The sequence below is a fragment of the Microcebus murinus genome, chromosome 18 (genome assembly GCF_040939455.1).
Source record: "Microcebus murinus isolate Inina chromosome 18, M.murinus_Inina_mat1.0, whole genome shotgun sequence".
In the NCBI taxonomy this organism is placed as follows: domain Eukaryota; kingdom Metazoa; phylum Chordata; class Mammalia; order Primates; family Cheirogaleidae; genus Microcebus; species Microcebus murinus.
Window position 1 is genome coordinate 20731117 of NC_134121.1, and position 54127 is coordinate 20785243.

Consider the following 54127-nt stretch of genomic DNA (forward strand, 5'->3'; position numbering starts at 1 on the left):
CATCAGGCAATAGTTCTTAAACTTTTTTATAAGTTATGGAGCACTTACAAACGGAATTATCTGGATAGTGACCCCTCAATACCTTTTTACATCTTGCTGGTTTCAATGAAATCTTTCACTGAAAACCAAGCAGTCCCCTCACTCAGTTACCGGTGTTAATCTTGACATGATGCGGAATAGCTGAGGGCGTTGGCAGACACTGGCTATTAGTTTCCTTTGTCATGGTAGAACTGAGATTTCATTTTCTTGTAGTAGTGAATATTAATCCAGTGGGAGAAGTAAACAAAAAAAATCATAACAATGACTGGTTCCTTAAAAAATAGCCTATCATCCTTGATGTTTTTCCAGCAATACAGTTAACCACAATGTGCTCACAATTAAAAAAAAAAAAAAAAAAAAGACAAACGCTATTTTGCAGTGTTCTCCATTTCAGACAACCTCAAACATGCTGAAGTTGGCCTATCAGCATCTCAAAGAATCTATGAAAAAACGGAATTTTCCTTGAATACCAAAGGAATTGAGGGCACAAAGTAGAAATCTATAGCACAGATTATCAAGAAAGGACTTGTGATTTCTCTTCATGAATGTCAAATAAGAGGACAAGAATTATTTTTGCTCACAACCCAATATGGTGGCTAAAAGAAAAGCAGTCTTTGGATACAGAGAAACCTGGTTTTCAGGAGGGTCCAACTGCAAGACCTGGCTTATCATCAGGCTTCCACACTACTACTGAAACACAGAAACTCTGTTTTTGATTGGTTTACTTACCTCCTAGGGAGACAAAAGCAACCGGAACCCCCCTTTATTTTCTTTTTAAACTAAAATCAGAAAAATGTGTGTTAGAAAAGATAGCACAGGAAAACTGTGGCTTCAGCTCAACCTGACCATGTCACAGAGTCCATCGCTATCAGTCTTGAATGCGTCCTGCTGGTCAGGCTAATTATCAGGACAGTCAACTTCTCCCTCCTACATTTCCTTATTCCAGATCAGGGCATGAACGTGGCGGCTGTCAAGAGTCCCTGGAGATGTCCCATCAATGGAAAGCGTACAGCAGCAGCAGGATGGTGCAGATGCCAATAACACCGCCAAGGATGAGCGAGTCTCGCCGTTTCCTCAGGTTGATCCTCTGGATCAGGCTGTTCACAGCAGGAAAACGATCTTTGGGAAATCTTTATTAAGGTCATATTTGGAAGAAGCCTATTTAGTGAAAAGTCACAGGAATCACAAAAATAGAGATCAGTGGTGTCCAGAAACAGGGAGTGAGGAGAAGACAGAGAGGGGAAGAAAATGACATTGAGGGAGTCTTTAGCAGACGCATGTGCCAAAACTGGGAATGCCTGCTGCTCAAGGTCCCAGTCTTGTGTATAGTACAAAAATGAGAATGAAAAGAAAAATAATTAATAGAGAAGGAAAATAAAATAATAATGATAGCTCCCACATATAGAGGGATTACTGCCAGGCTTCAGGTCAGGATGGGAGCCAGTGTGGTCAACTTGGTCAGGAACACAACTCTGCAGGTAGGGTGGCACAGGCACAGCCAGCCACCACCGCCCCATTCCACTGCCCTCCCTTTCCTTTTTCCTCTCTCTCCTTTCTCTCTCCTCTCTTTCTCTAAGGAGACTGGGCAGTTTTGCCTAAGGGTTTTGAATAAATACCCGATCCTCTCCCCACAGGGTAACACCTGCTCTACCCCTCAGCTCCTTATTCAGATAATTGGTGGGAATCAACTCTAGGGTCTGTATAATCAGGCACTAGTAAATTGCACAACTTTTAAAATTGACTTTGCAGCAGTAGGCAGGATATAGCAGGAAAGTGGACTCAACTGCTCTAACTGTCCTGCTTGGAGAATATCAAAAAGGAAAGACAGGAAATTTTTGATTTTAGGGGTCACAACTGTATTTTATAGCAGTCACAACTCTATTTTACTTAGTATTTCAAAGTATTTTCACACTCTTGGTTTGTATGCTGCAGACCAAAGTACCTACGTTGTTTTGTATTTTTGGCAATGGCTTCTGACATGTGCATCCTCTGTTAATAGAGGTATTAGATCAAATTCAGGAAAACCAAAGAAAAAAGCACCCAGGACACTAGAGAGCTGGAATAATCCCCATTCCTTGTGAATCCTCATTGCATTTTTCCCTAACACAATTACTCTCACCAGGGACTATATTCATTTGTGTATTCTTATATATAATCTACAAATATTAGAACCATGTTATCTTCTAACCTTGAATTTCTCTCTATGACTAGAAAAGAGCTTTATACATTGTGTTAGTGTGTTTTTTGAATGTTTGGAAGGCAGCTATGCTCACCACTATACCACCAACGCCGCTCTGAATGTTTGAATTAAAATCAGTGAAAAAGAGAACAATTTGCAGAAACAGTTTTAAAAATATAAACTAGGACGCATGTATTGAAGTAATGGACAAAAACTTTTAAAGTAAAAATCTCATTTAGAGAAAATGCTTACTCTTTTCTTGCTTAGTAAATGGATAAACAAATCTACTGAGAATATGTACATTTTTGGCATAGACTATGGTAGACATATTTTTGTCTCCCTAAAGGGAGTCACCCTTCTCCCCTTCTATAATAATCTAGCTCATTCCATGTAATAGGGTAGGGCTGACCTCACCCTCTGCCATCAGGTATACACACAAACTCAGGATTGGCCAGTAAGCATATTCCATCCCCTTAACCAGTGACTGGGTTAGGAATAGGTAGTACCTCAAGCTGGGGCTGCTACAGTCCTCTTTGGGACCCTTGAGACAGCTGTTAGAAAAATCATCTTTTTTCCATGGGGATTTCTGAGCTGGTGTTTAGCCACCTCTATCACCATGAGGAGAACATCTGTCTGGGAATGAGGTGAATACAGAGAAAAGCTAAGAAGAGATGGGAAAGGGAGCAGGGAAAAGAGAGAGAAAAGGCAGATTCTTGATGACAAAATCTGAGGCCCTGAATCCAGCCATGCAGTAAGCCAAACTCTATCTTTGGATTTTACAGTTATGTTAACAAATTAATTCCTTCCTTTTCTCCCTTAAGTCAGTCTGACTCAGCTTTCTGTTACTACCTCTCTATGGAGTCCTGACTAATTCACTCATTTTGTTTGACTTTTTGTGAACACACATTCTTTTGGAGTAACTGTTAAATTCCTGAATGGCTAATTTGTACCACGCACTGTGCTGGGTTCTGGGATGCTGCTATGCCTGAAGAGAATGTAGGGGCTAGTATGGGAGAAATAAGTACACAGCAGGGAAAAGGGCATGAAAAAGAAGGGTGACAAATTCTAATGGATAGTTGAGAAAGGCTTCAGTCAGTATTTTCCACTTCTGTTTCAAGGTTTCAAAGGTTTTGCTAAATATACTCTTTTATATTCACTAAGTAGCCTTTGCTCTTGCTGGTAACCAAATTCATGTTAATAGATTAAGAAAGACAGAATGATTCAGTGGAAAAAGCAATGGGAACTTAAAATTTAGATCTCTAAATTGCTATTGACTAGCTGTGGACTTGGGCCAAGCTACTTCTCTGGGCCCAATTCTTCATCTTTAAAACAATAATAATTTCTACATTCTACATTCTCTTTTTTTGTGGTAATGATGAGATAATGTATATAATGTACTCTGTAAACTTTATAGCCCTATATAAAATATAAGTAATTTTGGATGTGTGTGGTTTTATACTTAGGGTGACAAGCAAGAATAAAATTCACAACAGACTGGAAAATACCAACAAATGTCAGAATATTCTTTTCCTGAGGTAAATATACATCAAACTAAAAGTTACCTTAAATCATCCAGGAGCACAAGACACTCAACTTTTGAAAATTATAGGGCCTTCCTCCCTTAGCTGGAAAAGAAAGTTTTTTCACTAAAAGGCTTGTCTTCTCAGAGAATAAATAAAATGCTTCAGAATGACAGGCTTATCAATTTCTCTGGTGGGTTTCTTGGAAGTATTAGTAATCCTAATTGGGAAAATAAAAAATTAAAAAGTAGAGGCCACAACAAACAAGTAGAGAATTTATCCTAGAATTCAGCCTGTGCATGAGGAGTCACAATACTCTATCAGCAACTGCAACTCATCCATATACATGGCTGTCTCCCTCCTTCCCCCTTCAAAGCAGCTGCCACTAATTTACTCTCCAAACTGAAAAAATAAAAAAGCATGTAATTCATGATATTTAGGTAAAAACAATGAATACTGTGGAGTTCTAACATGAATTCAAGAACATTTAAATATGTAAAATAATTTTGTGAATTCACATTTGTAATTTTTTTCTAAATCTACTGGTATTAAACCTCTGATGTGCAATCTTTAAGAAATGGAACTAAACAGCATGAACTTTCACAAAGTAGGAATGCATGGTATATTCACATTATGTAATTACTGATGGGCTCTATTCTAGTTATGATGGCAACCCGCCAAAAAAAAGCACACATATACATACTGCTTCCCTTCCCAAAACACAGATTTTGAACATTCAAAAAGGATACTGGCCAAAGTATTCATTTTGCTATGAATTGACTTCAACATTCCTCTCTGTGAAGTCATATTTTCTTTTGTTGCCATAGCAATGCTGCAAGGGGGAAAGAGACATGACAATTAAATTGGCATTTAAGATTACCTGCATAGATCTAGTCTACCTTTAAAAATGGACCGAAAACAACAATGAGCAACATCATCTTAAAAAGCACTGGGCAGGAAAATAAGAGGAAAAAATCACTTCCCAAGCCACTTTCCCATTATCCTTTTCCTGAATGACCCCACTACTATTCTCTGCTGTCTTTTTGAAGAAGGCAGTAAGCTATGTCCTATGTTTTCTACAAAATAACAAATGAAATAAGACATTGACAAATCACTTATTACAAAAGCTTCCTAAAATGATTTTAGAATGGATTAGCTACTATAACAAAGTATTCTTAATCAGGAAAAACGGTTGAGAGGGAAGCAGGGAATTACAATAATAAAAATAGAAATATAAAATATCATAAAATATTCATATACAACCAACCCTCGATTTATGAAGAGATATGTCTTCAAAGTCTACTTGAGAACCAACTAGGCAGATTTTGGGACATACATGCAAAGGTTTAAACAAAGGTCACAGATTCATTCAACATGACTGACAGAAGGGAAAAAGCCATTCTTTGTAGAATATAACTCTTCCATGTGACTACTTTGATGTCTTGTTTTAAAAAATCTGAGTAAATATCTTTTTGTTATCATTTCCAAGATTATTCATTTTCCATAGTATTATCTCACTGGACATTAGAATCCTAGAGGGCAGGGTCAGCATCCACTTTGAAATGCAATATACAGAGGAGTGCTTTAGATATTGACATGATAAAAAGCAACAGGAAATGGAATGCTATTGAGTAATTCTGAAAATATCGAAAACATTTTTTTAAAAAAAAGCAATGGAGATTGAGATTCTGGGAAGATGGTGGTCAGAGTACAAATTCCTGACCTCATCTTTGGCCCATTATTTTCTTCCATGGAGTGATACAAGAACAAAAGCAGACATGCTGGAGAGGGTTCATGTCAGGCCCAAGTTGCTTTGAGAACTCCAGGAAAGAAAGCCAGGTAGACTTTCTCAAGTGAGGAGAGAACCAGGGAACTGATGGCAGGCAGGGAAGCCTAGATTTTTCTTCAAGCTTAGAGCAAAGCCCTAGGGTTTCATTGATTCCTTAGGGGCCCAGATAGTGGAACACTATGGATCTGCATGTACATGGTCTGCATGATGGATTGAACTGCTCCCAGTCCCTGCAGCTGGGAAGAGATTGCTACACATACACACCCAAAAAGACCTACAAGCACGGAGCTTATTGTCTAGCAGTTGGAGTGATAACCAACCCCTAAAGGGCAAAGCCACGCTTAAGAGTCTCTAGTAGCCTGATCTATCTGGGACCTGAGTGAACCCATTTCTGGATAGGTAAGGCCTCAGAAAGTAAACCCCCATGTACCTTACTGAGGAGAAATGCTAGAGGAAGTAATCTAAGCTAATGACAAATGAATCGAAACTTTAATTTCAAGATTTGAGAAGTCAAAAAAGAAACAAAAGTATATAAGAGGAGATATATACAGAAATATACAAGTACTGAGTATCCCTAATCCAAAAATTGTAAATCCAAAACACTTCTGTCTCAAACATTTCAGATAAGAGATATTTTATCTGTAAAAGGATATTAATGAAGCATTTTTTTGGAATAGTAAAAACCAACAATAAAGAACGCCCCCCCCCAAAAAAAAGCCCTGGAAACAATATTTGAATTGCATAATAGATTATGGTATATTCATATTATGAACTAGTATTTGGTTATTAAAAAGAATGAGTTAGTACTATTTCTAATATCCTGAAGGGATGTTTATGATATATTGAGTGATTAAAGCAAGCCATGGAATGTACGGAATATGAATCCTCTTACATTTTCAGGAACAAACATCTTTGTGTATGATTATATGACAGTGAGAAAGCTATCAGAGACACAACTGTCAGTTAATATAAATTACTTTAGGGGATAAACGATGGAAGGCACCTACCAGGAGATTAACTTTTTCTTTATATATTTTAGTATTATTTAAGTTGTTATAATAAGAACACTATACTTTTATATCAATGTCTAATAAAGTAAATTGAAAAAAGTTAGAAAAATTCTACTTGAGTGATTAAGAAATGTTAATAACATTAGCTGCTCCACACACAAAAGAATTAATATGGACATGCTAGAATTTGGATCACTTTCTTTTTTTTTTTTTTTTTTTGAGACAGAGTCTAGCTTTGTTGCCTAGGCTAGAGTGAGTGCCGTGGCGTCAGCCTAGCTCACAGCAACCTCAAACTCCTGGGCTCAACCAATCCTTCTGCCTCAGCCTCCCAAGTAGCTGGGACTACAGGGATGCGCCACCATGCCCGGCTAATTTTTTGTGTATATATTAGTTGGCCAATTACTTTCTTTCTATTTATAGTAGGGACAGGGTCTCGCTGTTGCTCAGGCTGGTTTCGAACTCCGGACCTTGAGCAATCCGCCCGCCTCGGCCTCCCAGCTAGGATTACAGGCGTGAGCCACTGCGCCGGGCCTGGATCACTTTCAATTGAAGTTATAGGCAGTCTGGAAATTTAGAAAATGACAAGTTCTAGAGATTATTACATTGGGAAACTGAACCCTCTTCTTGGGGTCCTAATATTCCCATGTGTTCCAATACTGATAACCCAATCTTCCTAATACTTTTAGGACTAGTCTAGAATAATATCTGTTCTTGCAGAAATTTTAAGGTCTGCCATTTTTGATGACCATCCCAATTCCACCTTTTAGTAAGTTGGCATGAAATTTTTATAAAATCTGAAAGTGACATTTCAGAATAAAGAAATGTAATTGGGTAAAACCAAAGCAAGCAAGCAAGCAAGCAACCAACTAACCAACAACAACAACAAAAAAACCATATTAGCATGGGAGATTTGTGGAAATTTATATAAGGAGTTGCAGACCTCTAAATTGCCTTCCCTAACTCCTGCAACCAAGTGATTGCCCCCAGGCCAGCAGAAGACCTAGCCCAGAAGAAGAGACCTAGAGATACTGACAATTTGAAATCCCCAATGAAACAGCCAGGTCTCTGCCTGAGCATGCATTCTGAAGATGACTACTCAGTAAGTCCTACCACCCATGCACAGAGAATGAGCTTCCACTCACTAGATTTTGGAGCCACACCAATAAATATGAACAAATAGCCAGAAATCACCAGACGTGTGAGGAACACCTTTAACATAAAAAGCAGAGAGCCAAACGAACCAACCAGCAAACAGAAAAGCAAGTCTGAGGAAATAGAGGCAATAAAGGAAGCCTAAGAAACTCTAAAATTATATGTAATGTCTTCAGAGAGATAAAAGAAGATTATCAGATCCAAGAAATATACACATATAAAGATGTATGTGTGTCTGTCCCTCAGGAAAGAGTTCATGTAAATTTAAAAAAGAAGAGCAGAAATAAAAATGTAATGGAAAGTTGGAAGGAGAAATTGAGTCAATCTCCCAGAAAATTAAACAAAAAGATAAATGGAAACAGAGAAAAGGTAAAAAAGGGTCAATTCAGAAGGCCCAACATACAACAACCTTTTTAAATTTTTAAAAAGAAACAACAGAAGAAAAGGAGGGAAGAAAATGATAAATACCATAAGAAAATCCCAGACCTGAAGATGAGTTTCCAGAGTTTTCACATCATTAGAATTCACTTGATGCCTAGTGTAATGGATTGAAAAAGATGCATGCTGATCTCATCATGGTGAAATCGAAATTAAAAATAAAAAAAACAGGGAAAAGGGATGATCCTAGAAGCTTTCGGAGAAAAAAGCATATCATATACAAAGGATCAGAAATTTAAATTGGCATTGTACTTTGATAGCAATACTGAAAACAATGCTTTCAAATATTTCAAAATTATTTCCAACCTAGAATTCTATGTCATAGCTAAACAATGAAGAATACGGATAGAATAAAGACTTTTTAGATATGAACAGTCCAAAAAATGTATCATCCTATTCATTCTAAGGAAGCTACTAAAGAACATGGTTCAGCATAATGAGGGAATAATCTAAGAAAGTAGAAGACATTAAACCCAAGAAATAGGTGATCTAATAAAGGAGATTATTTTAGGATAATGGAGAAAAAAACATTCCAGGACCACAACAACGTGGAAGGCTGAGAGAACAACCAGTCAAGATTAGAGCAGGAGGGGGCAATGTCAACTCTATAATACATTGGATTTTAGATCCCCAAACCAAAAAGGACACAAGAAGAGTCAAACTTAAAAACGTCCTTTGCATCATTTAGTTCTTATAATTTTTCAGTTTAAGTAAGTATTCACTATGACAGAATATGACACATTTAAAATGTGATTGTTTTTTAAAAATTTTATGTTACAAGATATTTAAAAGTAGGTATTATGGTCTTGTATAAAGTAAAAAAATTCAAACCTAGGCTGAGTAAGTTGAGGCCAATCTTTAAATCACATATGCCTCTTTTTAAAACTGGGACTATCACCATCTCTTATATACTTTGACTCACAAGGGGAAAGAGATTGAAAAATAATTTCTGCAAAGCACTTTGTATTCCTTGGAGAATGGATATTATCATCATACATTATGTTATTATCTTGTTGAATATGCATGATTTCCAGTACCACATAAAATATATCTAGACATACTTTCCCATCTCATTCCATCATTTAGAGTCAAGCTGAGTGAAATCTAGGCTGTTGTTATTTCAAAGGTCAAATACTCAGAGGCAAAATATAAGCTCCAAATTATATATAATGCTTTTAAAATGATAAATCATTGATGTACTTACTGGAACTTCAACTATCTTACCTGTTCTATAAACTAAACTCAGGCACATTTTTTTCTACAACAGATAATACTATTATAGTTATACATTTAAAGCTTAAGAATAAATTTATAAATACTAAAAATATTAGTTCTTTTCAATAAATTGATGTCAAAGTCTATATTCAACTGTTCACATATTTGAAAAATTTATCTCCAAAAAGAAGAAAAAAAATTTTTACATATCAAATATGTAATCATTATTTGACACTTAAATTTTATATTAACCATAAGAGATAATTAGCTTTATATTCAGTGAAATTTAACTTAGATACTTATATTTTAAAACAAAGAATAATATTGAAATAAAAGCCCTTCTAATAACATGTTTTTTAACTAGTAAAATAATAGTTGCAGTGATTCAATAGTTCAGAAATGTTCCTATCCCATGAGGTACCCCAAAGTTTTATACTCATATTACCAGCCTTTATATAGGCCAGCACTGAACTGAAAAGCTTAATTAAGGCAGCCTGATCCTAGAAGATCAGGCAGAAAGAGGAGGAAATAAAAGGGAGAAAAAAAAAGGGATTGTAGAGAAACTTTAAGAATCCCTCACAAAATGTGATCAGACTTCATGTGCTAATAAAAGGGAAGGATTTATATGGGAGATATTTCAGTCAATAATTAGGCAATGCTGTGAAAATTTTGTTCAGATAGATGATGCAGTACATGCAAGTTAAACAAAAATTCAAGACATGATAATGGCAAATTATTATAAAAAATTATAAAATATTGGCCGGGCGCGGTGGCTCACGCCTGTAATCCTAGCTCTCTGGGAGGCCGAGGTGGGCGGATTGCTCGAGGTCAGGAGTTCGAAACCAGCCTGAGCAAGAGCGAGACCCCGTCTCTACTATAAATAGAAAGAAATTAATTGGCCAACTAATATATATATATAAAAAAAATTAGCTGGGCATAGTGGTGCATGCCTGTAGTCCCAGCTACTCGGGCGGCTGAGGCAGAAGGATTGCTTGAGCCCAGGAGTTTGAGGTTGCTGTGAGCTAGGCTGACGCCATGGCACTCACTCTAGCCTAGGCAACAAAGTGAGACTCTGTCTCAAAAAAAAAAAAAAAATTATAAAATATTAAGATTATTATTAAATAATGATAGGAACATATTACAACTCCTTGAATAAAGTAAGAATCTATGAATCCATATTGATACAAATAAATATTTAGGAAATGAACATTGAAATATTTAGGAATAAAAAGGCATCATCCGCAACTTATTTTCAAGTAGTTCAGAAAATAAACTATAAAAAAGCAATTGTGGCAAAATGTTAAGATTTGGGGAAGCTAGGAAAAGGGTATATGGCATTTCCTTTGTACTATGGGAACTTTTCTGAAATCTAAAATGATACCAAAATAAACAGTTGTTTTTAGGAAGGACTGGTGTTAATAATACAGCTACCATTTACAGATTACCTAGTATCAGCAAATATTATGGTAGGCATTTTTCTCACATTATCTTTAATTGTCACAAAAATCTTGCAGAGTAGGTATTATCACCAATCACATGTTTTTAAACAGATAAGAAAATAAAGTTAAAATAACTTAGAACAGAGAACTAATAAGTAACATAGCCGGGGTTTCAAACCAAATCACACTCTAAAGCTTGTATTCTTTCTACAATGTAGTAAATACAGTAGTGGTTTAGATAGAGCTCCATTACTAGGTTCAGATTAGAGGATTGAATCCTCAGTGCTATTTATTAGTCATGTGATGACAGGAAAATCACTTAATTTCCTTTTTGTTTTGGAGATAGTACCTAATGATTAGTATCTATCTCATGAGTTACTAAGAAGGTTAAATAAAATAATGCATGCCAAGCACTTTAGCATAGGACCAAGGTCCATGGTACGAATACAAATGTTTGTTTTCTCCAGTGTACTTCACTATGCCTTTCCTGAAAACAATGCTTTATGCACTGCTGAATTCTAAAGTAGAGATCAGACCTAGTTAATTAACCTTTTTACTGTCATAAAATAGATATTTAAAAATTCATCTAATCTAGAAAATTAAGCATTTCAAAACAACAAATAAATATCCCTTAACTTAAGAAACTAGTTCTATATTATTACAGATAATATCAAATATTACTGTAGTAGATTTTCTACAGCTGCTGTAACAAAAACCAAGTCTACATAAATGGTATAAAAAGACACTTATCAAATCACACTTAAGATTGTTTTCTATTAAAAAGTGAGAATAAAAAGATTAAGGCTGAAAATATTAAGTATGAATTAATTGGAAAAATTAACATAAGTAAAATAGCTAATTCCAGTAATTCTGAAATGTTTTGTGTTTCATATGTCTCTTATATGGGAAGGAAACAGTAAAAATACATTACCATCTAGTGAAAAATCTCATATTTAAGGAGGATGAATTGACTTTAACTATAGTTACAGGGTTAACCTGATCTGTTCATTAAATTTACAAGCAAACAAAACCACCAAAAAATTATTCCTACCTTATTGTCTCTTCTATCAGACGATCTGAGCTATAAATAAAAAGAAAATTCAAATCTGGAATTATTAAATGCACATTTAAAACCTGTACTTAATTTTTCCACATTTATAAACTTTTCAGCCATTTATGATATGGAATGCCTAGAGTTTTGAAAGCATCTGGAGAAAATTCTGTACTCTGAAATAAATTTATCAACATATAGTATAATTTTCATCTTACTTTTATTGGTTAGCTTAAATCTATTTTTTTTCCATAGAGATACCTGATAATTAAAGTCAAAACAGTTTTAATGACAGCATAAAGAAATTAAACTTCTTCTTTAATCTAGATAGCTCAGAGTTGTCACTATCATCTATTCAAAACTTAAGAATTACAACCAACTTGTTGAGACAGGATAGGCAAATACAGTCTTGATGGCTATAAGTAGTAATTATTTACACCTTAAGGTTCCTTCCTCTTTTTGGGAAACAGTTTTTTTTTTTTTTTTTAACTAAACCAAATCTCAACTTACTAAACTTTAGAAATGAAGAACCTGAATAAAGACACCAAATGTACCTTAGATCTGTAAATTGTTTGCCTTTATGCAACCCACATTGCAAAGAAAGAAACAAAGCCTTTTTAGGGAGAAATTTACAGGTAAAGTTTGATAAAGGGGCAGTTTTACAGCAGAAGTAGGAAAACAAACTTCCAGACATATGTATCCATTTGGCATAGTGGAAGGTACACAGTAGGCACTCAAATAAATACGTGCATTTTTTCCCCCAACTACTTCTTTCCAAAAGAATTTCTAAGTTCATTGTATAAAGTAGTAAGTTGAGGTTTCATTGTAAAGTAGTGGACTAGGAAATCTAAGTTATTGCATGAATTAGGGAACAAAGATGAGCTTTTTTAAAAAGTCATAATACCTTATATAAATCCTATGATTAAGGATTTCAAAAATTACAGAGATGGTGGTGAAAGCCAGACTATATGGCTGTTTAAATGCTGGATCTACCATTTATTAGCTATCTGACATCAGGCAAGTTTCTTTGTACCTCAGTTTTCTCATCTGTATATTAGCAATGATAATAAAACCTATTTGATCAGAGAATTAAAGGGGTTTATAAAGATAGTGACTAGATAGTACCTGGCACATAGTAAGCACTAAGTATTTTTTGCTATCATTATGGTATTCTCAATAACTACATACTTATTCTAAATCTAAGCATAACATTGATATAAACTTCCAGATAAAACCACTACCCTGGTAAAATCTATTGATTAGTAAGTATGCATTTATTCTTTTAACAAATGTGTTTAGAAGTACTCCTGAAAAGTACTGGGTCAGACAGGGGCTACAAAGATAGGGAACTAACCTCTGCAGATTTTATAATGCAGACAGACAAGACACATGCCAACAGGCATCCTGGTAAGGTAGGTACAAGGTCAAAAGAGAAAGTGGTTAACTTGGGCTAATACCTCCTTGCTCAATACAATGGTTTGGTTGACTGTCCTCACTAGGGCCACTCAGCACATCAAAGGACATGAAAATAAGATATTCCCAAATCCTGGCAGTTTAATATGAAAATGAAGAATTCTATTGCCAAGCTCAAAAGCTAGTTTTGTGCTATCAACCTTAATGAATAATTTTTTAAAAAAATCAATGAAATAAGCTACTGAATTACATGCAAAAGAGCAACCAATCTATTAATTTGCTAATTTTGTCAAGAATAATGATAGCTAATACTTATGGAGAGCTTATTATGAGCCATATCCTTTACTATGAACCATGTCCTCTCCTAAATACCTTACTTGTTTTTAACTTCATCCTCACAACAACTCTATGAGATTGATTCCACCATTCTCTTCATTTACAAACAAGGAGATTGAAGCCTATAGAGATTTCTCTGTAGCATGAGTGCTGTTTGATATCACTTTACCCACAGTAGACGTTCTTTCAAAATTGAAGTCAATCCTCTCAAACCTTTGCCACCGCTCAGCTTTTGACTTCCTTACTGAGCTTAATAATTTCTAGCTTTTGATTTAAAGTGAGAGACTTCTGAGTCTTCCTTTACCTTGAATACTTTGAAGCCACTATAAAGTTTTTAATTGGCCTGATTTCAATATTGTTGTGTCTCGGGGAATAGAGAGACACAATTTCAACATTGTTGTGCCAGAGGAAAGGGAAGGGGAGACCGCTGGTAGAGGAAGCCGTCAGAACACACACATTTATCCATTAAGTTGGCTGTCTCATACGCGTGTGGTTTGTGGTGCCCCCAAACAATTACAATAATAACATAGAAAATGACTGATCATGATAACAGGTATACTAATTATGAAAAAGTTTGAAATATTGCCAGAATTACCAAAATGTGACATAGAGACACAAAGTAAGCATACACTGCTGGGAAAATGGTGCTAATAGATTTGCTTGACTCAGTGTTAACAAATCTTCAATTTGTAAAAAACACAGCATCAATGAAGACCAATAAAATGATGTGTGCCTGTACACAGACTTTCTATTATTTCTTACCACTGCATGGAAATCTATAATTAACTCAAAATAAGAAGTTAAAAATTTAAAAACCAAAGTGCTGATCAATGCACCAAATGACAGTAATAAAAACTCAATTCCAAGTTAGACTGAATATAAAGCTACATACCTTTTATTTATTTATTTTTTTTACAGTATACAACTGTGAAGCAGTATTTCAAAACAACAGAAAGCCATTCTGTGGAAATACATTTCTATGTAAATAAACTCAATGAATCTGCCTAGAAAGAATTGTAAAAATACAAAGCCAAGCATTTCACACAGGTCATCAGAAAGTTAGCCAGATAGACTTCATCATTACCATTATCTGCCTTCTATAAGACCTGAAGGTATAGCACTATCAGAACTGTAGTCAAAGAAAACAGTGTTTGCTGGATTCACCTGAAAAAGAAACCAACCTAAAGAAAAATAAAATTATTAATACGATGATGAATATCCTACCCTACAGAGGAAGGAGGGTTTCCTTCCTTTAAGCCCCCTCAAACATGAGTTATCTTTTATTAAAAGTACTCTAAGGTCTTCTATAAGACCTGAATAACATTTCTTTTATATCTGTCTCAACCACAAAGGTCAGAACTCAAGTGAACTCAAGTTCACTAATTAGCTTATAAACTAGCCTAACTACTAGACTTCAGTTAGAAAACAGACTCATTATAATTTGTATTCACAGACAATGTTTATGAAGAAGTGGGGTTGAAAAGGTTACTAAGAAACAACTTTCTATGTCATTACACATAAAGAAAATTGTTTTAGGCACACAGATATACCCTTGTTTTATGTACCTTGTTTCCCCGAAAATAAGACAGGGTCTTATATTTATTTTTCCTCAAGAAGATACCTTAGGACTTTTTTTCAGGGAATGTGTTATTTTCCCCTCAAAGCCTCAGCTTGCAGCTTGCACAGGATGGCCAGGACCTGACAGGGGGAGCTGACCTTGATGGTGGAGCTGCCCGCACCGTTCCGATCACCTCTGGGATAGTAGCTGTCACGATGGGGCAGATGAGAAGGGCTGCTCGTCTTCTTTACCGCTCCGTGATGAAATGCATGGGTTCTGCAGATACACTGTGTAGCCACGCCCATCACTAGGTCTTATTTTCCGGGTAGGGCTTATATTTTGCAAATGCTTAGAAATCCTGCTAGGGCTTATTTTATGGGTAGGTCTTATTTTCGGGGTAACACAGTAATGAGTACTTTCCTTAAAAGGCATGCTTTCTGAAAATGATGTTTTGGCCAATTTAAATCATATTTTAAATGTAATAAAACCATTTGGTAATTACATGAATCAATAAGTCTTCTACAACAAACACTTATGCCTCCATTTATTTCCCATTTTTGTATAAAATCAGATTTTCATATAATAGATTTTTTTAAAAGGATAAATTTTCATCAAAATTGGTCATTTTATATATTTGAGATTGACAACTTATCCTCACATTATGGTAATTTTATAGCACTATCAGAACTGTAGTCAAAGAAAACAGTGTTTGCTGGATTCACCTGAAAAAGAAACCAACCTAAAGAAAAATAAAATTATTAATACGATGGTGAATATCCTACCCTACAGAGGAAGGAGGGTTTCCTTCCTTTAAGCCCCCTCAAACATGAGTTATCTTTTATTAAAAGTACTCTAAGGCATATTTCAAAATACAACATATGTGAATACCCAAGGGACAGGCTCACGCAAGTGGATCTTCATTTTATAGGAAGAAGATGCTGGTACTAGCTTAATCATGTATTTGGCACACCATAAAGTTATAGTAAGTCACATGCAGATATTCTATATCCTCAACCCCACTGTTATCCTTAGTTTATATAGTAGCATAAACAGAGGAAAGCCAGTGATTTTTAAATTTCTTTTCAAATTACCCAAAGTCTCCAAGTCTTTACTCATTTGGCTAAGACCACATAAACTGAATAAACAACATTCATTAAAAAGCATCCTGGACAGTGTGGATACAACTTGACAACAGAGCGGCTCCACAAAGATAGCATAATCTAGTAAAAACTGAATTTAAAATTACTTTCCTTTAGGGTATACAACATATAATCAAGTGGAATTATCCTTCTTAAACAAGTACTTCGTAACAGCCCAGAGACATTCATTCCATAAAACCACCTAGAGCCTGTAATTAAAGCAACAAGTTTCTGTTTCTCTCAAGACCAACTTAAACTAGCTGAAAACAATGAGCTAAGTTTCATCAACAATTATTGTACCAAGAAATCACTTAAAGCCATATTTAAATAATTCTCCTTTTATAAAATAATCCATTTCCTCCAACACACACTCCAAATGGCACAAATTTTGCAAGTAAAAATGTGATTTCAAGCATAAAGCAAGTTAAACCAACAAAATATAAGAACTTAGCAAAATCACTTATGATACCTAATTATAATAGAATCCTCTTTTAAAAGAGGTAGGAAAATAAGTAAATAATAAATAAATGAGTAAGGCAAGTATATAAGAAAACAAACAAGCACATGATAAATAAATAAAAATTAAAAATCGATCCCTTCATAAATCATAATAATTGATAAGGTTGTCACCAACCAATCAGATCATTTACATCAAGCATTGTGGTGATAGAGTCTTTTACTTGCAGTTAACCAGAGAGAACCTTAAGGTCTGTGTCTTATTTATTTCTACATAAATATCTCATAAAAAATGTTAACTGAATACAATTAAGCTGCAGCAGGATACATATATTCTGTTTTAAAATAAAACATATAAATTTGCTAACAGATTTTTACTTTACAGAAAACATTTGGAAAATATAGAAAAAGATGAAAATAAAAACCATCTGTAATCTTTCTTTTATTAACATTAATGTTGTGGCATATTTCCTTTCAATCTGGATCAACAAAAGAATATCTTTACTTGCTTTTTTCATCATTTATTCAGCACAGAAATTTTGTTTCATAATCATAAAAAGTTACCTAGAGACAAAAGTTGAGCACCTGACAGATTCAGATTTCTATCCAGTTCAAGGAGAGAAAAAAGAGAAAAAAGCTAAATTATTAACAGTGAGATCTTGGAAAGTCATTTTTTCCTTTTTTTTAATTAGTAGACTTATTTTTGAGGACAGTTTAGATGTACAGAAACATTCAGTTGAAAGTACAGAGTTCCTGTACACTCATTCTCCACCTACTATTACCTCTTGCATTAGTGTGGCACATTTACTACAACTGATGAACCAATATGGATACATTATTAACTAAAGTCCATACTTTACATTAGAGTTTATTTTTTGCATTGTACAGTTCTATGAGTTTTACAAATGTATAATGTCATGTCATGTATTCATCATTATAGTATCATACAGAATAGTTTCACTGCCCTAATTATCCTGTGCTTCAACTATTCCTTTTTCCTCTCCTTCCCATCCCTGACAGTGGCTGATTTTTCTACTGTCTCCATAGTTTTGCCTTTTCTGGAATGTCATATAGTTAAAATTATACAGTTGTAGCCTTTGAAGACTGGCTTCTTTTATGCATTTGAAGTTCCTCCATGTATTTGGGGGGCTTGATAGCTTATTTCTTTATTTCACCAAATAATATTCCACGGTATGGATGTACCACAGTTTATCCATTCACTTATTGAAAGACACTTTGATTGCTTCCAAATTTTGGCAATTATGAACAAAGGTGCTATAAACATTTATGTACAGGTTTTTAGGGGCCGGGCGTGACGGCTCATGCCTGTAATTCTAGCACTCTGGGAGGCCGAGGCGGGAGGATTGCTTGAGCTCAGGAGTTCAAGACCAGCCTGAGCAAAAGCAAGATGCCATCTCTACTATAAATAGAAAGAAATTAGCCAAACAACTAAAAATAGAAATAAAAAATATAAAAATATATGTAAAATAAAATTAATTAAAAAATAAAAGAAACATTTATTTACAGGTTTTTGTGTAGACAGAAGTTTTCAACTCATTTAGGTAAATATTTTAATAACTAGGAGTATGACTGCTGGAATGTCTGATAAGACTATATTTAGCTTTTTAAGAAAACTGCCAAACTGTCTGTACCATTTTCATTTTCACCAGCAATGAATGAGAGTTTCTATGTTCCATAGCCTTGCCAGTATTTGATGTCAGTGTTTTGGATTTTAACTATTCTAATAGGTGTGTAGTAGTGTCTCACCATTGTTTAATTTGCAATTCCCTAATGACATAAGATGTTAAGCATCTCTTTGTATTTGTTATCTGCATATCTTCTTTGGTTAAGGTGTCTGTTAAGATATTTTGCCCATTTTTTAATTTTTGAGTTTTAAGAGTTCTTTGTATATTTTGGATATAAAACCTTTATTGCATACCTGTTTGCAAATATTTTCTCCAGTCTGTGGCTTGTCATTTCATTCTTTTTTTTTGAGACAGAGTCTCGCTTGTTGCCCAGGCTAGAGTGAGTGCCGTGGCGTCAGCCTAGCTCACAGCAACCTCAAACTCCTGGGCTCAAGCAATCCTGCTGCCTCAGCCTCCCGAGTAGCTGGGACTACAGGCATGCGCCACCATGCCCGGCTAATTTTATATATATATTAGTTGGCCAATTAATTTCTTTCTATTTATAGTAGAGACGGGGTCTCGCTCTTGCTCAGGCTGGTTTCGAACTCCTGACCTCGAGCAATCCGCCCGCCTCAGCCTCCCAGAGTGCTAGGATTACAGGCGTGAGCCACCGCGCCCGGCTTCATTCTCTTAATAATGTCTCTGGTATAACAGATGTTTTAATTTTAATGAAGTTTATCATGTCAATTTTTTTGTTTCATGGTGTTTTTGGTTTTACATTTAAAAATTCATTGTCAAATCCAAAGTCACCTAGACTTTCTCCTGACTTCTATAAGTTTTATAGTTTTGTATTTTACATTCAGGTGTATGATCTGTTTTGAGTTAATTTTGGGGAAAGGTGTAAGGTCAGTGTCTACATTTATTATTTCACATGTGGATGTCTAGTTGTTCCAACATTATTTGTTTAGAAGACTTCTTTTCTCCATTGGAATGCCTTTGTTCCTGTCAAAGATCAGTTGACCATCTTTCTGTGGATCTATTTCTGTGGTCTCTATTCTATCCCATTCATCTATTTATCTATTCTTTCACTAATATCACACTGTCTTGATTACATACAACATATAAACAACAGGAAGTTAACTATAAATCAGGACACAGTTTTGTTTCTTTTTTCTCCTAAAGATATTTTAAACAAACATTCTGGTGCAAAAAATACAAATAAAAATGTGAAAAAACTTGTTCAACTATATAATAGGAACAGAAAGCTTATGAGAGAATGTGGGGATCATAGTTTCTATTTATGGTCCATTACATAAATGGTTTATAAAGGACTGAAAATCCTAAAAAACTACCTGAATCATAAAGAATCTATAAAATATTAAGGAAACATTTTCTAATTTGTTTCTGAAGCCTCTAAAAAACAATCCCTAATATATCAATGTATGCTAATCTGCTCTACATAACTAAAAATTAAACTATAGATTTCATTATATATATTAATATTTTTCTTTCATATTCAATGCTTTCAAAAATATAATAGAAATTCAATATTAGCAATCATGACATTCAAGAAACTACAAAGAATGAACTGGCCAGATACTTTCTCTTACACCCTAGAAGCCAGATTCTGGCCAAGGCTCAAGCACTTGGCTGTATGAACTCATCTCATGGAATTGTCATAAGGCTCAAAAGGGATATTGTAAGTAAAAGCATTTTGTAAACAATATAAGCCTACAAATATATAGTTGATATAGATCAAGGCACTTTAATGACTCATAGCCGCCCCCCCCCCAATCTCCTCTTTTGATTCTTAAAATAAGTGACATATATTTCAAGGTCCAGCTCAAAAGTAACGTTCTTGTGAAGCCTTCCCTAACACACTTCTACATCCAGGCAGAACTAATCCAGCCACACTATAATATTATGCTCTCCTAACTCTTTGCTCTTTATCATTTCATTCAAGAGTATAATAAGCATTTAAGATATGCTAGGCATCATGCTATGCACTGGAGGAAAAATATCTTAAGTTTGTAAGGCTTATAAAGTTTTTTCACATACAATCTCATTTTGTACTTTCAAAAATATGTCATAGGATATCATAATTATTTGTTTACAATTTCTCTAACCAGAATGAGTTCCCAGGGAGTAGAGACGGAGTCTGATTCATCTTTGATTCCCCAAAGTATAGTATAGTATCTAGCACACAGGGGACACTCATTAAATGATTGATAAATGAATAAATAAATGAGTAACAGATACTTGTTGGATTAATAAAATATCAATCAGGGTTAACACTGAAATAATCCTTTTAAGTTTCCATGGGTGGGGGAAATGAGGATAGATGTATGTGTGTGTATAAGTATATTAATATATGTATGTATATATGTTAATATATGTATATACATATTATATTTTACAAATACATCTGGGGAGAGAGAATTCCTCACAATGTCGAAGCATCTCCAACTCAAGTTTTACTGCTTAACAAAGCCATGGTATCAACAGAAGATTAATTTGATTTCATTACTGAACTAACAAGCTCCAAGTGAAGAAAAATGAGTTCTGAATAAAAGCTCCTAAGTAGGTCATTCTGGTCATTCTACTTTGTAAAATCAAACATTATTACATGAATATTAAAATAAGCAAAGTATTCAGGGTAGTATTAATTTGCTTTGCCATCTATTTCAATATGGCAAACAACTGTATCACCTGAGACAAATGGAACTTTGATATGTAATCTTAAAATACTCCATGAATGGAATGATAGACATATAGTGAAATAATCAAATGCTACCAGTTCTCACAAGCTAAAAATTCAATTCTCCACTATACAAATGATCCCTGGTATTGGTGAGGGATATATTGCAAGAAAAAAAACAACAACTTTGCATATTCCAAAGTTTATGGATATTACTATTACATATAGTTTCTTCTATAAACTTCTCATTTTTCCACTTAAAAGTGATGCTATCTCACTAGCATTACCTTTATAATGATGTTTTTCTCCTTGGTGTGAAATTTCACAAAGAAATAAAGAATATACATGTGTGTATAAATCATTTCATGGTAGTTATCTAGTAAATAATAACAAACAGCAAATATAGAGTTAGAAGCGAGCTTGAAGTGTAAATGCCACTGTCCAGATGGATGAGGCTCACTCATGAGCCAAGCGACTACCTCCTCAACACTAGCTCCACAGCACATAACATTCAAGTTTGTAGCCCAACAAAACTGACACATCATGAACCTTTAGGGTTCACAGACAGTTGAGAAAGCTAATGCCAAATCCTTGAAGTCCATTCCATTGTTCCAGTCACAGATGTTATAATCTGATCATTATTTAATTAGGATAAAGCCACTTCTTATAAAGGTCACTAAATTATGATGATCATGTATCTCATATTTTTCAAATATGGTTATAGTCTGTTAATACAATCAGAATTTCATTTCACTAAGACTATTCTGGCATCAAAAGTATTTCAAATTCTATTTAAGGGCCAGGCGTGGTGGCTCACGCCTGTAATCCTAGCTCTCAAGGTCAGGAGTTTGAAACCAGCCTGAGCAAGAGTGAGACCCTGTCTCTACTAAAAATAGATAGAAATTAATTGGTCAACTAAAAATATATAGAAAAAATTAGCTGGGCATGGTGGCACATGCCTGTAGTCCCAGCTACTCGGGAAGCTGAGGCAGAAGGATTGCTTGAGCCCAGGAGTTTGGGGGTGCTGTGAGCTAGGCTGATGCCATGGCACTCTAGCCCGGGCAACAGAGTGACCCTCTGTTTCCAAAAAAAAAAATTCTATTTAAGAAATATAAATTGGCAGAATATATAAAAGGGTTTGTAATCTCTTCTTTAGTATTTTTCTTAATCTTACAATCCTCATTATGGTCTGCTTTATACAGAAAAGCTTTACAGTTTACAAAGCCCTTTCACATATATTATCTTAGCAACCTCATGAAGTAGATGCCATAAAAATTATCTCGGGGAGGTAGTACAGTATTGCACAAGCAACATAATCAGAAGACTTTGGCCTGACTCCTAGCTTTTACTCGTTGTGTGACCTCAGGGAAATTTGGCTAAAATTACGAAACAAATAAAAAGTAAAAACATTTTTAATGTTTTTAAAATGCTGACCTAAAATATTTCTGCAACCACAACTTTCGATCATACAAATGACAAGGCTAGTGAAGTTAAAAAATTCAAAATATCAAGTCTAAACATAGCTAGGAAATGTCATAAAAATTGTCAGCGGATCAAAGGTAAACCTCCAACTTAGAATAATTCTTTACTCATTCATGGACCTATTTACACCTAAGTATACAATTACAATATGAATACAGTACATTTGTGCCTTCTTAGATGACAACTCAATCATATCTGATAAATATTCAATGAAATGAAAACAAAATAATTCTCAACTAAATAGTGAACCTGTTTATTTGAACGTAATTTGCTTTATACAATAGGTCTGTATTTGAAAAGTTATGTGAAACAAATTCGTTATGTTTTTGGAGCGCTTTAGATTTTGTAAAATGCCTTATCCCTAAGCTATTCACCTCTAAAATCATGTAACATGCAGGGATAGCTATTATCCCATTGTAAAGATGAAAAACCAGACATAGAGAGGCCAGGTCACTTGCTCTTCAGAGAGGTAAAAAGCAACTGGTCTTTCAATTCTAAGTATCATTATGCCATGCTGGTTCCCAAATACAATGAAAATAAATTTTAAAGAAGCAAATCACAGGGAAGGCAGCGTGATGTGGGACAGGAAATGTGCATTTAGTAAGACCTATACTATTTAATAGTTATGAGACCTTGGCCCATATTCTCTCTGACTCTTTGTTTCTTCATCTGTAAATAAGAGGTACTTGTGAAATACTTTAATTATATACAATAATTTGATTTTTTCATAAGAATTTCATGGGAAATTCATATTGTAAAGTAAAAAAAAAACAATTGGTTACATTAATAATATCCCTTTTAGTCCTCAAAATCAGATTTTATATATATATATTTAGCATCTGGACCAATACCTGTATACAGTATGCATTCAATAAATATTTAGGGAATAAAAGAATGCATAAAACAGGTTTACAACAATTGGGGCACACATTCATATTCATATATACATGAAACCCAAATTAAAATCTGTTTACATCCATTTATTCATACAACAAATAAATACTAAGTATCTATGATATAACAGGGACTGGGGACCCAACACTGCCCATAATTAGACTAATCACTACCTGTTCTCATGAAGCTTACATTCAAGGAGGGTCAGATAATTTAAAAAATAAAAAGAACAAACTATTTCAGATTGTTATAAATGCTATGAAGGAAATAAAAAAGGTATTTCTTTAAATAAAAACGAGGGACTACTTCAGATAAGACAGTGAGAAAAGGCCTCTTTGAAGAAGGATAAGTGAGCTTGGACCATAAAGATGTCAATGGATAATTTATATGAAAAACTAAGAGAAGAGTACCCCAAGCAGATAAAACAAAGTATGAGTATAAAGAGGCCAAGAAGGGAAAGGGCTTGATATCTTTGCAAAAGGAAATGAATGGAGGCCAGTGCTGGTACCTAATAGGTAAAGGGAGAGGGTGATACGAATGAAGTAATGGAAAGCAAGCAGTGAAGTTGGGGATTTAAATCAATAAAGTAGTAGGTTGTGTTGGACCCCACAGGCCCAGAAAAAGTTCATAATACATTGGAGGGGAAACAGAGGGAGGAATGGAAAGTAAAAACTCCCTTTAATAAATATTAGCAAAAAAGATTTTGCTTAACCATACTATTTCTATGTCTATGGCTTGGTGTATAGAAGAGAGCGCAGTAAACCCAAATTGAAGTGATTAGTTGGCTGATAACTTCCCTAGGGCCCTGAATATCCCACATTCTTTTCTGATAACAGACTTTCCAAGTTCCATGGCCACAAGGATGGATTTGTGCCTTAGGTTGGGCCAATCACAGTAACGCACCCACAGTCTGGGGATAAATCCAAGCAAAGCCACAGTCCTAAATCTACAAAAGAGACTCAAGTTGCATCTTAAAAATCTTGCCACAAAGAAAACTCTAAACTGAAACAGATTCACTGGTAAATTCTATCAAATATTTAAGGAAGAAGTAGTTGGCCCAAGGGTTATGGGTTATTATTAAGCTGACTTAATGTTTAAGGAAGAAGTAACACCAAGTCTATACAAACTCTTTCAGAAAGTAGAAAAGGGGACACTTCCCGACTCATCTGATGGGGCCAATTATTACCTTTGTATTAAAACCAGACAAAAACATCTCAAGAATAGAAAACTATAGATGATCCTCACAAAAATAATGCAGAAATCCTTAATAAAATAAATCCACCAACATATATCATGCTCAAGTGGAAGTTTACTTCAGGAATTTAAGATTGATTTAATGTTTGAAAATTATCAATGTAATTCACCATATTACAGCAATACAAGAGAAAAAAAAACTGATCACCTTAACGGATGCAAAAAAAAAAAAATACGAAAAATTTTATCCCCTTTCATGATAAAAACTTCAGCAAGGGCCAGCCTAGAAGCCATGGCACCTCAATAACCATAAACACCCCTGGCACCCAGATCTTAGTTTCTGAATACCATTCTCTAATATAAGGAACCAAAGCTGATTGGAAAAGTGGTTGATTACAGAGCTGAGGCAGGGAAAATACAAGATGAGCCATGAACATATTGTGCTGCCAGAAAGTACAGGAAGTGCTCAAAAAAGAATGAGACATGTCACACTAAATAAGCTAACCTAAAGGAAACTCCCAATGGCCAAATATGGAACAATTTGAACAACAAAGTAACTAAAGTGCTGGATTATAGCCCACAGTATAAAATAAGTATCTGTGAGTCTACACTGATATAAATCAATTAAATAAATGGTTGTGAAGAGACAAATGTAAAAGAGCTGATAGAAATAGAAAATCACCAGCAGGCAAACACCACAGTAACACTGGAGGAAGAAGCAAGATTCACTAATGCATGCTAAAATTAGTGGGGAAAATTTGAGGATAAACAGAAAATTTGCATAGCCTACAAGTATCTTCTCTTATATTTATTAACTACAATAGGAAATATAATAATTTTACTGTGGAGCAACCTGGTAGACACCACCTTAACCAAGTAATCTAGGTTAACATTATCAGTAAGACTTATTGACATGATACATATACCCTGATATGATAGTCCAAGAAGGGCAATATCACTTGTGTGGTATTCTTACCAAAACTAGATAAGGTCCTGACCATAAAACACTTCAGAGTAATAGTATTTTTTATAAAATGTCCCTCAATTTGTGTTTATCTGAGGTTTTCTCATGACAAATTAAAGTTAGGCAATTTTGTACCAGATCAGAGGAGACTAAGGAGGCAAGATAACTAAATGTAATGTGGGATCCTAAATTGCAACTTGGAACATAAAATGAGACATTAGTGGAAAAACTGGTGAATAAAATCCGTAGTTCAGTTAACATTATTGTACCAATGTTAATTTGCTAATTCATAATTGTACCAAGGTTGTATAGGACATTAACATTAGGAAAGCTGGATGAAGAGTGTATGAGAATTGTGTACTATTTTTGCAATTTTGTGTCTAAAATTTCAAAATAAAAAGATAAAACAACTAAAAAACAAACAAAAAAATAAACCTCTCAGCAAATGGAAAGATTCTTCCTCAATCCAATTGAGGCCATGTTCAAAAACCTTGCAGTTAATATCAAACTTAATGATAAACTATTAAAGGCAAGGATGTTTCACACTCACCACTCCTATTCAATACTGTATTGGGGTCATAGCCAGTGCAGTAAGGGAGAAGGAGGGAGACAGAGGATAAAAGGAATATAGAACAGAAAGGAAGAAATAAAACTTTATTCTCAGATAACATGATTGTGTACATAGAAAATCCTAAGGGATTTACTAAGAAGCTATTAGAACTAATAAGTAAATTTAGCAAGGTCACATGATAGAAAGTTATATACAACAATCAACTATATTTCTATCCTAGTAAAAAAATCAGAAACTGGCCGGGCGCTGTGGCTCACGCCTGTAATCCTAGCTCTTGGGAGGCCGAGGCGGGCGGATTGCTCAAGGTCAGGAGTTCAAAACCAGCCTGAGCAAGAGCGAGACCCCGTCTCTACTATAAATAGAAAGAAATTAATTGGCCAACTGATATATATTTAAAAAATTAGCCGGGCATGGTGGCGCATGCCTGTAGTCCCAGCTACTCGGGAGGCTGAGGCAGAAGGATCACTCAAGCCCAGGAGTTTGAGGTTGCTGTGAGCTAGGCTGATGCCACGGCACTCACTCTAGCCTGGACAACAAAGTGAGACTCTGTCTCAAAAAAAAAAAAAAAAAAATCAGAAACTTAAAAATTTAACATTCTATTTATAATCACATCCCCAAATAAGAAATACTTAAAGATAAATGTAATGTAATTTGTATAAAACCTCTAAACTGAAAACTATAAAATGCTACTGAGAGAAATTAAAGGAGACCTAAATAAATAAAAAACCTACCACATTCCTGGATTGGAAGATTTGTTATTGTTAAGATGGTAGTTCTCCCCAACTAGATCTACAGATTCAATATAATCTTATTTAAAATTCCAGCAGGCTTTTTTACAATCTGATATTAAAATTTATATGAAAGTGCAAAGGACCCAGAAAAACTATAACAATTTTGAAGATTCAAAACAAAGTTGGAGGACTTACACTATACTACTATAGTAAGTCATTTCAAGACTTACTATAAATTTATAGTAATCAAAACAGTATACAATTGGCATAAAGATGGACCTATAGTATAAGTCAATGGAACAGAACAGAGTTCAGAAATAAACTAACATATGTTCAATTGATTCTCAACAAAGATGTCAACATAATTCAACGGAGGAAAGTAGTGTCTTTTCAACAAATGGTACTGAAACAACAGGATATTCATGTGGTAAAAAATGAACCTCGATCCTTAACTTACACCACACACAAAGTGAAGTCAACATGGAGTATAAACCTAGATATAAAAGCTAAAACTGTAAAACTTCTGGAAGAAAACATAGGACAAAATATTTGCAACCTTAGGATAGACAAAAATTTTTAAATAGGCTGAAAATAAATCATAAAACAAAAAAACTGATCAACTAGGTATCATCAAAATTAAAAACCTCTGCTCTTTTGAAAGTGACCATATGAAAACAAATAGGCTTAAATAAAATATTTGCAAAACCTCTATCTTTTGAGATAGAGGTTTTGACAAAGGACTTGTGTCCAAATTACATAAAGAACTCTTACAACTCAATTTTAAAAAAAGGCAAGTAGCTCCATAAACAATGGGTAAAGATTTGAACAGACACTTCATTAAAGAAGATATACAAATGGCTAATAAGCACTTGAAAGAATGCTTAATATCATTAGTCATCAGAGAAATGTAAATTACAACCACAATGAGATACTATCAGACTTCTACTAAAATGGTTACAATAGAAGGATCAATAATATCAAGTGTTGGCAAGGACTTAAAGCCATCTGAACGCTCCTAATTTATTGACAGAAATGCAAAAATGGTATAACCACTTTGGAAAATAGTTTGACATTTTCTTATAAAGTGAAAAAATATACTTATCGTATAACCCAACTATATAACTCCAGGTATTTACTCAAGAGAAATGAAAACATATGACCACACAAAGTTTTGGCCATGAGTGTCCATAACAGTTATATTTATAACAGAAAAAACTGAAAAAAACCCAAATGTTCATCAATAGTTGAATGGATAAACGAATTGTAGTATATCATATAATGGAAATTATTCAGCTATAGAAAGGAACCAACTACTGATATAAAAAACAAATGGATGAATCTTATAAACACTATGCTAAATGAAATAAGTATATACTATTATAAATCATTTATATAAAATTCTGGAAAAGGTAAAGCTAATCTATAGTGATAAAAAGCAGTTGTCTGGGACTGGGGGACAGGGACTGACTACAAATGAGCATAAGGAAATTTTGGGGATCACAGAAATGTTCTGTATCTTGACTGTGGTGGTGGTTAAAAGAGTATACACATTTGTTAAAACTTATTGAACTGTAAACTTAAAATGGGTATGCTTTTATTATAAGTAAACTATACCTTAGTACATTTGATTTTTGGAGGAAAAAAAAAGCAGCCTCAGACTAACTCCACATGACCTTTCAGATCACCCCCTTCACTGCTAACTAATTTTCTTTTGCTCTATATGGGGCTGCCATTTTCAGAACATGAAAAAGTGAGGCCTATAATCTGGGAGAGGCTTTGGAGCTGGGAGTAAAGGAATATTTTTAAATATCCATATTGATAATTTATTAGGAGTGATATAACTTTTTTAAAAAAAAAGAAGAAAAGAAAGGCAATTCAAGGTAGTATAGTACAATATATATTGTATATATACTATATATTGTATATATGTCCACTTACAGTATCTTAGATAAAAGTGGCAAATTAATGAGAGAAAAATAAAAAAAAATTTAAAAACTCTACAAATCAACAAGTCTATTTCTATGTCCTTATGATCAGATGTGATTAAATGAAATTATACTTTAGGAAACTGACAAATTATGGTAATATTTTAAATATCTTGACTACTCTGAAATGCCGCCAAAAGTCTTTTTAAAATATCAAGAATTTTTAAGCTGGTGTGCTTAACATACCCAGTCTGCAATTCTAGTGGTAATTATGACATGTCCACAAATCAGAGTTACTTTTATGAAAAAACGAACATACTCTTCAAGTACAGATGAAATTCCTCAGCTTAAGCTCTTAATTAGTTCTATGTAATTTCAGAATTCATGCCTCTTTCTTCAACTCTCATTAATTTTATTATTCTTGGCAAAAAAAAAAAACAACTTATCCATTGATTTCCCTATAAACTCGTGAAAGAAAATTCCTATTTCTCTTTGCTAGGTCTTATTTTTAGCTGCCATCTCTGGGAAGGAGTAAGTGTTGTTATGGACAAGTGTGTTAAGGACAAATAAGAGAGCTAAAATGCAAGGGTGGATGGCAAATAAATTGCACCTGTGGACTAACTCCAACTCATTTCTGACTAAGGCACTGTGTTTAGGCTGCATCTGGAGGCACTCAGGAAGGAAACAGAGAGTAGTAAGAAAGGTAGTGGAGAACCAGTAACTGTAGTTAGTAGCCTAGGGTTTCAAGGAGGGAAGAGATTACAGTATCAAATGAGGCAGAACAGCAGTCAAACACAAAGAATGAAAAATGTCCACTAGATTTGGTATAAAGATCATTGATGTGCTTATTGACAACATGTGTAGTAGCTTATGAGGAACAAAGTCAATAGGCTAAAGAGGAAATGAGTACTGACACAGAGACAGCCAGTATAAACTAGAGAGACAGAGCCAGTATACAGGATGACTGAAGAGTAAAATAGTTATACAGCAGATGAAGATAGACACAAGTGTTAGATGGATACAGTGGCCTTCAAAGGAGATCTACCCCATCCTCTAAAAACTATAGGAAAGGGGTATAGAAGGGTATTCCTTCTATAGGTAAATTTGTAGAAAAGAGCAAAAAGTTAAATATCTCAATGAAGTAGGATGTAAGGATCTCTGTTTTGGGTGGAGAGACAGCAAGGTTAAGAGGGGGAGTGAGAAGATTTGGTAAAGTTTTGAAGAGAATGAGAGTGATAACTAAACAGGCAAGCATAATGTATCAGGCAAGTCTGAATACTCAGATGAGATGAAATAATCAATTTAAAATAGCGCTAATCTGTATGAATAGGTACTTTTTCTCTATTCCTCAGATATAGGAGTGGAACAGTAGACTGTGGATTGGGTTGGCATTTTGTAGCAGTACAGCAGAAAGACCAGGGCAAATATTGGAAGTATGTCAGTTACTCTGCTATGAGATCCAAGCTGGCTAGAGTAGGAAGATAGGTTATAAGAAGAAAAATAGAAACAAGCTAGTTATACTGCAGAGACTTGGAGGATAAAATGTGTTTGTCACGGTGAGATGTTGGAGTTGACGATTTCTGAGGGGGTGCACGTGCAGATGAGAAGATGAGCACTGTAGCCCTGGTAAAGCGTGATGACCACTGGCATTAAAGAAGTCCAGGAAAAGACTAGGCCTTTTCTATTTGTGTACAGTTAAACCTAAGTTTAACCTAAGTTTCTCATTACCACTGAAAATCTCTGAAAGTTGTCAGCTTCCTTAAGGTAAATGTAGAAGACATATTTTATTCAAAATGACAAAAGTCTTCTAGAGAAAAAGCACAAATGCCTAGTTAGATGGTGAATGCATGACTGGACAAATCATAGCATTTCAAGATTTGAAGTAATCCAGTCTGTCTATCCTCTTTATTCTTTAACTTCCCATTTGTAAAAATGGCAACAATATAATCACCCATGTATCCTTTTCAAGATAAATTTGAAGAGACACAAGATCATAAAGGCAAAAGTTCTTTGGGGGAAAAAAGAACTTTAAAATACAAAACTAACTCAGATATTTTATTCCAAAAGAAAAATATTAGGGAGTACTAGAAGAGAACAATCACATAAAGGAAGAGAAATTAACCTAAATAGCAACCCAAAAGCCCATAAGAGTATATCTACAGTTCAGTGAAAAACAAATAGCCACAAGCTTGCCATTAATTCAAAGTCAGTATTTTCTTCTCACTGACAGATTCAGGGAAAGACAAGACTAAATTAAAGTTACCTTATTTACCATATAGGAAAAGAAACTACTGTCTTCTGTAACATAAACTGTTAAAACCTAACAGCATCTATTTTTAAACAAAAACAATATTAAGGAGAACTGGTAGAAACAATTCATACAAAGTTGGGTTTTTTAAAGTTTGGCATTCATTTATAAAAATTGCTTTATAATTATAATTGCTCCCTTTTTTCAAGGTGAAAATACATACTAATACTTCTAAAATAAAGTTGTAAAAATTTACATTAACATGAAAAAACATTATTTTACAAAAAATCAAAAACTTAAATACACTCTAGCTGTAAAATATCTGACCCTACTACACAAAATCAAACTAGTTACCTGAATTTCTGGGAATTAAAATACTTTATTCATGAAAGATCAAAATAAAAAAAGTACCCTAGCAGCAACTCTGGCCCACTAATTACAAATGGGCTTGATGAAATATACACTCTCTTGTTCTTCTCACTTTTAGGTTAATTTAACTATGATTTCCTTAGGCTTCTTTTGGTTGGTTGTTTAACGTAAGTTTTCTATGATGAACATATATTCCTTATATTTAAAAAAACTATTACCTGAAAAGTTTTACCTCTCTTCTTGGCATGAATTAAAAAAAAAAACCAAAAAAACCCAGTGTTATTGAGAACATTGGGGAGTATTTATATATATGCTATTAATGGGACTATAAACTAGCAAACCTTTAGAGGGAAATATGACAATATTATATGGAAAGCTTTAAAAATTAATATATTCTTTAATCCTGCAATTTTAAGAATTTTTCATAAGGAAATAATTATGGATACATGCAAAGATTTCATTATGTATTAATATACCAGCAAAAACTGAAAATAATCCAAAATGTCAACAATGGGGAAATGGTTACATGAATTATGTTTTATCTATGTTATGGAATATATGCTGTACATTTTAAAAAACAAAAAAATTATCAAATAACATGGGAAAAGGCTCACAATCTACTGACAAGTAAAAAATATTATAGAATCTTTACTAATGAGTGATTTAAATTTTATCTTTGTGTTGTTGAACTATTCTTGCTTTCTAAAATGAGCACTATAAAGAATACTTATGACTTTTCTTATTTAAAAAAGGTTATTAAAAAAAAATCTAGCCAATTCTTCCTCAAACACTCAGCAAATGAAATACAAACAACACTGAAAAACCAGAGCAGTTTTTCATATTATTTTATAAACATATTTCACACAATAATTTTATGCTATTTTATTACCTAGGAAGTATTTGCAATTTAAACAAAAAGATCAATTTTTTAAAAAGGTATTTAAAAGTTCTGTGTTCTAATGTTGACAGCAATGACTAAGTCCTTGTTTTTAATCTCAATAATGCCTCTAATTCATCAGAAGCTCATATTCCATTCCGCTTCATCCAGCCTCAGTTTGTCTCTGTATAGAATGAGCACATGCAAACTTTTTCACAAGAATGTTGAAAGGAATATATAAAGTATATTACATATAATCTGAGACTTTGTACTTTGATCAAGCAAAAATGGAAAAATACCTTTTGATTTCCATCCTCTCATCATTTTTACTGTCCTAAACTCCTGAGGGCTTACTGTGAATAATTAAAATAAATGCAAACCTTTCTGCAAAATTCATATAAAAGTTTATAATATACAATGTGTTCTCAAATAATGAAATTAATGTATGAAATAACTCTGGTATACTCTTTAGTATCAAATCATTCTTTTTAAAGTAAACTACTATATTTCTGTTTAACTTCTTTTTAAGGCAATAAATATAGATACATTGATACAATCTAACCTTTATTTTTTGCTACTTGAATATGCTATCCCTTAAATTAATGTGTACTCCAAGAATATATTAACATAGTTTTGATGCAATGCAAAATACTTTTTATGGTGGTCTTTATCAAATACAAAACGAACTACCAAAGCTATGAATACTACAAACTAAACATACTTTAGAAGAGACTGCCCCCTTGTGCCAAACAATAATATTGAACAGATTAAGAACACCAATAACCAGCTCCAACACTAGAAGCACCCAGGCTTCTAAAAAAGTCTTGATCGTTCTGTGCTTTGATTTCAACAGCTTATATATATATACACACACATATATAGAGAGAGTTTTTTTGTTGTTTCTGAGACAGAGTCTCCCTCTGTCACCTGGGCTGGAGTGCAGCAGCATCATCACAGTTCACTGCACCTCAAACTCCTAGGCTTAAGTGATTCTCCTGCTCAGCCTCCCAAGTAGCTGGGACTATGGCACACGCCACTACACCTAGCTAATTTTTCTATTTTTTGTAGAGATGGGGTCTCACTCTTGCTCAGGATAGTCTCAAACTCCTTGCCTTAAGTAATCCTCTCACCTTGGCCTCCCTGAGTGCTAGGATTACAGGTGTGAACCACCATACCCAGCCTCAACAGCTTATATTTAAAGTGCTAATCTTTAAGGAAAAAAACAGTACATTTAAGCTCATATGACATGATGAATTTATGACATTCAGTAGCAAATATCAACATAATTCCTAACACTTAACTATCATGGATAAAAGCTGCTCAGGTTCTTATAGGCTGAGTTCACAGTTATAAGTACTTTTCTGACATTTAAATTCTATAACAAAATACAAAGCAAACAGCAAAGAAACCAGCATATTTCAGAGAAAAATAGATGAAGCAGAATAGAATATGATGACTATATTATTTTAAAATATATACAGAGTTCATCCAGGTTTTTAGGTATTTTCTTCTGAAATCTTGAAAACTAAAATTTTGGGGGGAGGAGGAATTTGGTAATTGGTCTACTATTACTCTTCTGTTTTTTTATTTTATTTTTTATTTTATTTTTATTTTTCTTTTTTCTTTTTAGATAGAAGCTCGAGTGTGATGTTTTTTTATTTTAGATACAGGGTCTTGCTCTATTGGTCAGGCTTGAGTGCAGTGGCCTGATCACAACTCACTGTAACCTTGAATTTCTGGGCTCAAGTGACCCTTCTACCTCAGTCTCCCGAGTAGCTGGGACTACAAGTACATGCCACCACACCCAGCTAATTTTTAAAAAAATTTTTTGTAGAGACCATGTCTTGCTATGTTGCCCACGCTGGTCTCAAATCCCTGGTCTCAAGTGATCCTCCTGCCTCAGCCTCCCAAAGTGCTGGGATTACAGGTGTGACCCACCACGCCCAGCCCCTAATTACTCTTTATAAAGTTTCATCATATACGCATGGTAACAAGCCATTCAAACATAAGTCATTATCAGAATTATTACTATTATCACTAATAACCTGTAGTAGTGAACAAAACCATTAGAGCAATAGATTTGCTAGAGAAAAGAACATATTAAGACAATAAAAAACATAGGTAACGATTAAATGATGTGAAATACTCAACAGCACAATATCTTTCTTAATTATGGTTGCAATTCCATTTGTATTGAAAAGGGTTATTAGGAGAAATAAATGAATTATCATTGATAAAGCACTTATTATAATAAACACCATGAAATGTTTGTTACAAAAGTAAATGAATTAATAAACATGGAAAACTACGTAAGATGTATACATTCAATAATACCTACTTTCGAAGGTGGTCATGTTCTTTTAAAAATAGTTCAGTTCTTCTGTTGTTTACTCCAGACCCACTTTTATATGACCTAGGATAAAAAAGATAAAATTTAATAACATTTTTGGCAGATAACACAAACAGATTAAATGACTGACCACAGAGACATTGAAAGTAGATAAATTGAGCCTATCCATAGTTTTGAATGAACAATTAAAATGTATACTCCTTTTCATTTCCCTCTAAAACATGTTATGTATTATAAATGGATAAATATAAATGCCTCTCTAGACCTCATAGTTTTACCAACAGTTTAGGTCTAACAGTTTGCTGTGGGAAATCTGTTGAAATGGGATGTTTCCCTTCACAATAGTACATTTAGTCCATCAACTGGAGCCTAAGGAACACTTAAATGAAGCTAAGGATCTGTCAATTTTGGTACACTTAAGGATTTCTATCTTGGTCTTCAGCACATTAAAATATACAAAAAATGCTTTTTATTACTACTGTGCTTCCCTGAAAATAAGACCTACCCATAAAATAAGCCCTAGCAGGATTACTTTTTTGTTTTTGAGACAGTCTCACTTTGCTGCTCACAGCAACCTCAAACTCCTGGGCTCAAGCGATCCTCCTGGCTCAGCCTCCCAAGTAGCTGGGACTACAGGCATGTGCCACCATGCCCGGCTAATTTTTTCTATATATATATTTTTAGTTGGCCAATTCATTTCTTTCTATTTTTATAGTAGAGACAGTGTCTCGTTCTTGCTCAGGCTGGTTTTGAACTCCTGATCTTGAGTGATCTGCCTGCCTCAGCCTCCCAGAGTGCTAGGATTACAGGCGTGAGCCACTATACCCGGCCCCTAGCAGGATTTCTAAGCATTTGTGAAATATAAACCCTACCCCCAAAACAAGACCTAGTGATGGGTGTGGCTATGCAGCATATCTGCACAACCCATGCATTTCGTCGCAGAGTGGTAAAGAAGACCAATAGCCCTTCTCATCTCCCCCATTGTGACAGCTACTATCCCAGAAGTGACCGGAAAGGTGCGGGCAGCCCCACCAATAAGGTTGGCTCCCCTTGTCAGGTCCCGGCCATCCTGTGTGTGCTGCAAGCTGAGGCTTTGAGGGTAAATTAACACATCCCCTAAAAATAAGCCCTAAGGTGTCTTCTTGAGGAAAAATAAATATAAGACCCTGTTTTATTTTCAGGGAAACACGGTACTATCAACACTTTACTTTTTCTGTTTTCCACTAATAATAAAGTATCAAGAAAAAATTTTAAAAATTCAAGTAACTATAAATACTGCAGTAAGACCAAAGAAGGTCATGCTGCTAAAACTGAAATGCTGGCTAAGAGGTGGTGCTACTGTGCAAAGTACAGGAGAAAACACCACTAAGAAAAGCAGAATATAATCAAGAACCCACTGTACTTGGAAGACTGATGACATGGATTTAAATCTATACTGAATCATTTGATAGCCACTTAACCATAGACAAGTTATGAGACTAATAATTTTTATCTTACCCAGAAGATTGTTATGAAGCCAAAAGATAATACATGGAAAAATACTGTGTAAATTGAAAAAAAACCAAAAAACACACCTATAAAAATGTTAGGTATTATTACTATAGTTCATCTCACTAATCTGCCTTATATGATACTAATTTGAGTATGTGCCTTACTCATCTCTAGCACTAGATTATAAGCTCCTACTGGGCCGAGTTGTTCTTTTCATTTCTACCTGCTACTGGGACTCAAAGTTGGTCTGGAAATAGTGTAATGAATAGATGAACATTTTTTAATGATCATTTTACAAAAACCAAGTTATGACAGTAGGTTGCATTCTAGTGATCCCCACAAATTGTGGGGGAGCTAAATGTCCACACATTAAAGGCCATCCCCTATACTGGTTTTTCAATGCACTCCTCAAAATGTATATGTAAGTCAACGGTACAGAAATGAAACAAAAGACTTGCTTGTCCTGAAGAATTAAAAATATTACAACTTCCTTACTGCTAAAAGTGTCTTACTGTTCCAACAAAATAAAGGATCTCTTTATTTTTCTTGATGTATACATAATATGTATCAGTTTATGATAAATATATATCATAGTTTATGAAATTTGTCACATAAACTTATCACAAGTGAGACAATGACAGGTATCCTTAGAGGGTCCAAAATCAGAAAGTCTTTAGTTTCAATTAGATGCTCATGGGACTTAATTTTATCAGTCATGTTCAGCTGTGAAAAAATTTCAAAAATGTATACGAAATGCTAGAATATATCATTGAAGATTAGATGAAGGGACAGAAGAAAAGAACAAATCTTTAAAATTATAGATTGAGGTCAGCATTAAAATGTTGGGAGTCAAATAATTTGACGAAGGCTATGAGTTTGTATTAAATCTGGAAAAAAACCCGTATTTCAGAATTTCAGGAAAGTAAAGGCTGTGTTAATAGCTACCTGAATATATAATTGTTAGGACAATTATATTAATAGCTATCTGAATTATAATTGTTAGGACAAGGGAGAGGGGCAGGGATAGGTGGTAATCAAGAAAGGGAAATATGGAGAGCTTCAGTTATTGGTAATATTGTAATTCTTAGGGTGAGTGATAACGGATTAGAGAAGAACTCATGAAGATACCATCTAAATTGAATTTTGGATTAAGACAGGAAAGTCAAGGTTGGCAGGAGCCAACAATAAAAATATTGGAAGCAGGAGATCAGACTGGCAAAGTAGATTAGGATGACGTTGTAGCAGAAATGTTCAAAAAAACAGTGAAATGGGAATTAGAAACCCTGAAATCTAACTCATGGTTTTGCTACTCTAATTGCAATTAACCACAGACATATTCTAAAACTAAATCTGAATATTTTACAAAATAATAAAAAAGTAACTTACTCAATATCTTTTCGTACTGATCCCATGAGATTCTCCCTTTCCCGTATTGCCATAAAGTTTGCTTTGGTTTTATGGAATTCATGAGTATAATCCTGTAATAAATCAACATCCAGTCTCAACATAAGCTAATAATATATTTTCATCTCATTGAAGCAGTTATGTATTGTCATCACATTGTAAATTTCTGTCAAGAAAACTGCTATTTAAGAAATCAAATTGCCAAAAGGTAAAAATAACTTTATAATTACTTTCCTGAAGAGGGACCAACTTCTTTTAAATGGAAACAATTCATTGCCAGGGTAACAGTGCCATTAAATCACTATCCTTTGTGTCTCCTAGTACCTTATGAGGTAGAATTATAAAGAAAAATTCTAAGATAAAATGACTTCAAATAGCCTAGGATAAAACCTGGGAGGCTCTTTCTATTCAATAGCATACCTAATGGGGCTTACTTTCAAATTTCATTCTTTTGGAGCTTGCACAAAAATTTAATTCCCAAATTAAGCAAAAAAGAACAGAACCAAGAGAATTATAAAGAACAAAATAGGAGCCGGTTTGTGCCCAGTGTCCTGTGCACACTCCTTGCAAGCAACGGCGCCATGAGTCTGACCAGTTCCAGTGTACGAGTTGAATGGATCGCAGCAGCTACCATTGCTGCTGGAACAGCTGCACTCGGTTGTCTAGCTTACAAAAGATTTTATGTTAAAGATCATCGCAATAAAGCAATGGTAAACCTTCACATCCAGAAAGACAACCCCAAGGTAGTACATGCTTTTGACATGGAGGATTTGGGAGATAAAGCTGTGTACTGTCGTTGTTGGAGATCCAAAAGGTTCCCATTCTGTGATGGGGCTCACACAAAACACAACAAAGAGACCGGAGACAACGTGGGACCTCTGATCATCAAGAAAAAAGAAACTTAAATGGCCAATTTTGATGCTGCAAACCAACTTGCCATGATGTGACCTGATTGTTTAATTACAATGACTAGCACTTCTGTCTAATTCACCTCCCCTGGGTTCTAGATGTGGTATATTGCAAAGTAGAGCTTTCATATTCATGGCATTTGCCTTACTTGTTGAAACATTATAGTGCACATTTGTTTAAACAAAAAAAAAAAAGGAAAAAGTAACTCCCCCCCAAAAAGAACAAAATAATCTTTAAATATTTTCTTTTATTTTTGTACTACTGCATTTTTAAAAGATATTAAAGAATATTCATTACTATTTTTAAAATTCAAAGAAAACTAAAAACAGAATCAAAACCCAATCTCTCAGAAAGCCTGTATTGACCTTTTAAAAATAAAAACAACACATAAATATGGGGAGAATATTAAAAGAGCACCAAAAGAAATAAAGGTGAAACAAACATTCTTCTCCACAGCTCATAACTGTTATCATTACTTTCTTGTGTCTTCTTTCACAAAATGTTTTTGTATATAAGTTTATCTATCATTTAATTTTTGCCACATAGATCATACTATACATTCTGATGTATACCTTGGTTTTTGTAGTTCAAAAAATATCAATCTTTCCATAATAGGAAATAGAAATCAATATCATTCTAATAGCTATATATAATATTACCTTATAACTATCCTAATTTAATAAATTCTCTACTGATAAACATTTTAGTTGCTTTCATTTTTTTGCTATTAAAAAATGCTGCAGGCCAGATGCTCACACCTATAATCCTAGCACTTTGAGAAGCTAAGGTGAGGCCAGGAGTTCAAGACTAGCCTGAGCAACATAGTGAGATCTTGTCAAAAAACCAGAAAAATTAGCTGGGCATGGTGGCACATGCCTTTAGTTCCAAACACTTGGGAGATTGAGCCAGGAGAATTGCTTGACCCCAGGAATTTGAGATTGCAGTGAGGTATGATGACACCACTATACTATAGCCCAGGCAAAAAAGTAATAATCTATCTCAAAAAAAAAAAATGCTGTAATAAACATTCTGGTACCTATATTACTGAATTCTTTTTTTAAAAAAGCATATTTAAAGAGTAAATGCCTAGCAATAGCATAACTGGATCAAAGAATCTTACATTTAAATTCTGAGAGTGCTAAATTACCTTCTAAAAAGATACCAATTTATGTTCCCACCAACAATATGAGTGCCTATTTTTCTATACTCTTGCCATTAATGGGTTATAGATGTTTCAATATTTGCTAATCAGACAGATGAAAAATCATTTCTCATTTTTTTTTTTTTGAGACAGAGTCTCGCTTTGTTGCCCAGGCTAGAGTGAGTGCCGTGGCGTCAGCCTAGCTCACAGCAACCTCAAACTACTGGGCTCAAGGGATCCTCCTGCCTCAGCCTCCCAAGTAGCTGGGACTACAGGCATGTGCCACCATGCCCGGCTAATTTTTTGTATATATTAGTTGGCCAATTAATTTCTTTCTATTTATAGTAGAGACGGGGTCTCGCTCTTGCTCAGGCTGGTTTCGAACTCCTGACCTCGAGCAATCCGCCCGCCTCGGCCTCCCAGAGAGCTAGGATTACAGGCGTGAGCCACCGCGCCCGGCCCTCATTTCTCATTTTGATGTGTATTTTTTATTTGGGAATATGGCTGAACACCTTTTTATGGTTTTGGTTATTCATTTTTTTGTATGCAAGTTCACATCCTTTGACCATTTTCTTATTGTCTTTTTCTTATTTCTATGTATATTTAGCAAATTAGTCATTTATTATAATTTCCGGTATCAAATCTTGCTTCAAAAGTCCTTTACCACTCATAAATTTATAAATTTCATTTATGCTTTACTCTAAACTTTATGGTTTCTTTTTCTACAAATAAATTTTTGATCCTTTTGGAATTTATTCTGGATGTGAGGCTTGAAATTGAGGTGTTTTTTTTCTGTCCTAAATAATTAGCCAGTTGTTACAGTTATATTTACTTTATAATTTCTCTTTGCTCCACTAAACAGCACCTTTATCAGAAACTGAATTTCCATACACATTTGGGTCTATACTTGGACTCTATTCTTTTCTATTGACATATTTTTTTCTCTAGCATCAAAATGTCTTAACTATTCTAGCTTTTTAACACATTCAAGATCTGGTAGGACTAGGCCCCCTTTACTACTTATCTTCATTTTCAGATTATTTTTCTTGGTTGTTCTTGTATGTCTATGATTCCAAATGAACTCTGGTGTTACTTTGCCATTTTTTTTTTTTTTTTTTTTTGAGACAGAGTCTCACTTTCTTGCCCAGGCTAGAGTGAGTGCCGTGGCGTCAGCCTGGCTCACAGCAACCTCAATCTCCTGAGCTCAGCGATCCTACTGCCTCAGCCTCCCTAGTAGCTGGGACTACAGGCATGCGCCACCATGCCCGGCTAATTTTTTTTTTGTATATATATTTTTAGTTGGTCAATTAATTTCTTTCTATATTTTGGTAGAGACGGGGTCTTGCTCAGGCTGGTTTTGAACTCCTGACCTCGAGCAATCCGCCCGCCTCGGCCTCCCAGAGTGCTAGGATTACAGGCGTGAGCCACCACGTCCGGCCTTACTTTGCCATTTTTTAAAGAATGAAACAAATAACAAAAAGCCCCTGTTATTTCCACTGGGATAGCATTCACGTTATAGGTTGATTTAGAGGGAAATTTTTTCATCCAAAAGCAGAGTGATTCTTTTCTTTACTTAAGTCTTCTTCTATGTCCCTCAGTAGACTTTTATACAAACAAGTTCTACACATTTCTTATTAAATTTGTATGCAACGATTTTATAGTTTCTTCCATTATATTTTCTAACCAGTTATTGTTTGTATATATGAAAACTATTTGCTTTTATATATTAATTTTCTAATCCATGATCTTACTGAATTTGTTTGTAACTTTTTTTCAGTTAATTCTCTAAGGTATACTAGACATATAATCTTAGCCTGCCACATAATAGAAATTGTGCCTCTTATTTCCTCATGTCTATATCTCATTTCTTTTTACTGTCTAATTGCAACACAAAGAACTTCCAAAACAATGTTAGACATTTGTGGTGATCGAGGGTATACTGGTATTGTTTTTTTTCAATGGGAATGCTTTTAGTGCTTTACCATTAAACATCATTCTAGCTTTTAACTGAATATACACATTTTTGCATTAAATCAAGTATCTTTCTATTCCTATTTTTAAAAAGTTTTAAAAATTAGAAATGGTTGCTGAATTTTCTCAATATTAATTTGCCTTCCTACTTGTATTACTATATTTTTAATAACCCCCTCTCATATAAATGTTTAAGAACTTACTTAGTTTTATTGGTACATACACTTTTTTTTTTTTTTTTTTTTTTTTTTTTGAGACAGAGTCTCGCTTTCTTGCCTAGGCTAGAGTGAGTGCCATGGCATCAGCCTAGCTCACAGCAACCTCAAACTCCTGGGCTCAAGCAATCCTCCTGCCTCAGCCTCCCGAGTAGCTGGGACTACAGGCACGAGCCACCATGCCCGGCTGATTTTTATATTATATATATTAGTTGGCCAATTAATTTCTTTCTATTTTTATGGTAGAGATGAGGTCTCGCTCAGGCTGGTTTTGAACTCCTGACCTTGAGCAATCCGCCCGCCTCGGCCTCCCAGAGTGCTAGGATTACAGGCGTGAGCCACCGCGCCTGGCCTACATACACTTTTAATATTTTCTCAAACAATATACTAAATACAGCAAATTATTCTCCTTCCATGTTATCTTCGAATCCTGATAAAAATATACTCCAAACCATCATATTATTGCCTATGCATGACCACTGGTTATTTCATTTTTACAACTTGCTAGCTAGGTTTCCCAGAGTAGAAGTATATTTACCTAATGATGAATATAACTCAACTTCATCAGGAAAAAGCAAGAGCTATTAGACATTTTCAGAATTTCTAAAGCACGCTATTTATTTTCACAGAAAATTTTTCTTTTTGTTCTTTTAAATACATGTGTACATATCTTATCCAGGAATTAAAAAAACAAAAAGACAAAGAAACCTCCTGTGACAACATAAAAGTCTCAAGCCCAGTATATTACCTGCAATATGTCTCTATGTCGCTGTAATGTATGCATTAATGCTGCATTCAAGGAGGGGACACCTGCACTGTTGGTATATTCTGCCATTTTATCATTTACCCCTGTAAGCTAGAAAGAAAAAAGAAAACAGTAAAATATTTTAGAAAGCACTGTGAACAGCTAAAAGCAAATTATTTATCTAAATGCCCTTTTGGCTAACAGCAAAAACAACAACAACAAGATACCAGGTAAGGATTCAGCATTTCCCCCAAATAATCCATAAAGGCTAAAATAATACTTATATTACCTAGGAATGGCAGTCATCATAATTCCAGTAGCCTGGCAGGTATACTATCTTGAATGAATGGGTGATTTCAATAAACACGTCTGTCTTAGTATAATCCAGTACCATATCTAGTAAGTACACAGCTATTAGCAAAATAACTATTTAACAGAAACCACTTACCCTTGCCAATAGCTGTTCAATCTCAATTGCCATAGTCTCAAACATTCTGTCTTGGCTTGATCCATTTAAAAGTGGTGTTGTGTCAGAACTAAAGAGAAGTTCAATTAAAGGGAATTCATTACTCAAATACAGTCCTTTAAAATATTCTTAAAGTAATTATTCTTGAAGAGATCAAGTAAAACCTCTGAGACATTCTATTTCTTAAGAAATTATGATTTTATAGAAATTTTTCTATAAAGATCACACATGTCCTATAATATTAAATTCAGTATAAAATATAATTGAATATAAGATTTTCTTAAGCTTTAATACATCAAACCTTAAAAACATCAAAAAAATTCCAAATGTTTGTTTACTGTTTCCCAAATGGTAGAAAGTAACTAATGCTATGGCAGTGCCCAATTAAACTATGAGTCTAAAATAACAAATTATGCAAAATAAAACTATAGAACTATAAAGCACAGCATATAAAAGAAACCAGAAAATGAATTATGGATCATGTTATGGGGCCTGTGAGGAATAATCCTTTAAATTTTTATCCCAAAGGAAGTATGGTCCCTTAGACCTTAAATTCTCTCTTCTTTCCTTGACTCTTACTAAGAAATAAAATTGAAATTAAAAGATCCACATATTGGATAACAAGTTATTGAATGATGGGGAACTTGCTTTAAGTTCCCTCTCTCTCTAGCCATGTCCAATATATTTTAGTATTTAATACTAAGCCTCTACATTTCTGCTTATAATATACAATCATCTTTTTGTTTTGTAAAAAAATGTCAATTGTCTTCTTCAATCTGAAGTCAAAAATCTAACTTTTTACACCTGAAATTTATGTTTGACAGATTCTAATTCTAAAACCTGAAAGTTTCTTTTGCCTCTTTTGAAAAACCACTAACCTAAATCAGGTCCCCAAGTGGTATGTATTATCATACAAGTAGCTCAATACAACTCTGAGTTATATTGGACACAGACAAATGCCCAGGCAATGACTATGCTCTCCAATCTTACTGAAGACTTTGTCTTGCCCTGTGACAGTGTTTGGGTGGGGAAATGAAACAGATTAAACCACCAGTTCAATGTCAAAAAGTACCTTGGCTACCACCATTTTCCCATTTCCTCTGTGTATAATTCCACAGTAATAACAACTAGTGGTAGATAGCCAAAAAGTAACTAAAAAGGAGGATTTTTATTTTAAGATGTTTAATTAGGTCTGAAGCTTTATTTCTTCTTGAAATATTTTAATTTACTTGCCCTAAAATATGATATCAAAATACCTAATTCTTTATTGTGTCAGAGCCAACCCAAGGTGCTGTAGTTATTTCCTAGAACCCAGGCAAAAGCCAAGGCAAAAATGCTCTGTATACTACTAATACAGATCCTCCCCTACTAGTTATATGAAAAAGAACAATGGGCCAACAGAATGAAAGCTCCATGAAGGGAGAAATTGCCTCTGTCTTATTCATAGATATATGCCTAGCACCTAGTACAGTGCCTGGGATGTGGCTGATGCTCATTAAGTATTTGTTGAATGGATGAATGAATGAGGAAGCAATCTCTATTACTGGTTATTCCATATTCACCATTATCAGGATAGTATATGAGTCAAGGGAAATGGCCAAAAACTTATTCTCTATGATTCAGTTAAATTTAATTCATTTAATAGGTGTGTGCTGATTCATAGGCCTTTAAGTTCTCAGAATACAGAAAAGTGGAAAAAAAAAAGATTCCTGGGAGAAAAAGTCTGGTCATCTCTTTGTTTATCCACTGTGACATGCTTTCAACCTGGGCATCAAACAAAACACTTTAGAATGCATGCTGGATCTTTATCTTCATGACTTTCAGTATTTTATATAAAGGGACAGTTAGGCTGAAGTAATTCTATAAAGTCAGTCCCAATTTGTAGCAGAATTTCTTAGGAAATGTTTTCAAGATTGTGTTTCTTTTAAAGGAGTAATAAAAGTATGAAATTCATGAAGCACAGAGAATACAGAAAATGCTTCCCAATCATAAAATAAATTTACTGATAGAACATTCCTTATTATCTTTATTTGCTAAATAAAGGTAAGCCCAAAGCAATACACTGCAATGACATCTATGTGACATGCTTATAACTTGTCTTTAGATCCTGGAGTCAATATGTTGGCCCTGCTATGAATATCTTTACAACCAATAAGCCCTTAATGAAAAGAAATAATACTTTGGCGATTGTGTTGAAATGAGCCTTTGTGGCAGTGTGCATATAATATAGCAGGGTGTGAGCTCTGGAGACAGAAAGACCTAGATCAAAATCCAAGCCATTTTTGTTGTTTTTATTATTAGCTGAAAAGTATCCCATGCATCACTAATCTTGGAAAAAGTATATAAAATAAATGTGGATTGACAACTAACAACTCTGCTATCCACAATTTCTCTACTAGGTACATAGAAACTTTCTGTACAAAAATGTTTCCAGCGGTACTTATATAAAGCTCTTACAACAGTATATGACATACGGTAAACACTCTGTGTCTACTATTAATATAAATTATTAGGTAGCAAAAATCAGAAACAATGTCTATCCATCAAATGGTTTAACTGTTTAATGTTATACAGTCATACAATGTAATACTATATATAGCAAATGAATACATCAGAGTTAAATGTATCTACAGCTGAATCTCAAAAACAATGTTAAACAAAAAAGTTGCAAAACAACTATGGTAGGATACTACTAGTTGCTTAGTAATATAAACATATGTAGTAAAAACATGGTGGTTATGGGGAGGGATAAAGTGGGATGCCATAAGGGGCTTCAACAGAATTGGTAACGATTATTTCTTAAAATGGAAGATAGGCACATGCAGGTCCACTATATTATTCTTTATACCTTTCTAAGTGTCTTAAATATCTCCTAATACTTTTTTTTAAAGCAGATGACTTAAAGAGAGCATAAGATTCAAAGATAAGATTTTTTTCTATATAGTAATATGCTAGTTTCTAAAAATATTACCAAAAATTAAAAATAGTTTCGATGCTTAATAGCAAGGATATACACTGTCCTGGAATGCCTTAGATCCATTCTAACAGAATAACCACTAGAATAGCAGTATATACATACTGCTTTGCATTTGGGTAGTTCTCAAATCCATTTAGCAATAAGAAAACACAAGAAATACAATGTGGGCAAATCACCCACATTTCCTTACAATGGCCAAACTAAAAACTCCTATTTTTGATACAAACTCATTCCTAAGCCCTAGTAGTTTCCTCCTGACAATGTCACAATCTTTGTCTAAGGAATACAGTTAATGCTAGTCTCAAGAATTAGGAGGAATTTTAATAAGTCACTAAAAAAATAAAACAATGACAAAGAAAATAAAAGACCAAAATATTCATCAACAGACCAGGTTACAGAGGTTATATATTTTAGGGTTTTTGTTCTGTTTTGTTTTGGTTTGGTTTTTTTAGTGCTTTAAAAACATTATATACTTTAAGGCATAAGAGACAGAATCTGGTAGTACCTATACCTGTCGCGTCTTCCATCTCTGGCATTGCTGTGACTGTAACTTGTACATAGTTTACTGAAGGAAACTAGTTTCAGGTCAAGTTCATTTTCCAGCTGTCGAGCCTGTTTCCTGAGATCTTTAACAATAAAAGCAAATAATTAGACATGAAAAGTCCATCAGCATGCATGAAAATCATAAGACTATTCTGAAGAAAGCAAACTATGAAAATGATCACATATTGATCTAGTTCCTTCCATGTAGAAAAGTGTTAATAGGAAGAAACCAAGGACTTGCCTAGGAAAGCAAATTAGTCACTTATTTATACTTCAAATGGGGCAAGATGGAAAGTAGCAGTGGGAGACACAAATTTTTAGCTTTATTCCAAAGACAGCTAGACAACTAATGTTGTTCTAGCATCCCTGAAATTATTTCTGTACCAATAACTAAAATTCTGTAATTCACAAGAAAATAAGAAGAGAATACAAATCACAAAGGAACTGAATATGGTTTATGACCACCACCATATAAACTTATCAGTTTAACGCTATGAGAAACCATTATTGTTTTTCAGATGGGTTTTGCTATCTTTTCTTTTTTCCTTGAAACAGTCTTGCTCTACTGCCCAGGCCAGATGGCAGTAGCATCATCATAGTTCACTGCAACCTCCAACTCCTGAGCTCAAACAATCCTCTTGCATCAGCCTCCTAAGTAGTTGGGACTACAAGAGCCACTTCACCTGGCTAATATTATTTTTTTTATTATTTATCATAGAGATGAGGTCTCAAACTCCTGGTCTCAAGCAATCCTCCCATCTCAACCTCCCAAAGTGCTAAGATTATAGGCATGAGTCACTGTGCTCTGCTTTTGCTGTCTTTATTAGGCTTATGAACCTCTTTTCATAATATTAAAATGATTTAACAATTGAGCATAAAGAAAAAGTAAATTACCATTAACAAAAATTAAAAAAATGCCTTTTAGTAAACTCACTGAAAGAAATTTGGAGAGCTGAAACTAACAATAAACAATGCGCTACTAACAAGGTTGTATATGAGTATGACAGAAATAAGAGTATAAGTTTTACAAGTAGAAGCAAACAAGGAAGCAAAGAAATTGGTACAGTAGTTTGGCATCTAAGTGGTTGCATGAGTGAACCCAGTCTGGAAACCCATATATAGATTCTCATTTATTCATGGTGAAGTGAAGGTTAAAATAAAAGGGCTGAAATATAAGAAGAATTTCTCAGGGATAAGGAATACAAAACACTATTTCAATATACCCTGCAATCAGACATAGGAAGCAGAGTTATCATAGTGGAACATATTTGCTCCAAATCCCAGTTCGAATATCAGTGTGGCCACTTATGGACTCCAAGATTTATCAACAATCTACTTAACCCATATACCTCAGTTTTTTGTTTTTTAAAACCCTACCTTCAGGGTTTTTCTATGCATTAGTACTCATATGCTTAAGGCACCTGGCGCAGAGTAGGCTGTCAATAATGAACTGCAGTAACTATCTCAGCATGATGCCTCAAAAAAAAAAAAAAACCATAGCCTAATGACTAGCATTAAAGACACTAGCAAATATCTGCTAAATTCTGCACAATTTAAAATGTTTTCTAGTTAATACACACATTTCTAATGGGCATTTTAATACATGTTTTAAAACTACAAGCACGCTTCTCTGTAATTTTAGTAACTGTCTTCTCTAAAAGAAAACATAAGTAAAAGCATTTTGAAAGTACAACAGGAAGGAAGGATGAACTTAGAATTAACAGTCTTAGACCAAGTGGCTGATAGAGGCATTAGAGTGGGTACCAACAGGTACTAGGTCGAAGGGGGAAAAGGGATTTGGAAAGTAGTTTCTATGTTGCAGTAGAGGAAAGAGACAGTTGAAAGAAAAAGGTGAGCGTTTTCTGATCTTGTTGATCACCATGGTTAGGAATTAAGTTTTACATGAGCACACTTTATTGGACCACATTTTCAGGAATTAAATAAATGCACTTGTCAAATCACAAGAAGGCATTTTTGGTGGAAGAGGTATAGCAAATGTAATTATTACAATTCACACAGGTTCTCTCAACTTTCTCTTTTTAACACAACCGATCCTAGATCCCAGAACAGAAGGTAAAGTTATTTTCTTTGTCTTTGAACACCTAATCCTCGAAGTCCCCCAGCCTTAAGTTACTATGGGGACCCAGAAGGAGACATTAGGCTCATACTCCCCCCATGGACCGTACTGACAAGTTCCTCCTTTCTCTTTTCCCACTCAGTTTAGCAACAGTGACCTCAACTCCAAAGCGCTGACTCCTCCAGTCTCCCGGGCTCGAGATCTTCTCACTCAACACTCGTTTCCTCTTAGAGTTCATACCCCAAGCCAAGTTCCACTCCCCTCAACCCGACAACTCAGCTCCCTCTTCCTCTCTATCCCCACTCTGTCCACTGTGCCCGACGCCTGTCCCAGGTCCCGCTCACAGAGCCCAGTCAGGCCAGCCTCCTGCCCCAGACCGTTCGGTCTCCTCAGTCCCCAGGCCCCAGGGCTCCTACTAGGCAAGCCCCCCTGCTCAGCAAAACCGCTCCGGAAGCCTGGCTCGTTCCTCTGCTGCCTCTCCGAAGATCCATCCTCACTCAGCCCTTCTGACTCTCGCGGGACCCACCCGGAGGCCTCCTCGCCCTCACCTTCCCAGTAATTGCTGGTTCCTGCCGCCATTTTTGTTGTCCAACGTCAGTCGGGATAGGGCAGTAGAGGCGATGCGGGCCAGAGAGTCACCTCCGCGCCTTCTTCCGCCCTGTACTCCGGGGCCGATGGGATGCGAGACTCCAAGGACACCGCCACCTGGTGGTCAATTTGTTATTTTGCAGCTTTTGGGTAGCGGGACTGAAAACTTTAGCTTTTGCTCCTGACATTCCCTAAAGGTTGGTATTCCTGTGTTCGTGCCTGCTTTCTGCTCCCTGATCCCTCATCATCTCCCTCATCTTGGCTTATCCATTCTCTCAGAAGGTGCCTACATGACTGAGAGGAGAGGCATGCTTAGACAACTCTCTCAATTTCCCTTATCTTCTCTCAAAAGGGTATCTTCAGCCAGCCTCTTCTTCCCATAGCCAGTCCCTTCATCCTACCTTGGCCTGTTCTGCATCATCTCGCTCTCTGGCATGTGCGCTCTCCTCCACTGGCCGTTTTCCCCTGTGTCTACAGTAATTACAGTTCAGCCCTCTTTCCTTTCCAGCCACCAAATCTAGACGGTGTGTGTGCTAACTGCTTCCACATGCTCTCATCTTTTTTTTTTTTTTAATTTTTCAATTTAAGATTCCATGTCTAAGCTTACACATGCTCTCATCTTGACCCCTCAAATCTGCAGTCCAAACCCACCCTTTATAGATACATGTATTATCACATTCTACTGGTGTTGACATTTTACCGGTTCTAGTGAAGTGTACAAGCTACCTCCTATAAAGTCCTTCCTCGTACTCTCATTTATAATTGTTTTTAATATTTCCTCTACCTTATTGAGATCCACGTCAGATATATTATAATATTTGCTTCAACTGTCAAGCATAATTTGCAAAATTTAGAAGAAAGCCCACTCTATTTACCAATATTTTACTCTTTCCATTGTTCTTTTTCCTTCCTGGTGTTCCAAGATTTCTTCTCTTATCATTTCCTTTCTGTTTCAAGAACTTCCTTCAGCCATTTTTTAAAAGAGTAGGTCAGCTGGGAACATATTCTATTAGTTTTTCTTTATCTAAGAATGTCTTGATTTCCTTTCGTTGCAGAAGGATGTTGTTGTCAGATATAGAATCTAGGGTTGACAATTTCTTTTTGTCAGCACTGGAAAAATGTGCCAATTCCTTGTGGCCTCCACAGTTTCTGACGAGGGAATTGGCTGTCATTTGGATTGTTTTTCCATTATAGTTAAGGTATCTTTTCTCTTTGCTTTCAAGTTGATTATGATGTGTTTTGGTGTAGATTTCTTTGATCTATCCTGTTTGGGATTTGCTCAGCCTCTTGATTCTCACGTTTATGCCTTTTGGTGAATTTGGGGAATTTTCAGCCATTATTTCTTCAAATACGTTTCTTGTCCCATACTCTTTCTCCTGTTTTCTGGGACTCTGATGACATGAATGCTAGATCTTTTGTTAAAGTCCCACATATCCCCAAGGCTTTACTAATTTTTTTTTTCAATCTATTTTCTATTGTTCAGGTTGGGTAATATCTGCTATTCTGTCTTCAGATTCACTGACAGGCAAGTATGTCTTTCCTTTCTCCCCTCCATTCTGCTGTTGAGCCCATTTGCTGAGTTTATGGCAGTTATTGTATTTTTCATATCTGAAGTTTACATCCAGTTCCTTATTATATCTTGTCTTTGCTGAGACTCTTTTTATCACTTGTTCTAAGTTTGTAATTGCTCATTATTTTTTATTAAAGCTGCTTTAAAGTCCTTGTCAGATAATTTCAACATCTGTGTCATCTTAATGTTGGGGTACATTGATTGTCTTTTTTCACTCAAGTTGAAATTTTCTGGGTTCTTGGCATAATGAGTGATTTTTAAAATTGCATCCTGCTATTGCAGGTATTTGTCATGAGATTCTGGATCTTGTTTAAATCTTCTGTGTAAGCAGACTTCCTCTGACACTGTGCTAGTGGGGAAGGCAGGGAATGTTTGCTGCTTCCAGATGGAAGTTCAGGTTCTCCTTTGGCCTTCATTGATACCTCAGGTGGGGATGGGTGCCTTGATACTGCTCTCCATGTGGCCTGCACTGATACCATGGCAGGGAGGCTTGTTACTCTTGTCCAGTGATGAAAGTCCTGGCTCCCCCCTTGGCCTTCTTTGACACTTCAGAGGTGGAGGGGGGTGCTTCATTATAGCCAGATGGGGGTGGAATTCTAGGCTCCTCACTCAGCCTTGCTGACAAGAGGTAAAGATAGGCCTTCGTTTTCTCTCTGGCATTTGTCTAGAGTAGTGCAATTATTGCCTGTAAGTATTCTATCTTGCTAGGCTACCTGTTTGCCTAGAGAGAGAAGCCTCTCCTTTGAGGTTTTCTTGTCTGCACGCTTTGGCATCTCTGGTTTGCCAGCTTCTCCAGCACCCATTATGGGATATATGAGACAAAAAGAAAACCCAGGGAACTCACCTTCATGTTGTTCTTGAGATCCTGAGGTCCCTAGCCAGTCTGTGATAGGGCCTAAAACTTCTGCTTGGGTGCTCTGCCTTTTGCCTGGCCTCTCTGCCTTTTTGAGTCTTTTTGAAGCATTTGTGTGTTTAATGTATAATGTATGAGGTTCTTTGCTGTGTGGGAGGAACAGAAAGAAATACATCTACTCCATCTTGTCCAGAGATGAAATTCTCCATTTAAATTTTAAATATATTTTAATTCTCTGCTAAAATTCATCATGTCTTCTACTTTCTTAATTTATTCATCACCGTAACTTTTAAATTTCTGATAACTGAAAAATCTGTACCTCCCATAGGAAGTTTCTATTTTTTCCTTGATCTTTTATCACTTTATCTTGTCTTTTGATAATGAAAGTAATTTCGATTAGATTCCGCATATTCTATCATAGTGAATTTGTAATAATTGTTTGAGGCTCTGGATGGTGTTATCTTTGTCCAGAGAAAGTTTACTGCTGCTTCTTTCAGGTAGTTTAGGTAGGGGCAGATCGGCCCCTACCTAATGGGAGGGAACTAATCCCAAGGGGGATTCTACTTTTATTAAAATTGGTCTATTTCTGGTTAGCCCTTACTTCTAAGGTGTAGCCATTCGAGTTTCCTAACTGGAAGCATGTTTACCAGCAAACCTATCAGGGAAGGGTGCTAAACTTGTATTTCCCCTGCCCAACAATACTGCCTAAAACTTCTGCTTGGGTTCTCTGCCTCTTGCCTGGCCTCTCTGCTGCCACGTGTCTCAACCTCTTAGTCACCACTTATGAACCAATAAATGCCCCAAGGTAAAAATTTTACTATTACATTCACCTCTCAACTCCTTTTGCTCTAGGATCTTGATCCCGTAAGTTTTTCATACCTTAGTAGTTCTCCAATCCTTCAAACAGTTTTGTTTTATTTATTTATTTTTTAAATGCAGCTTTTCTAATTGTTCCTGATGAGAATGTCTTTCAGGCTAATCTACACATAGCTGGAAGTGGAACTAAATTTTCTTATTATTTCTAACTTGTCTATAGGTTACTTTTTGTTTTCTACATACATGATCATATTATCTGCGAATAATGACAAGTTAATTTCTTCCTTTTCAATATTCATTCATAGCTGTTACTTATATTTTCATACTCACGGCTGAGATCTCTTCTGTCAACTGAGCAAAGTTCAGGTACTTCAGTGGGGTTTTTTGTTGGTATGTTTTGGCAAAGGGGAGGAGTCGTAAATGTTGTTTTATAGTTCTCATTTGACTAGCAGGACTCTAAATTTTCCTCTTATGCATGTATTTTCTTTCATCACCCTAATTGTCAAAAGGTGCTTTTCATTTTTTTCACTTCTTTGCTTTACTAGAGGCTATGTTTCAAAGACCACCCCTTTAAATCACACCTGTCCCCTTTAAATTATGTTCACTTTGAACTCCTTTCCCTCTCGTGTGTGCTCTGATCTGCCTGGACACATTTTTTAGATCATTCAGAGTTGGATGGATTTAGTCTTTCTGGCAGTAGTTTCAGGCCAAGGTTAGAATGTTATGCCCTTTTGCTGGTGTCCCTCTTCTGTCTTCCTGCAGTTTATCTCCATCTGCCTTCATTCTACAGAGCCTGGGGTGTGGGTGCCTGTGAGTGCATGCAGCAACTTGGTGACTTTTCTCATTTTATTCAGCTTGAAGTTTCAAAACTCTGACTTCAAAATATGCCGAGTGTGTTTTCCGTATAGATTTACTTTTTCCTTCTTGTGTTTTACATTATTTTGCAATGAAATATTGGGAGATGTGTAGCTAAGCTGCCACTAATGTTTTCAGCTACGTGGAGGTTCACCTTCATTCTTTCATTTTGTTTAAGAGACAGGGTCTCACTCTGTCATCCAGCCTGCAGTGCAGTGGCCTGATCACAACTCGCTGCAACCTTGAACTCTGAGCTCAAGAGATCCTCCTGCCTTAGCCTCCTGAGTAGCTGGGACTACAGGCATGCACCACCACAGCTAGCTAATGACCTTCATTCTTGAAAGATAGGTTCAGTATAGAATTCTATGTTGGAAGTTATTTAATGTGCTCCCTAGCACTTTCAAAGTATAATTTCAATGTACTTTGGTTTCCATTATTGGGTGAATCGAATCTCTTAGTAACTGTTAATTCTTTTAAGTTATTTTCTCTCTGCTTTATATATATTTTTCTCTTTGTCTTTGGTGCTCTGCAGTTTCACTGATGTGTCTAAGTGTGGATGTTTACTTTTTCTTGCTTGGATTAAGTTTCTTTAATCTATGAATTGATATCTTTTATCAATTTGGGGAAATTCTCATTTTCTCTTAAAATAGTTTCCTGTGTTCTCTTCTTACCTCTAGAACTCTGATGGTCAAACATGTAGTATTAGTATTACGTTAAATCCACATTTTTTTACCCTCTCCTTCATCTTTTCGTTTTGTCTTTGTCTACATAAATAAGAATTTCTACAGATCTATCTTCTAGTTTACTGCTTCTCTGTGCCTAATCTACCACTACAACTATCCAT

General features: G+C 35.0%; 1 protein-coding gene and 1 pseudogene across 2 annotated transcripts; one reads left to right on the forward strand and one right to left on the reverse strand.

Annotated features, from left to right (window-relative positions):
- Nucleotides 1-606: 606 nt before the first annotated feature.
- Nucleotides 607-49244, reverse strand: GOSR1 (golgi SNAP receptor complex member 1). 2 transcript variants are annotated; one of them, XM_012740699.3, is made up of 9 exons: nucleotides 49150-49244; nucleotides 46493-46607; nucleotides 42987-43074; nucleotides 42542-42649; nucleotides 37540-37631; nucleotides 34651-34725; nucleotides 11833-11862; nucleotides 4488-4570; nucleotides 607-1158 (listed from the first exon to the last, which is right to left on the reverse strand). In XM_012740699.3, exons 1-9 carry the CDS (start codon nucleotides 49178-49180, stop codon nucleotides 1034-1036), a joined length of 747 nt encoding a protein of 248 aa, XP_012596153.1. In that variant the 5' UTR covers nucleotides 49181-49244; the 3' UTR covers nucleotides 607-1033. The 2 variants fall into 2 exon arrangements, with proteins under 2 accessions (XP_012596153.1, XP_012596152.1); XM_012740698.2 differs by having other exon boundaries at nucleotides 46487-46607.
- LOC105857949 (CDGSH iron-sulfur domain-containing protein 1 pseudogene) lies at nucleotides 38139-38523 on the forward strand (annotated as a pseudogene).
- Nucleotides 49245-54127: the final 4883 nt, after the last annotated feature.

What these genes read in the sequence shown, in the direction of transcription:
- GOSR1 (XM_012740698.2), bottom strand. Translation starts at nt 49,180, where the DNA reads ATGGCGGCAGGAACCAGCAATTACTGGGAAG. An exon ending in TTGAACAGCTATTGGCAAGG is followed by an intron (nt 42,650 to 42,986) that starts GTAAGTGGTTTC and finishes TTTTCTTTCTAG; the next exon opens with CTTACAGGGGTAAATGATAA. An exon ending in CAAAATGAATACTTTGGCCA is followed by an intron (nt 1,159 to 4,487) that starts GTATCCTTTTTG and finishes GATTTCCCAAAG; the next exon opens with ATCGTTTTCCTGCTGTGAAC.